The sequence below is a fragment of the Saccopteryx bilineata genome, chromosome 2 (assembly GCF_036850765.1).
Source record: "Saccopteryx bilineata isolate mSacBil1 chromosome 2, mSacBil1_pri_phased_curated, whole genome shotgun sequence".
Taxonomy (NCBI): domain Eukaryota; kingdom Metazoa; phylum Chordata; class Mammalia; order Chiroptera; family Emballonuridae; genus Saccopteryx; species Saccopteryx bilineata.
The window spans coordinates 384081600-384152718 of record NC_089491.1 but is presented as its reverse complement, the minus strand read 5'-3'; the positions used below and the strand labels follow the sequence as shown (position 1 = coordinate 384152718).

The window sequence follows — 71119 nt, the reverse complement described above, 5'->3', positions numbered from 1 at the left end:
GGAGAGGTTGTGAAATTTTAATTTTGGGTAAAATCACTCAGATTAGGGACCTGAGGTGGGCTTACCTCCTCATGTCACAGGTGAGGGGAGTCAGGGTGTGGGGATGGGGTGGGGGGCGAGGCCACATATCAAAGAGATGGGGGCCGCTGCCTCCTTCCATTCTGACCACACACCAGTGACACTGGGAGCCACAGGGAGTCACGCTCTGCTGCGGAGGGGGGTGTAATTCTTAACAAGAGCAGTCTGGCATTTTCTAGTGAAGTTGGGGGTATGTATACCTGATCGATCACCCAGCAACTGCACTTTTAGGGTTATGCCCCAGAGAAGCAACAGACATGTGACTAAGGAGCCATACTAAAGATAGCTCACTGGAGCTTTATAAAACGAAGAGGAGAGCCTGGCCGGGGAGCTCAGCTGATTAGAGTTGTCCCGATTGCGGGTTTGATCCCCATTCAGGGGACATACAGGACTCAACCAATGAAAGCGTAAGTGGAAAACAAATCAATCTCTCTCTGTCTCTCTCTTCCCTTCTCTCTCTCTCTCTCTCTCTCTGTCTCCCCCTTTTCCTTTCTCTCTCAAATCAATAAATAATTTTTTTAAAAAAAAGAGAGAACAGGCTGAAGCATTCAATGACTTTTGATCCAGCAGTTACAGCTGTCCATAGGAATCCACCTCACGATGGAATATATGATCACCCTCATCTTGTAACGAGACCATAGCCTCATCCCCGCTCTAGGCCTCAGTTTCTCCATCTGTAAAATGGGAGCCTGTGATTAGACCAGTGGTTTTCAAGTTGTGTTTGGCAAAGTCCCAGAGACGCTTCATGGGCTCTCCAAAACTGTTTGATTCCAATGTCATCTTTCAAAAATATTTTAAATTTATTTAAAACTGCAGAAATCAGCATGGGCACTCCAACGGGCTCTGCAGAAGATGTTAGCCCGTCGCCCCCTGGCACGGCCCGGACTGGAGGCTCTACTTCCCCGTGGTCTCCAGGGAGCCTCCCCCTCCTTGCTGGGTTCACTGGAGCGGACCCACAGGCCAGGGGCTGTTAGAATCTGTTGCCGTTTTCAACTGCCTGGCTGAGGGCATCAAGGTTTGTTTTCGATACTGGGCAGCCCAAGCCAAGCAGTGATAACTGGTACGTTTTGGAAGATGCTCATTCTTACCCATCATTGCAAACTTTTTGTTTTTAATATTGTATTTAGTAACGCAATAACATTGTTAAACGAACTTTTTCTTGATTATTTTGTTGTTGTTGTTAACTTTGTATTCACAGAAAAGCCATGAAGAGTCCCAAGATTTCCTGAATACCCTCGACCCGCCTTTGCCTTCTCCTCCTAATATCTGCCGCCGCACGTCACCGTGGTACGTTTATCGAAACTAAGCAACCAGCTGGGGTCTATTACGGTTCAGGAAGCTCCAGATTTTTTTTTTTTTTTTTTTGTATTTTTATGAAGTTGGAAATGGGGAGGCAGTCAGACAGACTCCCGCATGCGCCCGACCAGGATCCACCCGGCATGCCCACCAGGGGGCTATGCTCTGCTCATCTGGGATGTCGCCCTGTTGCAATCAGAGCCACTCTAGCGCCTGAGGCAGAGGCCACGGAGCTATCCTCAACGCCCGGGCCAACTTTGCTCCAGTGGAGCCTTGGCTGCGGGAGGGGAAGAGAGAGACAGAGAGGAAGGAGAGGGGGAGGGGTGGAGAAGCAGATGGGCGCCTCTCCTGTGTGCCCTGGCCAGGAATCGAACCCGGGACTCCTGCACGCCAGGCTGACGTTCTACCACTGAGCCAACTGGCCAGGGCCGGAAGCTTCAGATTTTATTCAGCTTCCACCAGTCTTTCCGCTGATGCTCCTCTCTGTTCCGGGAGCCAGCCAGGGTCCACATTGCCTTTAGTCAAACTGGCCTTTTCATCGGTGTTACTGTCCTCCTTTAACAAATTATGATACAAATGCAAACTTGGAGAGCTCTACTAATAAATAGCTATCTTGTCTATTTTGCATAATGAAATTCCAGAAAGATTTCTTGGGGGGGGGGGAAGGGCGGCAGGGGGGGCGGGGCAGAGAAGTCTGGAAAGAATCTGCTGTGTGTTTTTTTTTAAGTTTGCAAACACCTGGAGGAGTCGTTCCTTCTTTAAAATTGTAGGTCAGCCCCAGGGACAGACGCACAGCTGAGGTCGTCTGAAGGTGCTAAAGAGAGCTCAAGAGCTCAATGCCTCCAGCCCTCAGTATGGAAGCTTTACTTGTGTTAGGTTGAAATTGCCTCTGGCCATTTGTCCTGAAGAGGTTAGGATGCTCTTATCCAACACAAGTAGCCAGGTGTTGATTTATTCATTCATTCTTTTGACAAATCTGTTTGTTTGTTTGTTTTTTAAGTGAGAGGAGAGGAGAAAGAGAGCTAGACTCCTATATGCACCCTGATCAGGATCCACCTGGCAACCTCTTCTGGGGCCAATGCTGGAATCAATTGAACTATCCTCAGCACCTGAGGCCAACACTTGGACCAATCAAGCCATCCTCAGTGCCTGGGGCCAATGTTCAAACCAATCAAGCCACTGGCTGCCAAAAGGGAAGAGAGAGAAAGAAGGAGGAGAGAAGCAAATGGTGGCTTCTTGTGTGTGCCCTGACCAGGAATCGAAATCAGGATGTCTGCACGCCAGGCTGATGCTCTATCCACTGCGCCAACCAGCCATGGCTTGATAAATATTTAAACACCTGCTATGTGCCAGGCACTCTAGAAGCTGAGACTGCTGATGAACAGAGTAGACAAATTACTGTCCTGGTGGAACTAATATTCTGGTGGGGAGACAACGATAAATAAGAGAGAGAAATAAACTCTATGGTGCGTTAGATGGTGATGCATAGGAAAAATAAAACAGAGAGGGAAAGGGAGAAATGAAAGGGTGGTAGCAGGTAAAATTGTAGATATGTTAGGAGCAGCCATCTGGGGGATGAGTATTCCGGGCGGAGTAACAGCAAGTGCAAAGTCCCTGAGGTGGAAACACCTGTGTGCTTGAGGCTCAGCAAGGGGGCTAGTGTGGCTGTGGAAGGATGAGTGAATAGGAGAGACCAGGTAGGAGGCTGGGTGGAGGATGAGGGGGCTCGTAAGGAAGCCCAGAGCCTCCCAGAATAGCCGGAGGCTCCGGGACAGCACCGAGGCTGAGCACGTGTGCTATGAGCTTTCGTGTGAGCGTGATCATGCGTGCAGCCCTGGGGGGCGGGAGAATGCCCCGGCAGAGTCAAGCAGCAGGGTCGAGGCTGGCCTGGACCCTGCTCAGGGGCCTCCGGACTCTCCGGACCCAGCCCGCTGAGGGACCACAGACACCGGAAGGCGTGTTGGCCTGCCTCCTGTGCCCAGGCTGCCCAGGCTGCCCAGGCTGAGGGGGCAGTGGGGACAGTGAGGCCATGCTCAGCCCGGTCCCCCTGTGCTGGCAGCAGCTGCCACACTTAGCCCTGCAGCCCTTGGGGCTCTTGAGAAACGAGGAGAATCTTGGAGGAGAGAAGAACTCCTTGTACTTCATGACACAGGAGATGTTCTCGTTTGCATATTAAACCCAAACATCTTTCCAACACGTGGCTGGATAAACAAAGCATGGTATGTCCGTTCAACACAACTCAGCAACAAAAAGGAAAGAACCGCTGATCCAGGCAACAACATGGGCGAGCGTCACAAAATCACGCTGTGTGAGAGAAGCCAGGCAGAAGGCGTACGTACGATTCCATCTTTGTGTGTCCAGAAAACCCAACGAACCGACAGGGACGGGAAGCAGATTGTCGCCTGGGCAGGGCAGCGAAGTGGGGAGGGGGCAGGAGGCATCACGAAGGGACCTACTAAACTATGGGGTTGATGACTATGTCCATTATCCTGACTGTGGTGATGGGTCCACAGGTGTGTATGCATGTCACAATGTATCCAGTCGTACACTTCAAATATGCGTAAGTTGTTGTATGCTAATTATGTCAGTAAAGTTAAAAATGTAAATAAACATTCCACATAAAAGATAGTCAGAAGGAGAAAAATAAAAGATACGACTTGTTTTTTTATTCCAATATTTTATTTACATTCTATTTTATGTATATGGTATATAGAGATATAATTAAAGCACGATTGCATCTATATTTTATGTATGTTATCATGACATACATAATTATGTAAGTAAACTTCTATGTATTGTACTTGCATTATATCAATGCTTGATTTTTATATATTTTTACTTTCTCTTATATGATTTTACACCTTTATAAATATATTTATCATACCATGTATAATTTATGCATATTTGTTACATATAATTTTTCATTTATACATTTTACATACTGAGTGTATTCATATGTGTGTTTATGCAGAAAACTCCAGATGTCAGCTGGGGTCTCTAAATTCCTAATCATGGGGTAACATTGATTTGACACCCCCCTATTCCATAGGTCAAAGCTCGGGCCAAGATTTCTCTAATTCTCCAATAGTCTGAAGTCTAGATTTCCGCCTCCCTCTAATCTTGCTCTCAGCCCTGTCTCCTGGATCTGCACCGACATCAGCTCACAAATGTAACACACAAACCTGCCCTCCCCACACCCCCAGCAACTTCAAATACAACGCTGATTCCTAAAAACCAAGTTTCTGGTCCAGACCAGCTGGCTAAGCGGTAGAGCATTGGCCCCACATGTGAAAGCCCCAGGTTCGATTCCCGGCCAGGGCACACAGGAGAGGCGCCCATCTGCTCTCCACCCCTCCCCCTCTACTTTCTCTCTCTCTCTTCCCCTCCTGCAGCCAAGGCTCCATTGGATCAAAGTTGGCCCAGGCGCTGGGGGTGGCTCCATGGCTTCTGCCTCAGGTGCTAGAATGGCTCCAGTTGCAATGGAGCAATGCCCCAGATGGGCAGAGCATCTCCCCCTGGTGGGCATGCCGGGTGGATCCCGATCGGGTGCATGTTGCAGTCTGTCTCTCTGTTTCCCTGCTTCTCACTTCAGAAAAATACACACACAAAAAAAATTTCCTCTGAACACTGGGCCGTCAAAGCAGCACCTCATAGCACACAGCTGAAAATGGCGTGGTATTCCTCGGACCACGCAGCCCTCCCCCCTCCTCTCCATCCCCTCCCTGCTGGACCACCTTCTGATTCTCCTCCCAACGACAGGGCAGTTCTGCCTGCCCAGCACCCCCTCTCAAACTCATGAAATGCTCTGCAGAACAAACGGCCGCCAGGGACCCGGGTGGCCAGGGCCAGTGCTGGTTTCCTGCGTGTATATATATGGGTTTGTAACACCAGGGGCATATGCGCCCATGTGCACATGGTCAAGCACTGAACCAAAATGCTACCTTAAAAAGCAGCACCTGAGATCTGGCCAGCCCCCCTTCTCCACTCCCCACACCCACGTTCCGGGCCCTCGGCATTCCCCCCTCTCCCCCTCACTCTCTGAAGAGTCTTTCCTTCCTGTTCTAAACTGCTGCTCTGTGTCTCCGCTCTCTCCCTCCGGGGGCTGCATTTCCTGAGTCAGTAGCAAGCCAGCCAGTACAAAGGCTGAATAAACAGTCAGGAGACATAAACTTGAACATTCAGAAAGAAGAACAAAGACTTTGGACGTGAGCTGGGGAGGGAATCATAATTGCCCAAGAGAGGAGCCGCCTGGCGCCAGGCTGCGGAGACGCAGGCAGCGGGATGTTGACAGTGGCGGAGACAGGCAGGTGCGATGCTGATTTGATAAGTAGAAGGGCGAGAATTCTAATGGAATGAAGACGCTGATGGAAAGGGGAATTGGGACGGAGAGAGGACGGGCGGGTGAGGAGTCCTAGCAGGCAGCCAGCCGTGGATGTGCCTGGATGAGCGGGCCCAGCCTCACCGCAGCCCCCACCTCCACCCCGGGCCCCGCCCCCACCCCTCCGGCCCCGCCCCAGCCCCGCTCAGAAGTCAAGGACCGCTGGGAACTGGGGCCTGGCCAGCAGGTTTGGATGGTGGCGTCACCCTGGAGCCATAATCACAGCCAAGGAGGCATTCCATGGTGATTTAGGGGGGTGAGCGGAGGGGAGACCAACAATCGGGTCTTCAATGTGGAGGAAATGATGGGCCCCCTGGACCCAGAAAGGGGAGGCAGACCCCGCTGTGGGAGGAAGAACCCACAGCAGCAGACAAAGATGGCCTTGTTGGAGAGACTTCTACAGAGAAACGTTCAGTGCGACTGGTCGTCAGACCCACCCATCTAGCAGGGGAAGGGCATACATAAACAAAACATTTAGTATGTCCTGGGTGCCGACACGTCACTGCCATTCCCACACTTTGAGGTGGTGCTATTGCTATGAACCCCAGTTTACCAATGAGTAACTTGAGGCCCAGAGAGGTTAAGTAACTTCCCTGAGCTCACACAGCTCTTAGCTGGTAATGCCAAGCCCGGGGCATCATACATGGAGACTGCCTTTGCAAGTTCGGAGGTATCCCTCTCAATGGTGCACACCTGTGGTCAGGTACATTGTAGTCAAAAGTGTAAAACCCAGCAGGATATGGCCTTTACTCCATATGGCCTCACATCTGTCCGGCCAGACCCAGCCTGTATCCACCAGAGTCCAAGACCAGTGCCACCTGTCCCAAACGTCCTTGCCACTGGTGTGAGGGACTTGTCACATGCTCTGCACACATTTTCTCATTCAACCTCCTCCCGCTCTACCTGAACACAACTCTGGCTGGCTTAAGAGGGATATGAGACAGGACTTCCTGACACAGAGTGTGACAGCCTAGAGCAGAAAAGACCAGGGAAATCGTCGTGGAATGTTTGGGGCATTTTCATTCTGTTAACTGATTTTTCATTGATCAACTATTTCTGAGGGCCTATGATGATGTTTCATATGCTAATTACAGAAAAATAAACAAAACCATATGCCCTGGCCATTTAGCTTAGTCGGTTTAAAGTGTCATCTCGAACGACAAGGTTGCAGGTTCGATCCCCGGTCAGAGCACACACAGGAAGCGAGCAATGAAAGCACGACCGCGTGGAAAAACACGTATGTCCTGCTCTCAAGGGATTTGCAATACCAAGAAGTGATGTCACAGCAAAAAGACACTGAGCGTGCTCCAGGGACTGCGGGCTATCATCCCACAGCGGGAAGCTGGAGCTGTGGGGTCAGAAACTCTTCCTGGAGACGGAACCCTGCCCTGGGAGGGAAAGAAGGGAGAGCCAGCGCAGAGACACCCTCACAGGGACACAGGGATCAGAGACCTTCACTTTCTGCAGTTTGGAACAACTGGAGTTGAAGGCCCCGCCCGGGGGGGGGGGCTGGAAGCCCTGAAGGCCCACAGGGCTCTAAAGCCTTTCAGGACGGCCTCAAGGGTCTCCCCTGAGGGTGCTGAGAACTGGTGCCTCCATCCAACCTGGAAATGAGATAGAAGAAATCCCTGGGAGTGTTTCTTTCCCTGAAAGAAATGGCGGGCCCTCCCCTCCCCCCAGGATCTTGGGCCAGTCTCCTCAGTCTAGTCCGTGGGGATGTGACCATGGGGCACTGCCACCTTCTGCAGGGAGACCAGGCCCGGCCACTTCTAGATGCCCCAGGAAACCACAGGAGGGACGTGCAATGTTCCTGTTGCTAAGTCGCTCTGTGTTCTATATGTTCTCAGGTTCGAGGATGTGTGGACACGCCATAAATATTCATGACGGGGAAAAACAAGGAGAGGTCCCGCCCGCTGTGTGCCTGAAAGAAACCCGTCTAAGGCACCAGACTTTTTGTCCGCTGGCCTTCAAATGCTAAGTCAAAGGCGAGGAAGGACTACACCTTCTAAAACCCCAGCTTCCTTCATTTGTTTAACAAAAGACACCTCCGTGCTCTGTGGCCTCTTAATTTCAGTCGATGTTAAAGTGCAGAGAATTAAAGACTCAATGGGCAATTAAGGAGGCATGGTAGGTTCTGGCCAAGAGCATATCATTTATTTATTCAGCCAGCCATGCTCATTTTTAAAGCATTAACTTTCTATTTTGCTTCTGACATCCAAAATAAATCAAACTAAACTGTATACATTGCAGGAAAAAAAAAATTATTTGCATGATGCATTGCCCCTGTGAAGGCTTGGGACCCACCTGCCAAAGAAATTTTTGTCCGTCAGAAAAAAATAAAGATATGAGTTCATCTGGCGCTGGCCTCCCCTTAGGGAACAAACAGATAGGATTGGAAAGATAAAAATAAGGTTTGAATTCACTAGTAAATTTTCCCACCTAGTCTCAAGCTCCTTTTTGATTCCTGAGCATCCATTGTCCTGGATCATCTTGACAGGGTTGCAAGACTTTGGGCCTTTTAGCACCGTAGTGTTTCGGTGAAATTTCGGAACAGGAAGAATTAACAGCCTTAATGGGTGCCTAGGCTGGCGGAGGGCTCTTGCGAGCTCAGCATGTTTCTGCTCTCGGTCCAGGGCCTTCCCTCCTCGAGTGGGGGTTCCCCAGGGACCCCCTTTCTCCTCTATCCAGCCGACACCATTTGACATGCCTTTCTTAAAAAGAAAAGTACAAAATCACCACCCAATCTCTCATTCCTTAACTGCTCCCTGACCTGACAAGCTCTGTCCAAGTGGGGATGGTTGGGATTGTTCCGTCACTCTCCCCTCCCCCCAGCCCCCCCCCTCCCCCCCCCCCCTCCCCCACCCCCCTTCTAGCAAGCCCTCTGTCCCATACTGCCTACTCACACTTACCCAAGCTACTCCAAGTCAGAGTCTAGGACAGTGACTCTCCAACTTAAGTGTGTATCGGAACCACCTGGGTGATGTGTTAAAACACAATTTCTGGTTCCGTGGGCCTGGAGTATGGCCTGAGAATCTGCATTTCTGTGAGTTCCGAGAATGAGAAAATTCCAGTGCTAAGGCAACCACCACTGTAAGGAGGGACTGCTTTCAGAAACTTGTACTGTGGCGCCATCTAGTGGTTCAAGGCCACAGAACTTCGTGGCTTGCATGGAGTGCATTTGCTTTTATCTGTATCTTTGTAGGTAAGCTTTTTATTGAAGTTAAATGATCTTTTTTTAAAAAAGTGACTCAAGACTTTTTAAAAATTATTTTTATTTATTTATTCATTTTAGAGGAGAGAGAGAGAGACAGGGAGAGAGAGAAGGGGGGAAGAAGCAGGAAGCGTCAACTCCATGTGCCTTGACCAGGCAAACCCAGGGTTTTGAACCAGCAACCTCAGTGTTCCAGGTCAACGCTTGATCCACTGCGCCACCACAGGCCAGGCAAAAATGATCTCTCTTAACCACAGGGCAGAACTGAGACCGGAGAACAGGCCTTTTGAGGCCAGAAACGGTGCAGAGACGGTGCTGTTTGTCCTCCAGACTTCTAACCTAAGACACAATGGCCATAACACACACCAGCCGACTTGCACCCAGTTCACACTAGAATTAAACCCTAATTTAACCCGAACCTGAGTCCTGAACATTCCTGGCAGCCAAGTCAGTGTAGGAAATTAGAGTTTTATCGCTTCACAATCTAAATCAGGGGAGCATATCTGTTTTGGAGGAAAATCAAATTGCCTCACATGCATGGAATCTCATATTTAAGAGGGCACAAGTTTAGCTGCAGGGGGTTATTAAAAACACAGATTCCAAAACAAAAAGAAGAAAATGATAGAAGAAGGAAGGAAGAGGAAGAAAAAGAAGGAGGAGGAGGAAGAGGAAGAAAAGAGGAAGAAAGAAGACTCCCAGCCCCATTCTTCAGGGTTCCTGGGTGAGGGCCCAGCACTTTGTTCCTTTCACAAGCACAGTGGGTAAACTCTGAAACAAACGGCCTGGGCCCCTACTTTGAGAAACACCATCTGCAAGGGCATGACCTGCTCTGATGGTGTTCCCCTTCCCCATCAGAAACGGCTACACGAGGGACTGCATTTTACCTCAGCCATGATAACCAAAATATTACCCCAAGAGGAAATCGTTCTTTCCCTCATCACGTGTCTGTCGTCCACTTACTGCACATCTCAATTTGGACAAGTCACATTTCAAGAGCTCAATAGCCACACATGGCCAGCGCCTACCTCAGTGAGCAGCACGGCTCTCCCCGCGGAGCGCGGTCCATGAGAACCTCGAGTGACGATGGAAACGTTCTGTGATCTGCAATTTCCGCATCCGCTGCTGGGCTATTTGTGCCAGGCCCGTGCTGAGAGCTGCCCGTGCCTTACGCCGTCTCTGCCCCGTGTCGGCCACGATGCTCTTAGGACAGAGGATGCCGTGAACTGACCACCACCGTGTCCACATAGCCACAGAAGGAAGAAACGGGGCGAGAGTCCGGGCTGGGCTGCTTGTTGGAGTGAGGGCTCGAGGCTGGCATCCAGAGGCGGAGACGATGGGGACGAGAATTTAACACAAATTGGGCTCCGGGTGAGGGCAGGAGCTGGGCCGGAGCTGTGCGTCTGGTTGGGTAGGGCTCACTGGTCGCAAGCCACAGACATGGTCTAGGGTTATACCGGAAGGTAGGTGGGGAAACCGGCCGAACTCACAAACTCACAGGCCTTGGAAGGGCATCTGGGCAGCTAGCATTTGGCACTCTCTCTGGGCAGTGATTCCCCTTCCCAGCAGAGCATCAGTCACCTGGTGAGCCTTTCAACATCTCAATATGCAAAGAACTCCTGAAGCTGAGCACATTCCTACCCCGTGGCCCAGCAATCCCAGGTGCAGACCCAAGAGAAATGAAAACAAGTCCACCAGAACACAAGAATGAACCATATAGCAGCTCCCAACCAGAAGGCTGAATGAGCACCAGAGAATGGGCAGGAAGTTACAGGGTATTCATACAGCAGAATGCACACAACAGAAGAGGGCTCCTGATACACATGCCCAGACACCATGGCGGGTAGAAGCAGTGAGCGTCCTTCGTGGATGAGTCCATTCATATGATGTTGCAGAACGGGCAAAGCGAACCTTACGGCAACGAAAGAATACCGATTATGGGGGAGAGGGTATCGACTAGAAAAGGGCATGAGAGGGAGTCCTGGGCTCCGGGATTTACATTCTCTATCTCCATCTGCTGATGGTTACCCAGGTGTGTGTGTCAAAATGCATCCCTTTCCACACTCAAGATTTATGTATTTTCTGTACTAGAATGTATACCTTATACTCCAAAGGTAATTTTAAAAAATTCTCTCAATGCCCAGGCTGCAGCCCAAACCAATTAAATCTGCATGTCTGAGAATGGGTGCCAGGCATTGGTAGTTTTAGAAGCAATTCCAATATGCAGCCAGGGTGGGACACTCCCGCCTTGTCACAGCACACAGATCACCTGAGTGTCTTACTAAAATGAAGTCGTGGGTTTGGTAGGGGGGTCTTGAGAAGGAGAGATCAGTGGGTGCAAGAGCTCCTGCCAGTCCCCAAACCGGGGAGGCTGGGGAAAGACGAGACATCCAGCCCAGATCGGGAAGAGGACATCTGCCCTCTGATGTCTTCCAAGGCTTCTCAAACGCTTTCTGTCCCCACCAGACATTGACTGGGCCTATTTCTAGTGACAAAAAGCCAAGGCCTTGTCTAAACGATTTTTCAAAATTTGTAAAAATACAAAGTCAGCCTCATTAAAGGAATCTTCAGGGAGGGCCCTTACTTGCAGAACAGATCAGTCTAAAGTCAAATCTGGGCGACCATAGTGCTCATCTAACTGACGTCCACATCTTATAGACGGGGTGATGGCAGCAAGCCCCACGGCCAGAGCTCCTCATCCTCACTGGAAAAGCCTGGGACCCAGAACCATGCTGTCAATCAGGACAGGCGAGGGCAGGCCAGACCTCAGTGACTGCACCTGCTGCTTCCTAGACCACCTGGGACTGGCTGGCTGCATCTGTTCTAGTCTTCCAGCTGGGAGGCAGGTGCATGCATCATGGAATGCGGCTGAGGCTGGGCCCTGCTCACGGAGGGCAGGTGAGCCCCTCGCTGGTTCATGCCGCAGCTGTCTCGGGACACACACCACCTCCACCCACCTGCCCCAGACCACGCCGGAGCTCCACAGCACTGAGACGTGCAGTCGACTGGGGGAGGGAGGCCCGAGTTTTTGCAAGGAGGCACCCACTCCAGCAGGGATGCTCAGCTCACAACTGCAGGGTGTGCGAGGACGCGTATGTGTTCTGACAACAGAAAGATGCAAAGAAATCCTCCAGAGAAATTAGAGGTGAGTCAAAATGAAGAACGCAAGGACTGGTATAGCAGAAACAGAAGAGCAATGAAGCTGGTGGAAAATGGGGCTAGGCCAAAACATTTGGTAATGTGATTCAAGGTTAATGTCGCCATTAAAAGATCTTTATGAGAGCCCTGACCAGATAGCTTGCTTGGCTCGAGCATCGTGCCTAAGCACAGAGGTTGTCAGTTCGATCCCCAGTCAGGGCACAATCAGGAACAGATCAATGTTCCTGCCATCTCTCTCTCTCTCTCTCTCTCTCTCTCCTTTCCTCTTTCTCTAAAATGAATAAAATAAACATTTAAAAATGTTTTTCAAATAAAAAAAGATCTTTATGATAGAGGTATATGTGAAACTTTGGAATTCTGAATTGTATTCCAGATGTTCCAACAAAGCCTGGAGACAGAGAATGCGTGCATGTGGACACTGGTAGAGAAACAGGCAGAAGTCCGACATTCTTAATGTTTCGGGAGAAAGGATGCGTTAGCATGCAATAGTGAGAGAAACAGAGATCAAAGTAATCAGTGGACACCTGAGACCCACCAGAAGTGTAGGAACATGGTGTTGAATGCTATTTATTACAAATTTTTAATCAAGTGAAAAATGAGAAAAGAAAAAAACCCAATAAGAAAACAGTTGGAAAATGAACTGGCAAATAATTTTGCAACAGTGACCACAAGGAACAAGTTAAATCCCCCTACTGCCTTCACAGGTTTCACTTAAAAATAATGCCAGCAATGTGTTTACAAGCCACTCACCAAAAGTGACAGAGAAAAAGGATGTAAAATTTAAAACAAAAAGCAAACAGAATATAAAAGCTATTTTAATGTTGATGAGGCACTGCCTTTCATGAGTTTTTTCAAACTGAGCAACATAAGGTAACAAAGTTACAAAAGCTGTTAAAACAGAAAACATGACAATAGCAGAATCATTTAATGTGCTTTTTCTAGAAATGAACAGATACTATAGACAAAAAAGAGAGAGGAGAGAGAGGGCAGAAAACAGTAAATCTGAATAATTTATAATCCTGATTTCACAGATTACATAAAACTTTGTATCAAACCAACAACATGCACTGTTTTCAAAGGTCAGACCATTTACCACGATCCTCTCCCCCAAATCATTCTGAAATTCATCTGCAAAAATGTTTGAAAGGAGCTAGCACTTCTAGATCAGGTGGGGAAGGACACCTGGCTGTTTGTATCTGTTGATGGCAATCAAGGAATGTGCTAGCCCCGCGCTGTGCCTGTGGCTGTCTCAAGCCTCCCGTGGCTCGGGAGCACCAGAGCTGTCCCCTCTGGACAGACAGGCTGGCGGGAAAATACACAGAACCATTTCAAAGACTTAGTAAAATCACTCATTGACCTTTTAATGTCCACTACACACTGAAATGAAAGATTGGGTTCCACCGTTATTAATTTCACCTGTTTCTTTTTCCTTCGTATTGTGGCTTCTAGAAAAATTGGACTCACACTTGTGACTCACGTGATTCTATCGGAAAGCGCTGCACTTGTCTAGAAACAGACCAGAGTCTGCCTTTTCCTGCTCGTAGTCTTTATGGCATTTCCCCACAGAGACTTTTCCTTTTTTTTTTTTTTTTCCCCCCCATATTTTTCTAAAGCTGGAAACGGGGAGGCAGTCAGACAGACTCCCGCATGCGCCCGACCGGGATCCACCCAGCACGCCCACCAGGGGGCGATGCTCTGCCCACCAGGGGGCGATGCTCTGCCCATCTGGGGCGTTGCTCTGTTGCAACCAGAGCCACTCTAGCGCCTGAGGCAGAGGCCATAGAGCCATCCCCAGCGCCTGGGCCATCTTTTGCTCCAATGGAGCCTCGGCTGCCGGAGGGGAAGAGAGAGACAGAGAGAAAGGAGAGGGGGAGGGGTGGAGAAGCAGATGGGTGCCTCTCCTGTGTGCCCTGGCTGGGAATCGAACCCGGGACTTCTGCACGCCAGGCCGACGCTCTACCACTGAGCCAACCAGCCAGGGCGACTTTTCCTTTTAAATCAGTGAAGGTTAAAATGTTCACCCTTTTGGCCTAGATCCTACAACTGTCTCCTGATTTTGTTTACATTATTTAAATTTTAATTTTTCCTATAAGCAAAACTGATCTTGCCTATTCAGTGTTGCTGGGGGTTTTTTATTCTAAGTTTCAAAACTTCCCAGTGGGCTGATGACTGAACCCCAGAGGCACTTACCCGGGGAGATGGAACACGGCTCAGTCACCCCCCTGTTGCCCTGGAGGAGCCGTGGAGAAAAGAACCCTGGGCAGGTGCGGCCTGGCTTCCAGCCTCAGCTCTGATTCTTCCAAAACCCACTTTCTGAAGTCAGCCCCTTCTACCTCCAGGATCAGCCCCTGCCTCCCGGGTCGTCAGGACCCAGTACTACCTCTAAACAGTGTCCGACACAGTAAGCATCCCTCAGCCAGTGATGGTGGAGACCCCCACGTGGCAGAGCTGAGGCCGTGTGAGATGTAGCAGAACCGCACGCAGCCTCCGTGCTGACAGCCCACTGGGACCTGCCACCCCTCCAATACCTAGCAGGGCTCCAAGGACCAGAGGGGAAGTCATCCACATGGACACCTGGAGGGAGACAAGGCCAGAAACTCTAGCCTCCTCCGTCCAGCACACCTCTGTCCCCCGCACCCCAGGTGGGTGCCCACCTCTCTCCCCTGCATCCAGGACGGGTGCCCACCTCTCTCCCCCACATCCAGGACGGGTGCCCACCTCTCTCCCCTGCACCCCGGGTGGGTGCCCACCTCTCTCCCCTGCATCCAGGACGGGTGCCCACCTCTCTCCCCCGCACCCCGGGCGGGTGCCCACCTCTCTCCCCCGCACCCCGGGCGGGTGCCCACCTCTCTCCCCTGCACCCCGGGCGGGTGCCCACCTCTCTCCCCCGCACCCCGGGTGGGTGCCCACCTCTCTCCCCTGCATCCAGGACGGGTGCACACCTCTCTCCCCCGCACCCCGGGTGGGTACACACCTCTCTCCCCGCATCCAGGACAGGTGCACACTTCTCTCCCCTGCACCTAGGACGGGTGCACACCTTTCTCCCCCGCACCCCGGGTGGGTGCCCACCTCTCTCCCCTGCACCCCGGGTGGGTGCCCACCTCTCTCCCCTGCACCCCGGGTGGGTGCCCACCTCTCTCCCACGCTCACTCTTCTCCTGAGTTTTCAAATACACTCTTTAATGGTCCCCTGGATGGTCCACAGTAATTAATTCAATGTACTTGCTAGGATGGTGGGGCTAGACCTCTAAAAATCTGTGTCTCTGTAAAAGCAGCAAGATAATTGGCAGAACGGTCAAAATCAACTTTTTCAGAGCCCCGGACACCAAAGGCCCGCAGGGACCTGAGAAGAGCATGGGCCTTCAGCAGGGTTAGTGGCCATCTCCGAAGGCTGACAAGAGAACCCTAGAGATCCGTGCGCAGCCCACTCCCTGTCCCCACTTCTCTCCCCTCCCTCCCTCTGGGGGCGCGGCTGCAGGCTCTGCAGGCTCTCCCCAGACTAGCTCAAAGGCTCCACTACCCGTTCTGCGTCCGTGAGGAGAGCTGCACAGAAAGAGTCGAGACCTGGCCAGAACCACAGCCAGGTGCCGCTGGGACTCGGGCTGCTGCAGCTGAGAGGCGTGAGAGCTCACGGTGGGCCGGCTCCATGCATGGGCTCCGGGCGTGTCGGGGCAGGGCTGGGTTCCACGCCTTGCCTTACAAGGCTGGTACCATTCGTTACCTGCTCCCAGAGGGCACGGAGACTCGTGATCCCGGTCACTGTCACCCGCAGCCCCGTGTGAGGATTCCCTCAGGGTGCCGGCCCCAGGCGCCCCCTCGCTCTCGAGTCCCCTGGAGGCCCGGACTGCAGCGCCCGAGCCTGCCTTTATGAGGGAGGGACTGGTAAGTCAGACTTCACCACCTGCTCTCACCATGGAAACGTATGTACGCTTTCTGTCGTTCTTGCCACTACCGTGGTAATAATTTAATAGCTCCACTAAGAACGCATAACCGAAGACCGAAGAACTGTAGAAATCGGTGCTTTACACTCAAGCCTGGCTATTTGAGACGTTCACTAGAGAAACCACAGGGCACTGGCTGCCTCCTTAGGGGGCACAGAGGGGGGAAGGGGTGGAGATTTCTGGCTACCGGTCTTCAAAGAGCCCCGGCTCTCCATCCTCCCACTCACCGCCACCCTCTGTACCCCCCACGCCCGCCTCTTTTCACTGTGGAACAAGAGAACACAACGCCACATACAGTGTGTACAACTCAAGATTCACGGAAGTCTAAGTTACTTATTTTAAATCGCACGAAGCTGGAGCCAGTCTAAAAAAGAATCAAACACAGCACTGCGAGGTAATTCAGTGAGTTGCTTTTTCTTTTTTTTTTTTTTTAACAAATTTGTACAGAAAAAAAAAAATCCCCAGATCACAATCCATATCATACAGCCCCCCGTTCAGTGCGCAGGACGCCACGGGAGCCCCCAGGAGCGGCGGGGGCTGCCCTCGGCGGAAGTAACGCCTGCTCACTGATGCCACCCACGGGGTGTGGAAAAGTCGAGTTCCCTTTGTTCTCCAGTGTATCTTGTATAAAATATTACATTTTTAAACACTTATTTACAGAGTTTGCACAAATAGAAAATGGTTACAAATTACAACCAGGCTTGGCCAGATACAAACCCAGTTCCCTCTTCCCAGGGACCAAGGCCAGAGAGAGGTATGATTGCTTTGTATTTACATATTCATTAAAAAGTCTACCTTCTGGCCCTGGCGGGGTGGCTCACTGAATAAGAGCACTGTCCCAGGGCACCAAGGTCACTGGTTTGATTCCCGGTCAGGGAACATATGAAAAGTGGCCAATGAGTGCACAATTAAGTGGAACAACAAATTGATGCTTCTCTCTCTCTCCCCCTTCCTCTCAAATCAATGGAAAAATTAGAAAGAAAAAAAAAAGTCTGCCTTCTTAAAGACCTAGGTGAAGTTGGTAAAAACTGGTTAACATCATAAATCCACTTATGTGAGCTTTACAAGTCATCAATACCAATTAGTCAGTTCGGGCCTTGCTCCCTGAAGATTCTGAAGCAAAAGAAACCCTCTCCGACAAGCAAACATCCTGGGACCGGCCTACTACAGTCAGTCTGGTTTGGGAGGGGAAGGGGAAGGGGAGGGGAGGGGGGAAGGGAAGGGAAGGGAAAGGAGGGGGAAGGGGGGAAGGGGAGTGGGTGGGAAAAAGGGGGTGGGGGAGGGGAAGAGGACAACTTGGTCAAGACAGTTTCCTTCCACTTTTTTTTTAACATTTAGAAACAGCTTAAGCTGACAGGCTTGTTAAACAACACCTTATGGCTTCAAAGAGAACCCACAGCTCCTTGTCTCAGACGAAATACCTTGTCATCATGACTACAATATGGAGAAGATGGACTTTCTGAGGAAGATGTTTGTTATTCTGACATAAAGTCTTTGCCTGAGTGCCAAGCCCAATTTCAACAGTGCAAAAAGGACTCCAGGGCTGTGTGCTGGGGTCAGAGGCTCGTGTAGTAGCTGTCGACCCACTGGGCAAGTCCTCGCTCCACCAGCGACCGGTTTATCAACACCACCTAGGAGAGAAAGTTCCCTGAGAGAGCTGTCCGCGGCACTCAGGGCCACTTCTCAACCCGTTTACAGTCCCAGGTGGCCACCAGAGGCCCAGGTACAATAGTAATGGCAGTGGGGAATGGGACTCATTTTCTGGGCCAATAGGGGCATTTACTTGTGTGTCCTACTGGCGTGAGACAGGCTTTTCAATGACTGGAGAAAGCTCGGCTGTTATAGAATGAGACAGAGGAGAGGAAAACCCAGAGGAATGAGGCCCACAGAGGTCCAGGAAGGCCCGTGGGGGGGGGGGGGGGCAGGGAGGCCCACTGTCATTCTGGGCCAGGTAACTCTTTGCCGTGGGAACGCTCCTATGCACTGTGAACTGTATAGCAGCATCCCTGCCCTCTACCTGCTCCCAACCGTGTGGACCACTGCTAAATGTCCCCTGGGGACACTGGTCCACGGTTACACCGTCTGATTAGCCCCAGAGGAAGCAACACAGGACCAGCTCCACGTGGGTTATTACTGCTGGCCAGTGACTCAGAAGGAAAAAAGAAGGACAGGACTTACTTCATCTCCAACCACACTCCACAGCTGAATCAGAGGAATGCCAGTCGGACTGTAATTTGTCACCTGAAAACAAACAAGAAAACAAGCGTGTTCAGAAGTTACTCTGTGCCCTCTCCGTAGACTGTTGGCCAACCCAGGGCAGGAGCCACGTGAAAGCAGGCGTTTAAAGGTCAGCTCCTGAGGAGCGAGCCCAGAGACTTGGTGAGGGAGGCCGAGAAGCACCGCAGAAGCCGAGGGGCCCTGGGGCCCAGCCTGCCAGCCGCTCCCCTCCCCCCACGCACCTGAGCCAGCAGCGCGGTGTTTCCCGTCATCTCGCTCATCGCTGCATCCGCCTCAGGTGAGAAGTGCTCGTCATCTTTACGAGGAGGAGAAGCAGCATTCAGACTCTCCCCCCGCATGCACTCGCGTCCCTTACACAGCCTCCGGGTGTGTTCCCCACAAACGGCCTCAGACACTGCCGGGGACCCCGGGAACTTCCCGGGGGAGCCACCTACGTCAGAACAGAGCCTGGCTCCACAGACCCTCAGGGTCCCTGCCGTGTGCTACCCAAGGGGGGCAGGAACTCTGCCTTCACAGGACATATGGTCACCGATTTGGGGGCTGCCAGGGCTGAGAGCACCGGATGCACTCTTCCACTGAGTCACTAACACCCCATGGGATGGCAGGTGTCATCCCCACTATAGATGACAATACTGAAGACAAAGATTGAGGGCTGACGGTCAACCAGCTCCCAGAGTGATGCAGGTGGACCCCAAGCCAGGCAGCTGGCCACACAGCCTCAGAGAGGCCATCGCTAAGAAGAGCCGGGAGGGCACTGGGCCACAGTCCTCCTCAGATCAGAAAGGTCACATACAAGGACACACCTAAGAGGCGGTAAGGATGGGAGAAGCAGGTGTATGAAGGTCTGGGAACATCTTACGGAGGTGGGACGTTTCAGTTGGGCCTGGACAGACTGCTGAGATGGATAAACATGGAGAGGAAGGTAGGGCAAGAGCAACCAAGAAAACAAAGCGAAGCCCCTGCCCGCGTGCAGCCGCCTGCAGTGCTTAGAGCACGGCGCCGCTTCAGGCGAGGCCAAGGTGAGACAGGCACACCTGGGAGGGAGGAGCGCGGACTCGATGGACTAGGACCTGCGATATAAAACTCCTGGTCTTAAGTAGATTCCACCTGACTAGCGTCCACATCCCAGTCCCGAGGTTCGTGCAATCCCTTGGCCACCCAAAAAACTGGTAGTACCCCAATTTTCCAGAGAGGAAAGGTTGAGGCTAAGCAACTTGCTCAGGGTCACACTTCCAGTCCCCTTCCCTCTGGCAATGTGATCTCAGACACGTTGGTGGGCAGGACAGTGTGTGTGTGGTCCCCACAGCGCCCCAGAAGCAGAGGCCCAGCTGAGCAGTGCGATGGCCTCAGTGCAGGCCCTGGAGCTCGGGGACGGGGACTCTGGGTCCCGACAGCGTCTGGATGGTGCCTGTGGTGGCAGCCTATGTTGGAGGCCCAGATAAAGCCTACAGCAGCGGACCTGGAGGGTGGTCCACAGACCAGCAGTGTCAGCCTCCCGAGGACTTGGAACACAAGCTCTCAGGCCTCAGCTCACGGCTACCTATCAGTCAGAAACTGACAGTGGCAGCAACCCTGTTAGTATAAGCCCTCCCAGTCAAAACGAGGCTCTCAAAGAAAGACCCGTTCTCACTCCCCGTACCCCCTACCCCCACTGCCAGGAGCCCCACCCGTTACCTGACAGAGGCATCACACTGTCCAGAAGGACTTCTGCTCCTTGGAATGGCAGGGTCACAAAGTCAGACCTACATCAACAAAAGGGGACACACTGAACACGGGCTGGAAAGCCACCTCCAGTCCAGGGTGACCGTCACCTCCTGTCAGTGCCGTGACCCAGCACCCCAGGACGAAGCAGCGCAGAGACCAAAGGTGGCAGCAGGCCTCAGCTCTCCACGCCCTTCCCTGAACGCCAGCCTGACCTCAGAGGGCGTCCAGCTCCAGAAAGGAAGCCGGCTCTGTGGTTGCTGTGATGCTCCGGCGGGTTCTCCCGGGGGACGGGCTCCGTTCCGCGGAGGGGAGCAGTGGAGTTTACACCTGACTCCGTCACGGCAGAGCGGGCAGCAGGAGGAGTTACCCCGTGAACGCGCCCAGGCTTGGGAGAACGGAGCCGGCCCCACAGAAGCCAGTCCCCTGGGACGCAGGGCGCGGGCCCAGGTGCGCGGCCTCGACTCACCGGATCTGCCGGAGCACGTCGACCTTCACCCTCTTGTATCCCCCGTAGTCCACGTAGCGGATCTCCACCTCGCTGGTCTCCTCGTAGGAGGCCACCACTTGGGCTCGCCACCAGGCACCGTCCACCCCAGGGGCTGCGCAGATGACCGTTACTGCGGGGCAGGGAGAGCCCATGGATGCGCCTGGCCCGGGCCGGGCACCAGGGGCCGCTCCCTGGACGCTGCCCGCCTCCCCGCCTCCCCGCCTCCCGCTCAGAGGCCTGCACCCCCAAGCTGCAGGGGACCGGACGGCAAGGCGTCCCCAGAGCCTAAGACTGGCCGACAGAAGGGCCTGCACATCCGGGGGGGGGGGGTGCCATCCAAAAAGTCCATCCAGACCCATTTACTCCTAAATTCACTGAAGCCAAAGATGGACACAGCTGAACCAGAATAAAAAGTAACACACACTCGTAAGGGAAAGTCCTAGAAAGACTCAAGAAGATCTCAGTGGCCTGGTCTCCAGGTCTGCCCCAGCCCATGACAATTCAGACAAAGGGCTGATCGAAGGGGACTCACAGGCCTAATGCCACTGCTTCTCACCTTCGCTTCAGGAAGGTGCCAGACACCCCGGACAGCCCGCAGGCAGAGAGCAGGTGTCCCAAGAGTCACCAACCCCACGCTAGGGCAGTGGGAATGATTAAACTGTCAGGGAGGTCACCCAGTGGCTCGCGCCCCAGGGCCACTGGGCTGAGGGCCTGTATGCCATCTGACCGCTGTCGTGACTCTGAATGGCATCCCTGGGCACAGTCACCTCTTGGTCTCCAGTTTGGTCCTTACTGCTGGGTTGAAGCAAAATAAAAGAATCTGACAAAACCTAAAATCTATCTTCTTCCAAAAGAAAAACCACACAGAATGCTACAAATAATCCAAAGGTTCTCCTCATGCTTAAAGCCATCAGGGGATAGTAGGTTCGAAGTCCTTGGTGGGGATGAGTGGAAAGATGGTCTGATATTCGATTCCTGCTAACGGGGGTGACAAGGAGCCTGCTCTCAAGGGTCCAGCTGGGCTCAGGTCCTAGCAGGTAGCACTTGGCAAGTCACGTGACTTCCAAGGCTGTTCTCTAGTCTGTGGATCGGAGATGATCTGAACTGGTTGCAGGAGACTGATGCACTCAGGGGCGTCTATGCCCCTACACCAGACACTGTACCTGTGACCCATGCAGAGCCCACCCCTAATCCCGAACAAGCGGGCACCACCCCCTTCCACAGGCGGGATCTGAATGCCTGTGCCAGAACTCCACGGCTACCCACGGCTCCATCAGCTTGGGCAAGCCAGGCACTCAGCCCACAGTAACCATGACAACGACAAGAACTCGGGGACACTGGTCCCATGAAGCATCCCAGGACAGCCGCCTCTGGTCCGGACCAGGAGTGGGACAGCCCCCCCCCCAGCCCCTAGGCTCGGCCGACCTCGGGGGCTGTGCTTACTCTCCACGGGGGTGGGCAAGGTGGGGATCCCGGGCTGCGAGTAGCAGAGGTACATCTGCTGGTCCAGGCTGCGCAGCGCGTGGAAGGTGGGGTGCGTGTGCTGCTGCACAAACAGGTGCCCGGCGTTGACCTGGTTGACCACGATTACCTCCACGGTGATGCCGTCCGGGAGCATGAGCTGGAGGGGGAGGGGAGCGGGCGCTGCGGCAATCCTCTTCGCACGTTTGGGTTGCGCACCGAGGCCCCAGGGCGTCTCTGAACTGGCACCTCTTTGAAAACAGCACGGCAACCCAAAGTACATGGCAACCAGATGGCAGTGGCCCAAGGAAAACGACTTTAGCGTGGAAAGCCTTTGGACTCTACTGTGGCCCCTGGCCTGCCATACCAACAGTAACCACTAGAGGCGGCCTCACACCGGCCTGGGCTGGGCAGGAGGCGCCCAGGAGCAGGCTGTGAGGTGGTGTGCGGCCTCCCGTGGATGGGCAAGGTCCACTTCCAGGGGCACAGAGGGCTGGCTCGGAGCCCTGGCCTGCACCCCTCCCCCAGCACTGCTGACTGGCTGACTGACAGGCTCCTGGGCTCTCCTCCCCGGTTGCTCAGAGCAAGAACAAGGGAAGGAAGTCACACCAACCACTCAATTATTTAAACATCAAGAGTGGGTCTGAGGAAAACGCTGATTCAGAAGTGAAGCACGGAGTGAGGTCCAGCCCACTCTCAGATATCCACGGGAAATGAAAGGGGCATCCATCCCTCCCTCCAAGGCCCAGGGTCCCTGGAGGGGGCAGGAGACAGAACTCAAAGGCCCACAGTCCTAAAGAAAAGCCACGCAGATGGTTTTCTTGAGGCAGCATGTGCAGCCCACGTGTGAAATGCAGTCACGCACACCCTGACGTTTCCGTCCATGGAGACTGCACATACAACAGCGGTACACCACACAGCCTCGGTGTAGTAGGACACACCATCTAGGCGTGTGTGATTTATTCATGCTCGTGCAACGACAAAATCACCTAATGCCTCCTTTCTCAGATGAATCCCTGTCATTACGTGGTGCATGACCGCAGCCTCAGTGAGATGAGGCCCATGTAGGGCCACAGGGACACTGCAGGACATGAGTGATAGGCCCCAGAGACCCTGCAATCCCCAGGACACAGGCCTTCAAGATGGCAGCCCCTGCTCTTGCCAAACGCCTAGTGCAGCCACCAAAGAGCCACATGGCTTCCTGGGCCTGGCAGGGTACCTGCTTCCCTTTATACTCTCGGCACCCCCTGGGAGGCGGGATGGGGAAGGGGATCCTTCACTGGACCTGCCTCAATTAGGGGTAAGGAACGGCCTGTCGCAAGCCCATCCAAGCCCACAGCAGAGGGCCCGATCAGACACAGCTCCTGCTCCAAGGAGTCCCACACCAGTCAGACCTGCCCAGGCTCCTGCATGGACTGTAGTCCTTTCTAGGCACATGCTCTGAATATAAAGGGTGCCCAGGTGGCCGAGCCCGGGGAGAGTGGTCCTTCCAATCAGGGACCCAGCACTCCAGCCTGATCCTTCCCCCAGAGGACACGGGCTAGAAGAACTGACCCATGGAGGCCAGAGAGGAGAGGGCACAGGCACCAGGAGCTCCCGGCCCATGGTCTTGGAAGTCTTGTTTGGGGCAGGTGGGGGTGGGGGGCGTGAGAGGTCCTGGTCCCCCAGCAGCCTGCTCACCCAGGAAGTCATTGGAAGAGAGGGCAGCGCCAGCGAAGGCAGGGGCGGAGCGTAGATGTTGGTGAGGTTCAGTTCCTTGAACTTCTTCCCGATCAAGTTCAGCGCCTTGTCCACGTGATGCTGAGTGCCTACAGGAGGGCGGAGGGAGTCGCGGTGGGTAGGACAAACAGCGACACCACGCCCCTTCCATAGCCTTCTCCTACAGTTCAAGTGCATCTTCAAGGTGCTAATGTTGCCTTAGGAAGAAAGGCATCTCAGGGGCTTGACCCCGCCGACCTTCCTAAACCAGGGCAGCACGACACTGACCTTCTATGTGGCAGATCTGGATGTTCTGGGTGTAGGGCAGGGTTGAGATGTAGATCTTGGCACCGGATGTTTGCTTCAGAAAACTTACATAGCGCCCCTGTTTGCCAATTAGCCGCCCGACTAAGTGCTGAGGAGAGACAGAGAGCTGGTTAATGGGAAACGAATTCTCCACACTGCCAGAGACCTACCCTCGATGTGCACAAGGTCAAACTCAAACGTACTGTTAGCTGCTAACACGGCAGCACTCCTTTCCCTGGCGTGTTCTACGCACGTGCATTTACCCACAGTACCTATGAAATGGATACTTTCTTTATCACCATTTTACGGATGAGGGGAGCAAGCCCAGAGAAGCTAAGTGACCCGCCCAACGTCACACAGCGCCGAAGCAGCTGCCCCACAGAGTCCGGCTCCAGGACTCAGCAGTTCCCATTCCATCCCCAACAGCGTGGCCCAAACCCGGGAGCTGCGAAGGCAGCCTTCTCTTCTCCCGAGTCCAGACCAGGAGGGGTTTCACCGGCTCAAAGGTCCATTTACAACTACTCGCCTCCTCAAGTCTACTCAGGACCGAAGACAAAGGGGCTCGATCTGAAAACAAAGGTCTAAGAAAACCTCTGGGCTCCTGCTGCCTCTGAAAGCAGGCTGGAGCCTTTGGAGCCTGGAGGGCGCAGAAGTGCCGGGTGCTCCCCAGTTTCTGGCGGACAGAAGCAGCCAAACTCAGTGATGACGTAAGACAAGCTCTGAACAGATCCCCAAAGCGCCCACCCCCGCAGAACTAGGGACCTGGTCCCTCAGCACCCAGGGCCGCCCGGGGATGCCCTTTGCAGCCAGTGCAGGAGAAGGAGGCAGGGTTGCCCCAGGTTCACTGGGGGAGGACACAGCAAGGGTCCCCCGGCTCAGAGCAGGCCTGACCAGACTTCAAACCTAGCAGAAGTCTCCAGTCTCCGCCTGGCAGGGAGCTATACGCCCTGGAGAATGCAGTCAGCCAATTACCTCCAAGCCCCACAGATAAACATCAAGACCAAGCTAATAAGTTGTAAGTTAAAACTGCAAGAAGCTAGAAACCACTTAAGCACCCTGGAATTGGGGACTGGTGAAATAAATTGACATTCACACAATGAATAATGCAGTTAAAATTACATTTTCAAAGAATAGCTCAGGAAAATTAAATTGTTAAACATTTAAAGGCATTAATTAAAGCAACATAATCTCAGTTTTGTTTAAAAACTACAGGGTATAAGACGAGAAGGAAATAAAAGTCTTCCTAGTCACTCTCGGGGGTAGGATTAGAGATGATTTTTATTTTCTTCATACAGTTCTATACTTCATAAGTTTTCTACAACATGCTTTGTGCTGTGCTCAATTATAAACAACCTGCACTGGGGAGTCCAAGCACAGCGAGCGCGGGGACTCCTGGCCTGTCCCCAGTCTGGTCTGCTAGCATCTCCGGCAGATCTGAGCCGCGGGACCCACAGAAAGGCCAGGGGGTAGCAGGCCTCGGGTCTGAAGAGGACAGGAATAGGATGCTACCCAAAGCAGCCAGAGAAATTCCTTTTTGCAGGAAGCCTCTGAACCTTGGAAGAGTGGAGCGTTCCCTTTCCCTGCAGCCTCTGGCTCTCTGACCCTCCCCTGGACCCCACCCCCTGAGTCCGGTGACGAGCTCTGAGCTTGCAGCCCTTACCTTTGGCACCTCAATCTCCCAGATGATGAGGTCGACCTTCTTAGGACTGGAGCCTGCCTGGGCATTCTGGAAACCGGAGTCTGTCTTCCTGAGGCCATAGCAGCCATCCACGGAATCCATGCTGTTCCCGTCCGAACCTGCGGGGAGGAAGCGGCGTGCACAGACACCCAGACACAGCTCAGAGCAATTACCAATGCACAACTCCCGCTGCACGTTCCGGGAGACCGTGTCCCGCCCTCCTCAAGCTTGGCAGGTGACCGTCAATTCCAAGTCTAGAAGACGCAGAACAGCCCCAATGGAAGGAGGGCTGGGGGTGCAGATACACCTAATTTTAGCCTGTCACTTACAGTCCAACTTGCTTAATTGGCAGCCGCACCCAGCCACAGCTGCTGGGGCAGACAAGCGGTGAACTGGGAAGAGAGGGACACTGGCCCATGAAGGGGGAGTCCACGGGGCGGGGGAGGGGACAGACAGGCCACCAGGTCCACATGGTCCCAGGAGCTGGGTATTTGGCGCAGGCCACCACGGAGACCGACTGGTCACAACGAGTCCACACCTTCTGAAAATGCCGGCCCCCAAGATCTCGGGCTCCCAGTCGGTAACGCACAGCGCCGCAAAGCTAGAGAGAGCCCTGCCTCGCGGGTCTGTCTGAGGACGAGTTCCTGCTCCTGATCAAGACCCTGCCAGAGGTGGCCGCAGCGCGCAGGCCTGCCTTCCCCTCTGCTTAGGCCTGGCTGCACCACTCAGAACGTTCTTCTGGGCTCACGGCCCGTCTCGAACACCCTGGTCCGAAAACTGAGCCAAAGCTCACCCCCGAGAGGACAGAGCGGCAGCAGGAGTCTGGTGCCGACTTGGCCGCTCTGCTCTTGACCGGGCACCGGGTGTGCCGAGGGCCATCACAGGCAGCCGGGGTCACACCGGCTTCAGAGTGCTGCTGGCTTAAATACGGACAACTCACTTGCCAAAAATAGATCACTCCGGAGAGTCTACTAACTAGGTTATCCTACACATGGTCCCTCCAAACCCTGGGCACAGTCCTTCGCCAAGCACCCACGTACTGCCTGGGTACGGAGGAGTGAGGCTTAACAGATTCCCTTCCAGAGAAGTCACCTTTAAAGTGACCTCCCCTCTTGACACCAGGGGCCCCAGCCTCTGCCGGACACAGCAGGACTGGATGGTACCTTCCATCCAGTGGCACCCAGAGGTGGTTCAGACCCCACAGGGACTCTAGCAGGCTGCACTCACAGGCCAGGTTCTACTCCCTCTGCTGGGCAATCGCTGGCCCCCCTCGACACTTCAGTTTCCTCAACACAAGGCAGGGCGACCGTGAGAATGCGCCTAAGGCACAGCCAGGACTTGGGACAACTGAGCCGGCACAGCCAGGCCTCGCCTGTTGTCCCCAGACCCCCCACCCGTCACTGTGTGCCCTCACAGCCTCCCCTGCCACCAGGCCTGGGCACAGAGCCTTCACCACACGGAGTGGCTACTGGCAATCCAGAGTTGGCGTGGGGGGGGGGGGGCAGGGGCTTGTTAATTAACCTGAGGGGCAAGAGGCAAAGGGAAAGCCCTTTATTCTTAAAAGATTTTCCACCGCTTTAAGATGCCTTTTAAAAACCCACATTTTAACATCGTTAAAGTCGGGGTGCATCTTAGTCTCTGGCCTTCTACACTCATGATTGGCGCATGTTCTGTTCTTTTCAAGGTACTTAAAACACAGTCGTGTCCCAACAGTATCTCAGAGGCGACCACATGCAATGTGTGGTGCACAGCAATCCAGACAAGCAGGTCGGAGACCCACGCAGGGAACTCGCGGCCTCTCCCCGTGAGGTCAGTAAAAACACCCCAGGGTAGCTGCACAGCAGGGTCAGGGGCTGCTGACCTGGAAGTCAGCGTCTGAGGTCTGCACTCAGAAAAACCCAGGGCGGGGCAGAGCTGCAGCTGCACCGAGAGAAAAAGGCTCGCGCTCTGCGAGGGGACAGGGGACAGGGTAGCGGCGCGCAGGAGAGCCGCGTCTCCTACCGGCGGCAAAGCGGCGTGTTCTCTGCGCACTTACCGGGACAGGGCTTCTGGAGGAGGGAAGCAGGTGGAGACATGGGAACAAGCACGTGATTAAAAGGAAACAAACCATTAAAAAAAGCTCACACCCACTCTTGATACTCAAGGGAATTGAAACTAAGGAGGCTTCTCTCCTTTAAAACAAAAAAAACATGAACAGCTTTGTGTTTAAAAGAAAAAAGAGGCACACTTAGGTTAATCAGGGAACCCAATTCTGCTGTGGCTCCTCAGGCGGGCTGGGGAGGGCACTGGTTGCCTAGCAAGTTACAGCTCCCGTGGCCTGGGGCTCGGCCCCTGACCTGGCAGTCACCACAGCTCTGCACTGCGCCCTGTTTTCCTCGGGCCGCGGGACAGAGCTGGGGCACCGCTGCTGCGGGCCCAGCGAAGGACCGGCAGCCTGGCAGCCTTCCCCACGGCCCAGAGGGAGACCCCCCATTCCTCCGAGGCAGGGACGCCCAAGGCCCTCCTACCTCCCGAGTGATCGGCCTCTGCATCCACGGTCCATCCGTCCTCAGTCCCCACGTCTGACAGCTCCCCCGGCAGCACCCCGTTGCTGAAGGGCACAGTACTTTGTGGCCGCGGAGGGGTGGTAGCCTTGTCCCGGGGGCTTGAGTCGGTCTCCACACAACAGTCTTCGAGCCCCGAGGTGCTGACAGAGTCTGAGCACTGCCCGGAGGAGGCCACTGAAGGGACACGCTGGCTGTTGTCAGCCGTGCGGCCGACACAGCCGGCCTCTTCCCCCAGGACACTGGTGCTGTCCAGCAACTCACCGAGGGGGGCGGCTGGGGGCGGGCCGGCGGCCAGGGAGAGGTGGTGCACAGAGTTCTTTGGCTTGGTGTCCTTGGTGGGACTAGAAAGAGGGCTGGTCAGGCAGCTCACATAGGTCTTTGGTGGTGGCAGGCTATCCGCTGGTGGGCGTGGCAGGGGGAGGGCAGCGTCCGAGGGGCCCAAGGCTGCCCCAGCGGTGGCGGCCTCCCCTGGGGCTGGAGTGAGCTCCAAGGCATCTGGCCCAGGGGCAGTTTCCTGGCAGCCGGGCGCACAGCTCTCCTCCTCCTGCCCTTGGGGCTGCCCAGCTGAGGCCTGGTCCGTGCAACCTGAAAGCATGCCCAAGGTGGCCGCCATCACTTCTTCAGTCGCCTCCGAGATCACTTTAGAGACGATCCGGAACGCAGCCTGCTCGATCTCATTTTCATCCATGGTCTCCTCTTTGCTCTCTTCTCCACCCCGAGCTCGGCCACCGCAGGCCTGAGGCACCGGCGTTTCGCTGTCCTTGGCCCGCTCCATGTGAGCCAATTCCACCACGCTGTTCGTCAGCTTCCCCACTGCGCCCCCCTCCACCTGAGGCGGGCGGCTCTCCCCTTCCTCTCCCTGCCCCCCCAAGGGGGCCGGGGCGGGCGCCTTGCTGCTGCGAGACCCTGAGCCGCGCTCCAGGGACAGCACCCCTCCTTCCAGCACGCTCTCCCCCCGCACGGCATCGCCGGTGCCCTCGGCCCCCCGCGCTCTCGCCTTCTCCCCAGGGCTGCGCTTCTCGGCGGGGGCTGCAGCCTGGCCCTGCTGGTACCGCCCTGCTGCGTGCTCACATCCCGCCACGGCTCCGTGGGGGGACGGAAGGGAGCCTTCTGAAGCAACAAGTTTGGTTTCATCACCCTCCAGAGCTAGTTCCACCTCTGTGCTGTCACGTCTGCGCGCCCCTGGCAGAGGTCTCGTGTCCACGGTGTTAGAAAGGCGGCCTGAGGACTCTGACCTACGACAGGCTGGATGTGGCCGCAGCGAGGCTGGGGGCTCTGCAGAAGGCTTGCTCACGGTGGCCGGCTGTGTGACACTGGGGGGTGTGGACACCGCAGGGCAGGCGTCTTCCACAGGGATCAGCTCCTCGATGGCAGGGTTGCCCCTCAGCTCCACGGTGCTGGCCTCTGCCTGTTTGTCTCGGCCGCCGATGTGCTCTTTTTTACGAGAGAAAAACCACCACCAACCGAGGAGTGCAAGCATCCCAGGCAGCGCCAGGGGGAAGAGGGAGCGGAGCTGGATGGCCATCCTCGAGGCCTGACGTCGTTACACCTGGAGGAGAGGAAGAGACGCCGTGAGAGCCCCGCAGAACACCCTGATGCGACCACACAGGAAAGACAGTCCACAGGTGACAGAGCTGGGTCGCCTCCCTCCCCAGCCCTTGAAAGGAGTCCCACCCCTCATACCCGCGACTTTGGGTGGCCACAGGAGGGGGTGGACAGGAAGAGACCCCCTTCTGTTCCCTCATCCACACCCTCCTTGAAAGAAGCTGAGCCTTCTCTTGAATAAATCCCTCCCTTCATCACTTCTCAATGCCAAACTCTCTCCATTTCCCCAAGGAGCTAGTTATCTTTCGTGTTTCAGTTCCATGACGTCCCAGAAATCAGACCCAGTCAGGTGGCACAGGAGCACTCTTAACTCCCACGGAATCCACATGTCCACATGCCTCACATGCACCCACAAAACCACAAGTCAGTGAAACATTCGTTACACAGCAAGAGGGAGCCAGAGCAAAGGATGAATGAGAGGACAAAAAGGGCAGGGGGACGCTCCAGACAGGGGACCAGCAAATGCACAGTGGCGTGGAGCTGCAGGGCATGCTGGGAGAATCAGGTCCTGGGACTTCACTGCCGTCTCCACTTTATCGTGTAGAGAACCAGCAGAGATCTAAAAGGTATGCTAACACCAAACTGTGTCAGCAAGGGATTCTGGGAGCAGGAGAAACAGTATATGGAACGAAAGGAACCTGGAGTTTTAGGTCACTTAGATTCGGGAAGGGAGAAATCCTAAGAGCCTAAGAAGGCAGCAGAGGAGTAAAGGAGATAGGAAACAACTTCTTTCATCTGTAAGATGAAGAACACGTATGGTGGCTGGTACAAGGATTAGTTGAGCTATGTAGTAAGCGCTCCGCAGAACAGGCTTTGCTCTCATCGGGGGTATGTGGAGAGCTTATTCCAGAATGTTGGTGTTCAGCACCTCCCAGGCCAGCAAATTTTATTCTGGATGTGAAAACTTAAGTCTTCTTAAAAACCCAAATCCTGCACTGACGTGGTAAATTACATCTCAATTTGGGTTTGTGCTTAGTTGTAGTAAATGCTTTACCAACTCTTACTGGTCTTACCTATGTAGCTAAATGTTTTCTGGCAAAGCCAGAGCACACAGCCCCCCACCCCCACCCCAAGTGAGCCCGCTGGACTAGCCGAGGCTGGGACCTGCTGCTCCAGGACGTGGCTTCTCAGAGTGCAGTCTATGGGCAGAAGCACCGAGCACAGCCTGGGAACCCGCTAGCAATGCGGTGCCTCAGCCTCACTCCTGACCTGCTGCTCCAGGACGTGGCTTCTCAGAGTGCAGTCTATGGGCAGAAGCACCGAGCACAGCCTGGGAACCCGCTAGCAATGCGGTGCCTCAGCCTCACTCCTGACCTGCTGCGTCACAGGCCGCATTTCAGCGAGACACCCAGGACTCGAAACACATTTGTGATGGTGTTAGGAGAAGTCTCTCTAAGTGGTGGAGGGGGGGAGGAGACGGGGGAGGAGGTCATCTCCAGATAAAGCTAAACCTTCCGGCCCTGGCCGGGGAACCCCCACCCCCGTTTGTTAGAGCGCCATCCCCGTACACCAAAGTTATGGGTTCAATCCCCAGTGAGGGCACATATAAGAAATCGACGAATGAATGCATAAATCAGTGGAGCAAATTGATGTTTTTCTCTCTCTCCATTCCTCTCTCTCTAAAAACCAATAAATAAATTTTTTAGAATATTAAAGAAAACCCGTCCCACTAAGATCTGAAGATGGAGCAATGGCACGGGCGAGCACAGAGCAGAGCCAGCAGCAGCCGGCGCCCGGTGTCTGCCCCTGCGGGCGGCCTGGTGTCTGCCCCTGCGGGTGGCCCGGTGTCTGCCCCTGGGCTGCCCGGTGTCTGCCCCTTCGGGCTGCCCGGTGTCTGCCCCTGCGGGCGGCCCGGTGTCTGCCCCTGCGGGCGGCCCGGTGTCTGCCCCTGGGCTGCCGCCCGGCTCAGAGCCACAAGGAGCCCTCACCAGGTACTGGCATCACCTAATCAGCACACCTGGTTTGGAATGTATTCCCATCTTAAAGGGTTAAAGAAGTCAAGGTTATCCAGCCTAGGACACAGGACTCCGTTCTCCACATTAAACCTGGAATCTGCTAATTAGTGGATCTGTGAGGCTAAGGACAGGCTAAGGAAAGGGGAAGTTTGTGCTGCTCTTAAAACTTTGTGACCATGCCCTAGGACCCCAAAAATCCCACACCTGGAATCTTAAATAAAAAAAATTAGCCTGACCAGGCGGTGGCACAGTGGATAGAGCATCGGACTGGGATGCAGAGGACCCAGGTTCAAGACTCCGAAGTCACCAGCTTGAGCATCAGCTCGTCTGGTTTGAGCAAGGCTCACCAGCTTGAGCCCAAGGTCGCTGGCTCGAGCAAGGGGTCACTTGCTGTGCTGTAGCTCCCTGGTCAGGGCACATATGAGAAAGCAATCAATGAACAAGTAAGGAGCCGCAATGAATTGATGCTTCTCATCTCTCTCCTTTCCTGTCTGTCTGTCCATATCTGTCCCTCTCTCTGTCTCTGTCACACAAAAAATTAATAAAGCTCTGCATAAATCTATATAAGAATGCTCACTGAGTTATCATGCAAAACAAAATGTAAAGGAATCGCTGCTAGATACACTGTAGAACCCACGGACCAATCATGTCAGAGAAGCCACTGTGACGCAGGAAATGGAAGCTGCAGACCCCATGTGAGGTCTGCATCCACATGACCCTGAGAACACTGGGGTCCTATCAAGGACGGGCAGTCTTCCTTACTACTTTTGGGGAGAGATTTTTTTTATAGTTTCTCTAGGAGGTTTTCCAACCTGGCTGCACATTAGCACCACTTGGGATGCTTTTAAAAATCCCAAGACAGTACCCAAATCAAACCAGTATCTCCAAAGGTGAGATCCAGGCATCAAGTTTGTTAGCCGAGACGACTCCAACAGGCAGTCTAGGTGGAGAATCGCTGTTCTAAACCACTTGCACACACCCAGAAAAGTGGTAGATTATGGGGTAGGATCTGTTTTGTGCTCAATGCCTTTCCCATACCTATAACTAAAATATGAGACTGAAAAGAGGCTATGGGGAAGGGTGCTCTCAGGATAAGGTAGCTTGGGGAGACAGCCTGTTGTCAGGAGACCAAGTCCCACCCAACAGCCCACAGCAGCAGAAGTGGGCTGGGTCTGAACTCAGGCTTTCTCCTGGTCAGTAAACTTAGTTCTGATACCTCGTGAACAATCCTATTTCAGCAGGGTGTACTGTGATTCCCATAGTATTCTAGAAATTCTCTGATCTCAGGAAAAACATGAAATGGAACGGGATTAAGAGGAAGAAAAAGAACCCCCTGCCTTAACAGCCCACAGGGGGCAGTCTCCCATTTTACACACCAAGAGCCCAAGGCCACCAACTCAACTTGGGGTGAAAGGGTGGTGTGTGTTTGTGTGTGCGTACGTGTATGTGCATGTGTAAGGGGGGAGTAGCTACTCGAGACTGAAATTTCCTCTCAAACCACTGGGACCCCCCTAACTTTAGAAGTAAAAGTTGATCCAGGGGTCCAGCAGTTGATCCTACCACTGCTGGAGGTTGCAGAAACTGGCTATACGCAGACGCCCAGCACTCACATGTACATTTCAGACTGGCTTTGGTCCTCAGGAGATCCAGATCCACACTGCAACCCAAACCGTCACTGACCTCCCCCCACTTCATCTGTCCTGCTCCCAGCCCAGTGCACACTGAGCCCAGAACCGCTGCCCGGGGCCCCTGCACGGACTCCCTGAGCCAGCTCTGGCCACTCGGTCGCTCAGAGACACCGCTACCCCCACACACACCTGACCTTCCCAGACCGGCTTCTTCCCAGAGCCTGTGGCCCTCAGACCCCAGAGCCACTATCGCGGCTGTGGCTACCCTGCTAATAATTACACCTTCAGACACTCGGCACCATTTCCAGGCCAGAGGCCCCTGTTGTTGTGACAGGCGGGTCTCTTAGGAGGCATTTAATACTGGTAACCTGACAAGTCACCCAGCCCACAGAATGCTATGTCCCACCTGGGTCCCAGTGCCCACCATGCACACACTGCACTGGAGCTGAGAAACCAGAAGCCAGGTGCCACCATTCCTCAGGCAAAGCCCTCCTCTCCAGTGGCCTCTGGGGACAGCCTGTCCTGGATGCAAATGAGGTGCTCTAGGCACTTGAGATAAGAGGCATGAGGCCCGGAGACAGGAGGAGGATGAAATGGTTTATTTTCTTCCTTGCTGGCAGGGAATTTGATTAGATATGAGCCTTCTCCACCAAACACTAAAAAGAGCCACGAGTCCCAGGAATCAGCAGCCACCCCGCCCACAGGCCACGAGAGCCCAGCTGGGTCTCAGAGACCCACAGAAGCTCTGATGACCAGTGACCAAGCCCACTTCCTCAGCCCTTCATTCCTGGAGTCCAGCCTAGTCTCGCCTCGGTCAAACAGGCTGTCTACGAAGGGGGTGCCTAAGAGGCCACTTCCCCACGCTCTGCGGACTTCTAGGCCTGAACTGGTGGGTAGGACATACCGGTCTGCCTGGGTCCCCAGCCAGGGCCACCTTCCCCCGTGCACGCCACACTTCCGCCTCCCAGGGCTCTCTGCTACCTCCCACCCCCAGCACTCTGGAGTTGCTCTCTGCCCCGCCTTAGTTAACCTGAACCTCTCAAAACATAAATGGCTTTAACAATGTGGGTCTAAAAGCCATCACACACACAAGCTAACTGAAGGCGCCGCCCCCATCGCCACTGCTGAGGCCCGGGCCCCTCAGGCCGGCCTGTCCCCAGCAGGGAAAGGAGGCAGAGTCCCAGCTCAGGGCTGCTGGGAGGAGGCACGGCTATTTTGAATCTGTTGGCATGAAGTAGCTGCTTATTTTTAGCAGCTCCATTTACCCGCGGGTAGACACACGCTGGCTGGGGGCCCGATGGTCACACAGAGCTGACAGGCACATGTCACAGCCCCGCGAGACCTTAGCGCCCACCTCATCACTCCAGGTCTGACAGAGCCCTCCCTCCCCCAGAGGAGCCCGCAGCCTCTCCGAACAGCTCACCTCTGGAGAAGTAACTGCTTCCCTCCCAGCCTCGGCAACCAGCCCAGGCACGGCAATCTAGGGTCTTCCGCTAAACCAGAAAACAAATCTCTGGGCACGGGACAAAGAGTGCTGGTCCAGTGACTCAGCCTATTTGGCTGCAGTTACTGTGGAAAGAGCTGCAAGTCATTAAGTGGTGGGAAAGTCCTTCATACAAACAAGAGCGTGGGTGCCAAGAGCCCCGCAGGTCCGGCTGGGCTCGGGTCTGGCCGGGAAGCCACCCCCCTGCGCCCCCAACAGACTCTGTACAGGGCGGGCCGGGAAGCACTCCCCCTGCGCCCCCAACAGACTCTGTACAGGGCGGGCAGAAGGAGGGTTACAGTCGTGCGTATGGGAAATACAGTCACTAATACTTTCTGCCAACCCTGGCTAGTTGAATTTGAACATTTCTCCCATCGTTCCAGGGTTATCTGTTCACCGACAGAAGGAGGCTCAAGGCACTTCATTCATGTCTAGAAGGCCCAGCACCTCAAGTCCTAGCCGGGAGCAGGGGCAGCTAGAAGGCGGGTCTTCCTAGGACAGGGAATGATCCAGAAGGTAGAGCCCAACACCTGCTGCCACTGCATTCAGAGAATAAGAGCAGCTGCGCGCCAGGCCAGGCCCCTCCCTGCCTCTTCCCCGGCAACCCCCACCCCCCTAGCCCCGAGTTCGCTGAGGAAGACGACCAGAGCGCCTCTCGGTTCGTCCAGGCTGCAGCAACCCAATTCCTCATCAGGTTGAGGACACGCACATACATTCAAATGCATTTAAGTTGCAGCAAGAAAAAGCTTCTGTACCCCGGAAGCTCCCACTGCAGATGGAAGAGTTGGCACGTCTCATCTCATGGGTGCGTCCCAGCACCAAGCTGCGCCTGGTGTCAGAACAGGCAGAAATAACCCAACGAAGCCTGTCTCCAAGACGGCCAGGATGTCCTCAGCTTGCCATGGTGGGTTAATGACATCAGTTAAGGTTCTCAACCCAGTGTCTCCTGGGGGGCGGGGCAGTCGGCCTCCAAGCGGATCAGCACAGGTCCCATAGCAGAGTCTGAGGGGCTGGCAGCGGGCCAGACACGGGAGCTTGACCTTCACGGTCAAGGCAACGGCAGCGGCAACTCGGCCAAGCAGAGCAGGTCATGAGAGGCAAAGGCCTTCTTGATCCCCAACTGGCAACCACTTAGTCACAGGGGGCTCCTGAGCACTTGAAATGTGACCAGTGTGACTGAGGAACTGAATTTTAAATTATAATACATTTAATGTACAGAACACTGAGGTCGCCGGTTCAAAACCCTGGGCTTACCTGGTCAAGGCACATATGGGAGTTGATGCTTCCTGCTCCTCCCCCTTCTCTCTCTCTCTCTCCTCTCTTAAATGAATAAAATCTTTTTAAAAACTAAATCACATTTAACATTAATTTAACTTAAATAGCCACATACAGCTGGTGGCTGCCTAGTGGACAGCAGTTCTAGGGGGTGTTCCCAGAAGACCTGAAGGAAACAGCAGGATAATGCGGAGAGAGCCAGCCCCTCCCCCTCCGGGCTGGGCCACTCACCCTCAGCTGCATGGCGGGGGCCTGGGCTCTGCACGCGGCAGCCATGCCTCAGGCGTGTTGGTCTCAGCCCAGTCCCGGTGTTCACAGGGCTGTTCCCTTCACCCTTTGGGGGCCTGACCGAGCTGTGTTCATGTGGGCACCCTGAAGATCCCCACTTAGCTCACAGTGGGGCCCCAGGGCTGCCTCCACACCCTCCATTGTGACGGCCCCACAGCGCGGGTCAGTCACTGGGTCTGAGTCCCAGAACACCTCCCGGTCTGCTCCGCGGGGCCTGCGGCTGCACCCCACGTCTGGGTGGCATGCCTACCCGGTAGAGCCTGCTCCAGCCAGAGTGGACACCGGGGCTCTGCACCAGGAGCTCCAGGGAAGTCGAGGCAGAAGCGAAAATCCCTTTTCTGGACATAGTTTCAAATTAAGAGCTCTTCTCCAGTTCAATTAAACATTAAACTCCCAGTTTGGAAAAATAGATAAAAGAAGAAACCACACAAGTAGGAATGGAGCAGTGTCCCCCCCGGCTCTGCTGACCACTCAGGGCAGGCTCCAAACGATAAAGAATAAAAACCCAGTGCCTCCTACAAAGGGCTCCCATTGCCTTACTCGGGAGGCAGGGGAGTGGTTTAAAGTCTTGTAATGCCTGTGGTGATGAAGCAGGTACCAGCAAAGTGTTCCTGGGTACGCAGAGTGCCTGCCCTGACCACGGGCACTACACAAGACTGCCCCAAAGGTATCAAGTTGTGATCAGACAACAAGCTTATTTAAAAGCTAATAAGACGCCTGACCAGTGGTGATGCAGTGGATAGAGCATCGACCTGGGGTCTCAGGTCCCAGGTTAAAAACTCCAAAGTCGTCAGCTTGAGCCCAAGGTCACCAGCTTGAGCAAAGGGAGCCCCCTGGTCAGGGCACGTATGAGAAGCAATCAGTGAACAACTAAAGTGCCACAACTGCGAGTTGATGCTTCTCATCTCTCTCCCTTTCTGTCTCTCTGTGTAAAAGAAAAGAAGAAAAGCTAATAACCATGCCAGTGGTGGCACAGTGGATACAGCATCGACCTGGAATGCTGAGGTCACCAGTTCAAATCCCCAGGCTTGCCTAGCCAAGGCACATACCAGAAGTAACACCCTTTCTCTCTCTCTCTATAAAATCAATAAATACAAACTTTAATAAATAAATAAATAAATAATGAAAGCTAATAAAGATGACAAATGCCTTCAAAAGGAATCAGAAACAATGTTGTGAGACAAAGACCTGTCACAGCGCCATCTCAGGGTCAAAGCAAAGAGGCAGACACGGATTTTCTCTATGGCAAACCGTGTACTACAACCAGCTCAGAAATCCCACAAAGGCATACAGAGGTTGCTTCTATTCTCCAAACATGTCCTGGTACCTACAGGCCACCGAGCTCAGTGGGGCAGAGACGACTCACACAAACCACAACCGGTGAGGCCACAGAGCTCAGTGGGACAGAGACGACTCACACACCACAACCGGTGAGGCCACCGAGCTCAGTGGGGCAGAGACGACTCACAACCACAACCGGTGAGGCCACAGAGCTCAGTGGGACAGAGACGACTCACACAAACCACAACCGGTGAGGCCACAGAGCTCAGTGGGGCAGAGACGACTCACACAAACCACAACCGGTGAGGCCACAGAGCTCAGTGGGGCAGAGACGACTCACAACCACAACCGGTGAGGCCACCGAGCTCAGTGGGACAGAGACAACTCACAACCACAACCGGTGAGGCCACAGAGCTCAGTGGGACAGAGACAACTCACACAAACCACAACCGGTGAGGCCACAGAGCTCAGTGGGACAGAGACGACTCACAACCACAACCGGTGAGGCCACAGAGCTCAGTGGGACAGAGACGACTCACACAAACCACAACCGGTGAGGCCACAGAGCTCAGTGGGGCAGAGACGACTCACAACCACAACCGGTGAGGCCACAGAGCTCAGTGGGACAGAGACAACTCACAACCACAACCGGTGAGGCCACAGAGCTCAGTGGGGCAGAGACGACTCACACAAACCACAACCGGTGAGGCCACCGAGCTCAGTGGGGCAGAGACGACTCACACAAACCACAACCGGTGAGGCCACCGAGCTCAGTGGGGCAGAGACGACTCACACAAACCACAACCGGTGAGGCCACCGAGCTCAGTGGGGCAGAGACGACTCACACAAACCACAACCGGTGAGGCCACCGAGCTCAGTGGGGCAGAGACGACTCACACAAACCACAACCGGTGAGGCCACAGAGCTCAGTGGGACAGAGACGACTCACAACCACAACCGGTGAGACCACAGAGCTCAGTGGGACAGAGACGACTCACACAAACCACAACCGGTGAGGCCACAGAGCTCAGTGGGACAGAGACGACTCACAACCACAACCGGTGAGGCCACAGAGCTCAGTGGGACAGAGACGACTCACACAAACCACAACCGGTGAGGCCACCGAGCTCAGTGGGACAGAGACGACTCACAACCACAACCGGTGAGGCCACAGAGCTCAGTGGGACAGAGACGACTCACAACCACAACCGGTGAGGCCACCGAGCTCAGTGGGACAGAGACGACTCACAACCACAACCGGTGAGGCCACAGAGCTCAGTGGGGCAGAGACGACTCACAACCACAACCGGTGAGGCCACAGAGCTCAGTGGGGCAGAGACGACTCACAACCACAACCGGTGAGGCCACAGAGCTCAGTGGGGCAGAGACGACTCACAACCACAACCGGTGAGGCCACAGAGCTCAGTGGGACAGAGACGACTCACAACCACAACCGGTGAGACCACAGAGCTCAGTGGGGCAGAGACGACTCACAACCACAACCGGTGAGGCCACAGAGCTCAGTGGGACAGAGACGACTCACAACCACAACCGGTGAGGCCACCGAGCTCAGTGGGGCAGAGACGACTCACACACCACAACCGGTGAGGCCACAGAGCTCAGTGGGACAGAGACGACTCACACAAACCACAACCGGTGAGGCCACCGAGCTCAGTGGGACAGAGACGACTCACAACCACAACCGGTGAGGCCACAGAGCTCAGTGGGACAGAGACGACTCACAACCACAACCGGTGAGGCCACCGAGCTCAGTGGGACAGAGACGACTCACAACCACAACCGGTGAGGCCACAGAGCTCAGTGGGGCAGAGACGACTCACAACCACAACCGGTGAGGCCACAGAGCTCAGTGGGGCAGAGACGACTCACAACCACAACCGGTGAGGCCACAGAGCTCAGTGGGACAGAGACGACTCACAACCACAACCGGTGAGACCACAGAGCTCAGTGGGGCAGAGACGACTCACAACCACAACCGGTGAGGCCACAGAGCTCAGTGGGACAGAGACGACTCACAACCACAACCGGTGAGGCCACCGAGCTCAGTGGGGCAGAGACGACTCACACACCACAACCGGTGAGGCCACAGAGCTCAGTGGGACAGAGACGACTCACACAAACCACAACCGGTGAGGCCACAGAGCTCAGTGGGACAGAGACGACTCACAACCACAACCGGTGAGGCCACAGAGCTCAGTGGGGCAGAGACGACTCACAACCACAACCGGTGAGACCACAGAGCTCAGTGGGACAGAGACGACTCACACAAACCACAACCGGTGAGGCCACAGAGCTCAGTGGGACAGAGACGACTCACAACCACAACCGGTGAGGCCACCGAGCTCAGTGGGACAGAGACGACTCACACAAACCACAACCGGTGAGGCCACAGAGCTCAGTGGGACAGAGACGACTCACACAAACCACAACCGGTGAGGCCACAGAGCTCAGTGGGGCAGAGACGACTCACAACCACAACCGGTGAGGCCACAGAGCTCAGTGGGGCAGAGACGACTCACACACCACAACCGGTGAGGCGCTTGCAAGTCTTTTTGGGGCAAAAAAAACCACCAATGACTTCTTCTCTAGTAGGCCCATCACTGCCACCCTCTATCACTGACCAAGTGACAAGTTTGGTCCAGGAGTCAGGCAAGTGTCCTGGCTCCGGTGGGGGACAAACATGAAGCGGGCCGCCAGCTTCCCCAGACCAGAACGTGCTCGTGCCCAGAGTGGGTGCCGGGAGGGCCGCAGCCAGAAGGCAGCACGTGGGCCAGGGGCGCTGGGCGGTCCCATTCCGCCTGCAGACTTTCATCCAGTACCATTTCGCCACTACCTGGTGCCCAAATCCAGATCCTTTCGCAAGTCAACTCCATAAAGTGAAGCCAGACCTGCTGGCGTGCTACAAGGGCTCCAGCAGCCTAGCTGTCCGTGCCACCTCCCACCAACCCTCCTGGCTCCGCCACTCCCGACCCGTGCCTTCAAAGGGCTTGTCCTTGTGCATGCATCAGCGCGCTCCTGGTTGGCTACCCACCCTTGCACACTTTCTCAGGAAGCTCCTAGAAGATGGGCACCAGCAAAACAAGGAAATAAATCTCTACAGGAGTGTGCACCAACCCAGGCAGCAGTACGAGAGAAGGGATCCCCAGGGTGAGGGGTACAGGCACGGGCACGGTGCATCCCAGGAGCTGCTTAGTACCTGGTGAGCTCAAGCACTATGAGCGGAGCTCGATGGCCATGGCTGAGGCCCAGGGAGTCAGAGGACCGATGGGAGCGACAGAGAAAACTGAGTGAAAGGACACGAGGAGAGAAGGGAAGCGGGGAGAGGAGGGGCAGAAAGGAAAGAAAGGAAATACAGAAAACTAAGAACTTTACAGCTATGAGCGGTACTTATCACAACATATCCTGCCTCTACACTGATGAGGGAAGAAAAAGTGTAGGAATAACGCCTGACCTGCGGTGGCACAGTGGATAAAGCATCGACCTGGAACGCTGAGGTTGCTGGTTCAAGGCCCCAGGCTCTCGCAGTCAAGGCACAGACGAGAAGCAACTATGAGTTGATGTTTTCCGTTTCTCCTCCCCTCCTATCCCCCTATCTTTCTCTCTCCTCTTAAAAAAAAAATCAATAAATAAAATCTTTAAAGAAAAAAGTGTAAGAATAAGCCAAGTCCTTATCTTCCAGAGTAGAAAAGCAAATCAGACCATAAAAAGGAAGATGGAAAGAGAGAAAGAAGGAAGTACACTATTTAGAAATCAAAGGCAAGGACGAGTAGAAGAGTGAGAGCAGCTGCCCCGGCCGAGGACAGGACAGGTGACAGCACTCAGGACAATGCTGTTCCTGCACACCTGTGCACAGTCAAGTCAGAACTTCCTACAAGCAACACTGGGGTAAGAAATTCATATATTCTTACGTAGCAACAGGTGTTCTATTACCATACAGCTTTATGTTTCTTTAGCCATCAAAATATTTATGTCATCTCATCTATATAGTGTTTTACTTTCCCATAATAACTGAAGCTAATTTTGCTTCAGAGACAATGCCCCACCACCTGCCCTGTGGACAACAGTAACGATCACAGAGAGAACGTGATTATTCAGCCTTCAGAGCAGAGGTATCTGGCTTCCACCTGGCTGAGGTCTAGCCAGCAGCAGGTAACAGGACCCCCTTGGGCTAGTCACTTAATAAAGATCCAAGTACCCACTGTGAGCCAGGTTCTGATGGAGATGCAAAGGCCCTCAGGAAGCGAAGGTGGAGGGGTAGGTTGGAGTCACGTTTCAGATTTCAAAGATACTTCAAAGATTCGAGTAATAAACCTGCAGCCTCTAACTGCTTTGGAGAAGGAGGCCTAGGCAGCCCTTGCATGTGATGAATGAGCCATGCTCCTGGGCATCTAGGATGGTTCATCTGCACCCTGGCTCAGAGGGGGAGCCCAGGCGGGAAAAGGCTGGATAAAGAGAGGACGGGGATGGGGAAGGTCAGGGAATGCCTCTCGGAAGAGGTGGCAGCTAGCTGGAACAGCCGGGGACAGCCATGCCAACATCCGGGAGAACAGGGAAGGACAGGGGAGAGACTTCCAGGCAGGGAGAGCACGTGCCAAAGCCCTGAGGCAGGAACAAGCCTGGCTGACTCAAGAGGCCACAAGAAAAGAGATGAGGATGAGGTTGAGGGCTGCTGCTGCCAGAGACGCGGTGCCCGGGCTCACCAGGGAGCGTGGCGCTGAAGGCCTGGAACCCAGGACGGCCGCATCTCCAGACTTCCTCCAGAGACAGCAACCACTCGCACCAGCAGCCAAGGGACTCTCGTTTCTAACCTAACGATCAGAGGCTCATTCCCAAATCTGTTCCAGAAATGGTGCCTTGGTGGCTGCTGGCACAGGGCAGGTGCACACCGGCGAGTGAACAGGACACTTTCCACTTCAGGTTCTCAGCAGATGCGTTGGGATGAAGCCCCTTGATGGGGGAGCGTGGAGCAGCTGGGGACGGGGACAGACACACACACGCTCAGCCCTCACCACTTCTTTGAAATACATTTTGCAAAAACAACCTCGCTCTCTGGCCAACATAAACCATAGGCAACAGAGGGCCTTATATGGCTCGAAGCTTTCTTAATCAGAAACAGATAGATGGGCCGGAGTTGGCAGCTCCCCGTTAGAGAGGAGGAGGGGCCGAAGCCGAGGGCGGGAAGGAAGGGTGGCAGGGTGGGACAAACTCGTTTGTCAAACTCCTTTTTATTTAAAAAAAATTGTTTTAATTTATTGATTTGAGAGGGAAAGAGAGAAATTACTTTATTGTTCCACTGATTTATGCATTCACTGGCTGATTCTCATATGCACCCTGGCTGGGGATTGAACCCGCAACCTTGATGTATCGGGACTGCGTTCCAACCAACTGAGCTACCCGGCCAGGGCTGTCAAAGTCCTTTTTCACATCCCTTCACCCTCCTCCTTCTGGGCTCCCCTGAGAGAATTCCTCCTGAGGGACACGCTTCCCCTCCTCTGCGTGTGAGCCGGGGACACCAGCGAGGACACCAGCGCTCAGGCGCCAGCAGAGCCAGTTTCAGGGTTAGTGCCCATTCGGCGGCCTGCCCTTGGGCTGGGTGACTTCATGAAAATGGGCTTGTGTGATTTCCTGAGAAATTGGATGCTGGGGCCGCAGGGGTTGTCACTCCTCAGGACAGCAGTCCTGAGTCCCTGGCTCACTGGGCTGCCTCAGCCACATGCCTGCCTGGCCCAGGAAGCAGGCTGGGACCCCGCCACAGATTCAGAGCAGAAGAGGCAGCCAGCCCGGCCCCCTTAGGCAGCTACCTCACCCACCACCACGCCATGAGGGCTCCCAGGGGGGCTTTGTTCTACGCCCCCTCCCCGCTGCCCCCACTGGAGAGCAGCGGCAGCTTCGGCCTCGGGACCTGCCCTGTGCACTGAGGCCGCGTGCACTTGGCCCTCGGAAAGGATACCAGCTGCCAAAAATAGCATGACAGCACCCGCTTGGCCAGGTGGGCCTCCCAGAGTCAGAGGACAAAGCCAGGAGGAGCTCTCAGCACAGACAGAGCTCAGGGCCAGGCAGAGCGCAGGCCTCCTTCCAAGACAGCGCAGGGCCAGTCCCTCCAGCTCCCTTCTCTTTGGAAGGACAGGAAGGGGCAGCAAGAAGGCTTACAGAAGACTGAGCTGGCCTTCAGATCGGTCGTCCCCGACCAGGGCCGGAGAAGGGGGTGGGAGTGGCCATGAGTGTGGGGCCGAGCACTGGGCTTGAACAAACCCTGCTACCTCCTCCAGCCGGGCCCAAGCTGCTACTGCCAGGCAATGACCCGCTGAGGCCAGGCGACGGTCCCGTGACCTCCATGTGTGGTCTGACAGACCACATTATTATTAGCCAGGGAATGTGTGACTTCAAGGTTGTCTTCTCAACCACGCGCCAGGAGCTAGAGCAAAGTCTTCTGCGGGGTTTCCAGGCCCTCGGGCACAGCTCCAGGCTACAAGGCTTTCTCAGTCACCATCATTATTGGTGCAGCGCAACCGCACCAGGTGGTTGCCTAATTCCAATACCGCACGGCTTTGGAAAGACAAGAGCAGTAAGAAGTAGGATCCTGAACTTCGGTTTCCTGTCAAATGAAAATGTTCTGTAAGATGGGCTACAACTACCTCCATCCCAGGGCTGCACTGTGGCTGAAATGACTCAAACCACCTAACAGTCCGACTCAGCGTGTGGGATAAATCTTTTAAAAACCTGGTTTCGTTTTCTGGGTGAGGTTGGAGGGTTAACGGGGCAGTAATTGAGACAGAACCTCTAAGCGTGGAGCTAGAGATCTAGAACTCTGATCCAGGTCCAACACCCATCCGGCCCTGCATCCTGGGGCCCGCATACCTTCCTCGGGGCCTCAGTTTCCTCACACACAAAGTGCAAATACCTAACCTCACAGGGCTGAGAGAGAATAAAGGGGAACAGTTTAGGAAAAAGCCTCTTAAAATGCCAGCTAAGTGCTTAGTAAGTGTTCGTTATTCATCTTATGCTGTCGGGCTCCAAGAAAAGAAAGCTCTCACATTATATGCCAAAGGTCAGTCTAGCAAGGTTCAAACTAAGCCCGCCCAGGACTAGAGGAGGGGCGGCACCTGGAGATAAAGCCCACCCCCCAGAGCTAGCCGCATGTGGACACTATAAGATCCCTACTGCGGGGCAACTCTCCCCAGCACCTTCTGGAAAACCAGGCGTCCTAACAGAGAAGGACTGAAGGAGTGAATGAAAACGAGACTTGTAAGGTTTCTGCAAACTGTTTAGCAGAGGGCCCACACCGGGATCCTGCCAGCTGACACGTGAAGACCAAGGACAGTCAGCACAGGGAGGCCCTTTATGACAATAAACAGGCTCTCAAACCAAAACGGCTTGCAAGGGCTTAGCGCCTGACCCTGCTCCATGCTCCCATTCCCAGATCCCTCGCTACACTCTTTAAACTGTTTCACAATTGACCACTCCCTCCAACCACATAGACTACACCCAGCTTCTTAACATGCCATGCAGAGAGAGCTGATAATTTGTCACCAATGCTGCCTGGTGTGCGCACTATGAAAGATGAACCCAAACACATGATGCTTTAGCTTTTAGAGTTGGGCAAAGAACGGAGACCAGCGTAGCAGTCTGGGATGATGCACCCGATCCGACCTGCGCCGTACGGTAGGTACCGCGGCTTCGGGCCGCAGGAGGCTACTAAGCCCGTGAAATGTGACTAATATCACCAAGAAACCAAGTTTTAAATTCTATTATATGCTTAAAGCCTACATTTAACTAGCTACACATGACTAGTTGTCACCTTATAGGACAAGGCAGTCTTAGACCCTCTCCCCTAAGGATCAATTGAGATGAGAACAGAGAGATGTTCAATAAAATTTTTTAGCACAGTAGCATCTTAGAGCGAAGAGAACTTCAGATGCATCTGACACAGTGGATTGGGGTTTTATTTTGTCTTACCTGTACTATCCACTGAGCCATGCATCTGAGCCTCCCATACACAACCAGCCCTGCGGGCAACTCAACCCTTCCCACAGCCCGCAGGTACTGTAGACTAACAGATCTGAACGCCTAGATGTTGACCAATCCTTTCACCAGCTGAAGAAACTGACACCCCAAAGGGCCAACAGACCTGCCTTATGCCACATCCAGGCACCACCCCGGAAGCCTGTGCCAAGCCCTCCCTCCCCAATCCAGCGCTCTCACCCACTGAACCCAGTGGTAAAACCAGCCGCATCACGGGCAGCACTGTGAATCATGACTTCCAGAACTCACCTGGGGCCCTGCTTTGATCCCAAGCGCAAGGGCCTCAGTGACACCCACTTGGGTGAAGGCAGCCAGCCAGTATTGACAGATAGGGACAGAATGTTTACTACCGACTGTTGCAAATTACCAAATCGAGTTGTAGAAGCATCCAAATGGTGAGGACCTGGACAGAACGAAGACCATTTAGTAGCAGGAAAGGAAAGCCAAGGAATAGGACATCCTTTTTTTTTAAGTGGTCCCAAAGCCGTCTTTTAAAAAAAAAAATTCTTGTTTATTGATTTTAGAAAGAGAGAGACATCAACTTGTTGTTCCACCTATTTATGCATTCACTGGTTGATTCTTGTATGTGCCCTGACCTGGGATCGAACCCAAAATCTTGACATATTGGGACGATGCTTTAACCAACTGAGATGATACCCGTAGCTAGGGCAGAATAGAACACCTTGAAAGCTACTGATTACTAAAAGCCAGCCCTCAGAATGCCCAGTGATAACGCACACGCCTTCACTCCAACAATCTGCTTAGAAAGCAACAGAAAGATTAGGAGACAAACCCATGGATTTGACTATGCCTTGGTTCTCCTCACAAAAACCCTCCAGAGGGCCTCAGTTAAGTCCAAACGCACACTAGTTAGTTTCTCTACCTTTCAATTTGTATTTCTGTTCACCACTGAAACAATCCAGAATGACCTCCGGCTTCACCCTCCACAACTGCACTCAGAAGTGTAAGGGATTAAAGGATTAGAGAGGTGTTTGCTCACAACTCACCTAGCACAGCAAGCATCAAGAAAAAAGCATCCTCTAAATCAGGAGTCCCCAAACTTTTTTCACAGGGGGCCAGTTCACTGTGCCTCAGACCACTGGAGGGCAGACTACTAAAAAAACTATGAACAAATCCCTATGCACACTGCACATACCTTATTTTAAAGTAAAAAGACAAAACTGAAATAAATACAATATTTAAAATAAAGAACAAGTAAATTTAAATCAACAAACTGACCAGTATTTCAATGGGAAATATGCTCCTCTCACTGACCACCAATGAAAGAGGTGCCCTTCCAGAAGTGCGGCGGGGCCGGATAAATGGCCTCAGGGGGCCGCACGAGGCCCGCGGGCCGTAGTTTGGGGACCCCTGCTCTAAATCTTAGTTCCTTCATTCCCACCAATTACTGCTCCAGCCACTGTCCTACTGAAAACATTGTCATAGATTGTGTTTCCCACGCCCAGGTTTAAAATTAGGTACCAGGGCCAGCAGGTTTGCTCTGGAGTGCCACCAGTGATGGGTACTTGATCATAAAGGTGAAACTGAGCGAACCATGACACCAGAAAGAGATGTGGAAGAAACAGATCTCCCCGTAGGAAGCAAACATAGGATTAAAATACATCCCACACAGATTAGCAACTCAAACAGTACAACATGGTTTAAATGGGACAAGAGGCCCACAGGACTCAGCACCTCCCCAGGGCAGAGGAATGCTCCTCAGACTGACAAGCTGACGGTATTCATTTGTACACACAACTGGCAGCTTCCCCACAACAGCACAACAGACCAAGCTGTAGAGAACCCTCGTGTCAGCCTCAGAGGGAAGACTAGGAAGGAGTGGCTGGAAAGAGTGGGCAGGATGGCACCAGCTTGTCAGTCACACGGAGTGCCCCCTCCTCAAAGCCCTGAAATGAGCAATCAATCAAGTCCTATTTGTTGCAGCCTAGAGCCAGGTGGTTGGCTGGCAGTGTGGGGAAACCAATTGTTTTCCTATTCCTTCCAACCAAGTTCTCAGGCCAGAAGCTTGGGGGAGGGGGGGTACTTTTAACAAAATTCAAATCACTCAAGTGATTAAAGAAAAAATGTCTGTCTCGGAGATTATTGATTTAGAGAGGAAAGTGGGGAGAGAGAGAGGGAGAAACATCAATTTGTTGTTCCACTTACTTATGCATCCATTGGTTGATTCTTGCATGTGCCCTGACCCAGGATTGAACACACAACCTTGGCGTATTGGGACAATAACTGACTGAGCTACCCTGCCAGCTCAGTCTCAAAGATTCTTTAGGAAGGAATAAAAACAATGCTTGAGCCCTGGCCAGGTAGCTCAGTTACTTAGACCATCGTCCCAATATGCCAAGGTTGTGGGTTCCATACCCGGTCAGGGCACACACAAGAATCAACCAATGGCCCCGGCTGGAGAGCTCAGTTGGTTGGAGCATCATCCGTATATGCAAAGGATGCAGGTTCGATCCCTGGTCAGGACACATACAAGAACAGATTGACATTTCTGTCTCTCTCTTTCCCTTCCTCTCTAAAATCAATAAATAAATTTTAAAAGAATCAACCAATCAATGCATAAATAAGTGAAACAAGTCAATGTTTGTTTCTCTCCCTATCTAAAATCAACAAAACATTTTTTAAAAAACAAAAATAAATTAAAAAAGCAATGCTTGACCATCCATCACACACAGTGCTAGGTCTCACAAATATTTCAACTTGTCTTTAGGATGAGAAGAAACACTGTAAAGTCTAAAACTAGCCTTCACCCACAAACAATGGCTAGTACACAGGTCCAAAGTCTGACAATAATTTGGGTTACCAGGCAGAGCAAAACAAATTGCTTCAAAATACTGATGCTCAGCAACCTTACACTAGAGACACATCCACTTGGCACCCGAGCAGGCCACTTCACCAGGCACCTTCACTGTCCCCCTGCAGCAGTGGCCACGTGTGAATGTTATATTTCCTAGATACAGCTGGGAGGAGGAATGATAGTCACACACAGGGAGGGCTCCAGCAAGACACAAATCCATTAGACCTGTCTCCTTCACAGGCTTGGACAGGATCAGTTACCTGCAAATTCTAGGCCATCACCTAACAATACTCATGACAGTAGAGCCTATTTAATCCAGGTCGGCACTGAAGCTTCAGTGATTTGCATACCTGTAGGATCCAGAGGACCTCCTCTGGCCTAGAGACAATTCAATCTGAGAATTTCAGTGCTCAGAAAGTCTTAAATAAGCAGGTGAACCCCTTGAAGGCCAAGAACCGAGGACTCTGATATATGACCATACCATGCATGCTGCCCTCTTTTCATTTCAAAAAATGCTCTGTACCTTTAAGAGCAAAGAAGATGGGTGGTGCTTACTAAGAGTCCAAGTTTTGCTTTCTAAATAGTTTTTTTCCCCAAAATAATTTGGGAAGGACTTAGTTACAATAGCACTGTAATGTTACCATTTCCCAGAATTAATAGCTTATTGTAAGCAGTGTTCATCAGGAATTGCAACAAAGGTAGTTATTGTAGCAAATCAACAACTATAATTGTACCAGGTGTCCAGCAGCCGAGATTTCCCTACAGGAGGTAAATTTAAGCTCCGAGTAGCCTGAACTTCAGCAAGGGAGGCAGCTGGTTTAATCTAATTGCTCTGCCCATGCTACCGAGCGGCTAGAAAGGCCTCCACTCACACCTGGAACGAAGTGCACCGGGTTTGTGTTAGCGGCGGCGGCGGCGGAGGGGAAGGAAGGCATCAGCCAACCTGGGCATCCCCGCTGGAGAGGAAGAACGCGAAAGGCCCAGGGCTTACACGCAGTCCCGGGTCGGTTCTGCACGGCCCACCACCAACAGCTCCCTTTCTTCCCTATGCCTCCCTAGGAGGGGAAATGGGAGGGACCGAACCCTTGGCCACAAAAGAGTTGTACTGGTGAAAGGCAGCGCCGACGCGTCCAAGACAGCCTCTCCAAACACACTTGAGCCCCGGATCCTCGAAACTAGCTTGGTCCCTCCACACCGCCAGCAGGTAGGTTGCAGGGTGCCAGCGGAGCGCGACACGTGACCTACGCGCCCCCGGGCAAGAAGTCAGCGGGCAGACCAGGCAGGACAAGACACCCGGTAAGGGGTTGCAAATGCTAATCCTCTCGAAAGACACCAAGCTTCTGACTACGGGACCCTAACTCGCCCAAAACAGGGATCCAATCACAACCGGCCGCCAGCCCATCCTCCCCGTTCCGCAAACAAACCCCTTCCCCGGGTTCGCACAGTGAAGTCCCAGGGGCTGGGCTACCTGTTCGGGTTTGCCACCGCGGGCCTAGGAGGGGTGCAACCCAGGACGAGCCAAAGGGGCCCAGAAGTTGGGTAAGGTTCCTAAAGTGACCAATTCAACGCCAAAGTCTCAGGAGCGAGAAAGGGGTGTCCTCGGGCCTTGGGGCACCTCCTCGCTCTTGTGAGCACCTGGCCATGCCCAGATCCCGCCCCGCCGCCGCCTCTCCGGGCTCAGACTGGGTACACACGACCTTTGAAAAGTAAACGCGTGTGGGTTAGGCGACCTTGGGTGGGACACTCAGCTCTGTTTCATGCGAGGGTATGCGCGCTCCAGGAAAGTTAGGCTGCAGAAGGGTGGCCTGGACATCGCGTCCTCACCCCCCACCTCCGAGGGTGGTAACGCGCGTGGGGGACACCTCCTGGCTGCAGAGCCCTGCCCCAACCACGCACACGCGATCTGTCAACAGCGGCCGACGGGCTGACAACCCAGACCTTGGAAGATAAGGGGGCGCGCAGGCGACGGAAGGGAAAGAAGGGCCTGCTTGACAGCAGACGGCGGGCGGGAGCCCCTCTGTCCGCACTCGGCGTTCGGAGCCTCTGGCATCCAGGACACCTGGAGGGCGCGTCGCACACCGCACCTGCATCCTAGGCTCCCCATCACCCCGACGGCGTCGTCCTCTGCACCCGGCAGGTAGTCCCCGGACCAGCCGCCCCCAGCGGACCCAACATACCAGCTCCTCGGCGACCGCTGGGATACGGAGTCCTCGCCCGCCGCCGCCCCCCGGCCCCGGCCCCTGCCCCTGCCCCGGAGGCTCGGCCCCACGGCGCTGCGCTCCGGCCGCTCCCCCACGTGTTCGCCCAGGCCGTTGGAACACTGAGACATTAAATACTGAGGACGCGCAGCGACGTGCCCGCGGCGCAACGCAAGGCCCCGCCCCCCGCCCTCTTGCCCCCGCTCGCTCCCCGCTCACCTGCGCGTGCGCGCCGCGGGCCGCTCCCGCCCGCGCCTCTCCCAGCTGCGCCAGAGCGGGCGCGGTCTGGAGCGCTCAGCCAACATCCCGCCGCTGCCACCCGCAGACGGGCCCTGCTCAAGTTCTCGCGAGATGATCTGTAATCTCGGCGGGGCGGGATACGGGCCTGGCTGGACTTTTCCGAACCCTGTGCGACTTCGCAGTTCTCCTCCTACCTCGGCTCTGGGTAGTCCGGAGGGGCAGTTGCGCCTGCCTACGTCCTCCCCCACACACACCGAGAACCCCTAGGAAAGGCGGAGGAATCGGTGAGGGGCTGTGCTCTTCTTGGTTCCCCGTAACCATCATTACCTTGTAATGCATAAGCAGGTGACCGTTAATAATTGCTCCATTGCGTGATGGGAGGACCTGACACCACTCAAATGCAACTTTCTGCAACTTAAGGATGTCGAAGTGAAACACTTTCCTCTAAATGGGTTTGGGTTTTGGAATATTTTCTGCCAAGAGATAGTCACCATGAGTCACCGACTTCTCCAGGAAAGGCGGGAAAATTGCCCCTGACAAATCTACAGGGTGGGGTTCCGCTGCCCAGGCCTGCTCTCAGTCTTAAGACACAGGGACTTTACCCAGTTAAAAAAAAAAAAAAGAGAGAGAGATTATGCTGCCTTACCAGTGGTGTCGCAGTGGATAGAGCATGGACCTGGGACACTGAGGGCCCATATTCCAAACAGGAGGTCCCTGGCTTGGGCTCAGGCTTGCAGGCTGGAGCCCAGGGCTCATCTGGCTTAAGCTCAGGCTCACCAGCTTGAGTACCAGGTGGGGGGCTTGAGCATGGAATCATAGACATGACCCTGTGGTAGCTGGCTGGCTTGAGTCCTAAAGGGCACTGACTTGAAGCCCAGGGTTGTTGGCTTGAGCCCAAGGTTCCTGGCTTGAGCAAGGGACCACTGGCTCGGCTTGAGCCTCCCAGTCAAGGCATGTATGACAATGAACAGCTAAAGTCACAATTACAAGTTGATGCTTCTAATCTCTCTCCCTTCCTGTCTTTCTCTTGCAAAAAAAAAAAAAAAAAAAAAAGAGATAGAGAGAACATGCTAAGAACTATTACTTGTGGGAAATGCTTACTCTTCACTGGTAATTTTACATGACAATTATACCATTATTTATTGAATTTTAAGTATAAATTCATATATATGAATCCCAAGTGCAGGGTTTGATTAGCAGTACCATGCGGAACAAATAGGAAACTGAAATAGAAAAATAACAAGAAAGAAGAGACCTATTTTAGGTCTTGTGGTTTGAAATGGACTTAGGTGAAATTTAAATTGAAACCCACTGGTTGAGAAGGAGCTGGGCTTGCAAATTGTATATGGGAATAAGAGTTAGGGAGTCTTTCCAGCAGAGGCAACAACACAGGCAAAAATAGGGAACATCTGGTAAACTGACATCAGTTTGGATGGAATACAGTCAGGCAGCAGAGCGCTGGGAAAGGGGAAACAAACCATTTATTCAAAAACCCATCTTAGTAAAGCCTGGATTTTTTTCTACCCTGCTCAGTCCAAAACCAGGCATGCTTCTACCTCAGGACCTTTGCACTTGCTATTCCCTCTAACTGGAATATTCTGCAGAGGTCACTCTCTCACCTCTCTCAAGTCCTTTGCTCAAAGGTCACTTATTTAGTCTCAGTGAACCCTTTGCTGGACTCTATTTAAAACTGTAAACACGCACAATTTCCTGTCCTTTGCACTTTCTTAATTTTTTCTTCATAGCACTTAGCACTATCTACATACTGTGCACTTCATTTATTTCATGACGGGAGACAGTATTGAGATCATGGCACATAGAAGGCACCCAGTAAAAATATGTTTAGTGAATAAATGGGAAGTCATTCAGGAAGGTTTAGTAAAGAGTGGCATGCTCTAATTTCTGTTTTTAAAAGGGGTCTGTAGCTGCTGTGGAAAGAAGGAACTAGAGAAAGACCAGCACAGGAGCATGGAGGCCGGTTGGGGGGCTGCTGCAGTAGTCTCAGATGAAAAATGGTGCTGGCCTGAGCTAAGAGTCATGGCAGTGGGTAGGAAGAGACTGCTTTGGACTCCAGATAAATTTTGGGAATAGTAGCAGCAAGATTCACTCATGTTGGGGGTAAGGTAAAGGGAACAGTGAATGTGGCTGCCTCTAGCTTGAGTTACTGTGTGAAATGGGGTGTAATTTATTGAGATGAGGGGAGACAGTGACAGAGAATCATTAGTTTCATCTTGGACTCATTAAGTTTGCACTGTCCTGTGACATCCAAGTGCAAATAGTAATTAAGTTGGATATGCAAAGCTGGAGCTCAGAGTGGGGGTCTGAGTGGGAAATACAATATGTATTGAAAATCGCATAAAAAGTGAATGTTTTAAAGAAAGACAATGCTGCCTGACCTGCGGTGGCGCGGTGGACAGAGCACTGACCTGAAATGCTGAGGTCTCCAGTTTGAAACCCTGGGCTTGCCCAGTCAAGGCACATATAGCAAAACAACCAATGAACAACTAGAGGGAAGCAGCTACTTCTCGCATCCCCTCCCTCCTCTGTAAAATCAATAAATAAAATCTTAAAAAAAATAAAAATAAGAAAAAAAAAGAAAGACAATGCCTGCTTGGTGCTGGAGGTAAGAAATTCTGCAAGAAGAAACTGAGCGAGTGTGTGTGTGTGTATGTGTGTGTGTGTGTGTGAGAGAGAGAGAGAGAGAGAGAGAGAGGTCCTGGAAGCATTGGTAGGAAAGAAAATGGGGAGAGGGAGGAAGTAGAAGAAAGAGGGAGATGAGCCTATGCATAGGGTTATGAGAAGGAGGAACAGAAAACGGGACAAATGAGATCAACATGTCAGTCGTATCCAATGTATGGGGACACGGGCAAAGGCTGCCAGGGTAAAAGGAGTGAGGGGACACCGTTGTGGTGTGGTGTGATACCAGGGAAAGTACAACGGAGGTGTGGAGTAAATGTAATACCATGGAAAGTACAGGACACAAATCAAAGGGGAAAAGGTAAGAACACAGAATTAACTGTATTCACGAGAGGTCAACCTTGCAGCTGTAACTGAGGAGGTGGCCACAAGGTCAGGGCAGTCCAGAGGTTACAAAATGGCCCTAGTATAAGATTGGAATGAGAAGGGAGGTGAGGATGGAAGGTAATCCTAAAAATTTAGCCTTGAGGAAGGTAAGATTACGGTACATTGGAAGACTTTAACATCAGCTAAAAAAATGGTAGTCAAGTTCTACTTAAGACAGGGATTATAACCTAGGATGCATAAAATAGCTACACAAACCACCTGAAATTGCTTGTGTGGTTTTATTGAATATGTGTATGGCATTTTTCTCTGGAAATAGTTATGGAGAGCTTCTATCACATTCTCTAATCCTGGAATTATAAAGCGGGTGGCAAGGGGGCTGGCCAGATAGTTCAGTTGGTTAGAGTGTTGTCCCAAAGTACAGAGGTTGCCGATTCAATGCCTGGTCAGGGCACATACAGGAACCGATCAGTGTTTCTCTCTCGCTCTTTCTTCCCCGCTTCCTCTCTCTCTAAAATCAATAAATAAGTTAAAAAAAATTTTTTAAAGGAGGTCAAAGCCTGACCAGTGGTGACACAGTGGATAGAATGTTGACCTGGGACACTGAGGTCCCAGGTTCAAAACCCCAAGGTTGCTGGCTTGAGTGCAGGCTCACCAGCTTGAGTGCAGGGTCGCTGGCTTGAGTGTGGGATCAGATACATGATCCCAGGTTTGCTGGCTTGAGTGTGGGATCAGATACATGATCCCAGGTTTGCTGGCTTGAGCCCAAAGGTCACTGGCTTGAGCCCAAAGGTCACTGGCTTGAGCCCAAAAGTCACTGGCTTGAGCAAGGGGTCACTGGCTCAGCTGGAGTCCCCCGGTCCAGGCACATATGAGAAGCAATCAGTGAACTAAAGTGCTGCAACTACAAGTTGATGCTTCTCATCTCCCTCCCTTTCTGTCTTTCTGTCTCTCTCTCTAAAAAAAAGAAAGAAAGAAAGAAAAAGAGTCAAAGACACGTGACAGAAGAAGAGGTCGGAGACATTCAGAGAATGAAAAGAGCTCTGCCCATCATTGCTGGCTTCTAGATGGAGGGCCAGGAACCTAAAAAAGAAAAGGATAAAAATGTGGTAAATAGAGCAAGACAGGCTGTAATGCTGTATCTGAAAATGGAATATGTCAGTCAAAAGGAAGAGGTGAAAAATAAAGCACTCAAAGGAGACCTAAAAGAAAAAAGAAGAAGTAGGTAGTGCCCATCTAAGGGAGAAGTTACCAATTCTATCTAATCAAGAAGCTGCCCTCACCAACACGTGGAAATGGTCAGATCAGAATCCGACACTATTATTCCTTTAAATCCTGTAACTCGGCCCTGGCCTGTTAGCTCAGTTGGTTAGAGCAGTGGTCCCCAACCTTTTTGGGGCACGGATTGGTTTAATGTCAGAAAATATTTTCACGGACCAGCCTTTAGGGTGGGACGGATGAATGTATCATGTGACCGAGACAAGCGTCAAGAGTGAGTCTAAGACGGATGTAACAGAGGGAATCTGGTCATTTTTTAAAAATAAAACATTGTTCAGACTTAAATATAAATAAAATGGAAATAATGTAAGTTATTTATTCTTTCTCAACAGACCAGTACCAAATGGCCCACGGACCGGTACCGATCTGCTATTGGGGGGGGTTGGGGACCACTGGGTTAGAGCATCCTCCCAAAGTGGCAAGATTATGGTTTGATCCTCGATCAGGGCACATACGGGAAGCAACCGATGAATGCATGGCTGAGTGGATCAACAAATGAATGCTTCCTTTCCATCTCCACTCTTCCTCCCTTCCTCTTTCTGCCTCTCTTAAAAAAATCAATCAATAATAATTTTTAAAAATCCTATAACTCATGCCCCTCATTCTGACTCTGACACCAAGCAGCCTTCTGATAATTCTCTCCAAGGAGAGAAGCTGTGATTGAAGCTATGGAAGGCGCTGGCCACCTGACTGGTGGATTTTTATCATTATAAATTATGTAAGTGGCCCTCCTATTTTCTACATCTTGAACACTTTGTGGTTTTTGTTTGAATCAGCTTTCAGTTCTGGGACTCAAACGTGAACTTTCTGAACCTGTCATAAAGCTGAGGGAAGACTGGATACAGGACCTTGGGGGAATTTCACTAAAACATCATTATGGGAAGCTATTACAAAGAGTCAGCCTTCAGTAAATTAAAAGGAAAAAAAAATAGGCCCCAGTGGTAGAGCATCAGCCAGGTGTGTGGATGTCCCAGGTTTGATTCCCGGCCAGGGCACACAGGAGAAGCGCCCATCTGCTTCTCCACCCCTCCCCCTCTCCTTCCTCTCTGTCTCTCTCTTCCCCTCCCGCAGCCAAGGCTCCATTGGAGCAAAGTTGGCCCGGGCACTGAGGATGGCTCCATGGCCTCTGCCTCAGGTGCTAGAACAGCTCTTGTTGCAACAGAGCAACACCCCAGATGGGCAGAGCATCGCCCCCTAGTGGGCTTGCTGGGTGGATCCCAGTCAAGCGCATGTGGGAGTCTGTCTTTGCATCCCAGCTTCTCACTTTGGAAACCCCCCCAAAAAAAGGCTCTGGCCAGGTAGCTCAGTTAGAGCAACATCCTAATACACCAGGGTTGTGGGTTTGATCCCCTGTCAGGACATGTGCAAGAATCAAGTAATGAATGTATCATATAAATGAGTGGAACAACAAATCAATGTTTCTCTCTGTCTCTCTATCTCTCTAAAATTAATTTAAAAACAAAAACAAAAACAAGAATATGTCATCCAGTTGTCCTCTTGGCAGTCCTTCTGACCTCAGGGAGCACAAACTGGTGGCCCCCCTTTTCTACCGAAGGAATTTTTTTTTATTGCTAACAAATACAAACTGTCTTTATACTCCTCCTGTTGGAAACTAAACCCCTCTGTCTCTGCAGCACTCCCTAGTCCCTTAACCTGAAGAGGCATTCGGTTCTGCCCAGGACTACGCGTGTCTACAGGGAGGAATAAATGACCCCCTCCTAGAGAAACCAATGGAAAGAGTTGGGAAATTAACAACACTAATGTCTAATACTTAATAAGTACTTAATGCCCAGCACTGTGCAAAGGGCTTTATCCTAATTCTCCACCAACCTCAAAAACTACACACTCTTGTTACACTGTCTTCCCATTTAATAGGGCTTAGTCACGCGGCAGCAGAAGCAAGATTTTAACCCCAGAAATCTGATGTGGAGCCTATGGATTAACCAGCTCACTATCCTGCTGCCGCTGGAGCCAGACCTAGAGACTCAGAGAGCAGTTCTATATAGGAACGTGTATGCTATAGATGAAATTGTATCTCTCCGCCCCCCCCCCCACCAAAATAAGATATGTTGAAATCCTAACCCCCAGCACCTCAGGATGTGACCTTATTTAAATGCAGGGTTGTTGCAGATGCAATTAGTGAAACTGAGCTCCTACTGGAGTAGATTGGACAATAGGACTGGTGTCTTTATAACAGAGGGCCATGTGAATACAGGGAGGCACAGAGAGAACACCATGTGATGGACGATCAAGGGCTGGATTTACGCTTCTATAAGCCAAGGGACGCTGAAGATGGCTGGCAGCCACCAGACACAAGGAAGAAGCAGGGGAGGGAGATCCCCGGAGGTCTCAAAGGGAGCAGGGCTGTGCTGACACCTTCATTTTGGACTTCCTCCCTCCAGAGCTGTAAGACAATAGGTTCTGTTGTTTAAGCCACCCAGTGTGAGGCAGTTTGCTACAGCAGCCCAAAGAAACTGGTGCAGTGCCCTTCTCTCTTGAAACCGTAGGTTCCAGGTGGTAAAGGAAGTGTAAAGTCATCTAGCAGGTGATCAAAGGGGGCTGTCCCCTTCCTCCCCTCTGGACCCGAGGTGTCATGGCTTCACCAAGCAGAGGCCCATCCAAAGGGCTATGATGAAAGGTTTCAAATAGACATGACCCAGGCTCTGGCACCATCCCCACAGCTGGAATTTTCCAGCTGTATAGTATAGTTAAGACCTTAGTCCTGGCCCTGGCCGGTGGCGCAATGGATAGAGCATCATCCTAGAGCACCGTGGTCTCCCACTAGACCCCAGGATCACCAGCCTGAACCCCGGGCAGGGCACATACACGAAGCAATCAATGGGTGCACCACTAAGTGGAACAACAAGTTGATGCTTCTCTCTCGCTCTCCCTTCTTCTCTCTCAAATCAATGGGGGGGTGGCTTAATTCTGGTTCTGCTCAGTGGGTGCCGGCAGGGGTCTGGCCATTTCCAGAGCTCCCTCCACTTTCCCCAGCTTCCTCCAGTGCTATTCAGCTTGGAAGTGGAGCCCAGGAAACTCTGCAGACTACTTCAGGCAGGGGAATGAAGTTCTACCCCAAATCAATTCAACTATAGCCAAGCTCATGCGTATAGAGAAACAGCGAAATAACCCGAGATTGTTACTAACTTCATTTTACTACATGGGAGGTATCTCCTGGCCCAACTGTTGGGATCCTCCCAGAAGGCCACTTGACCATGCTGGGTGCCTGTCTATGGACGTTTGAATTGCTTGGTCTCTAAGAAAACGGCTGTGAGCCCTTTCTGGCAAGGTTTAAAATCTGTTATGCGGTGTTTGTTTTGTGCGTTTGCCCACCTTTCAGTGTACCATTGCAGATGGGATGGTTAGAAACAGCAAGATCCAAAAGCCGCAGATAATTGCGGGGATACAGGAACTTCCCCTTAGATGAGACATGTTGCAAGGTGACCCGCCTCCAGGAGTGACGGGCAGAGCACATAGCATATGGGAGCTTGGCTCTGGCACCCCAATTTCCATTTCCTCCAGCCTGCTCCCACCCCCTGCCATCTCTCTGGAACCATTTTCTTTTTTTAATAAATTTTTATTCATCAAATTATGTTGCAAACCCCTCGCCCAAAGTCAGATTGTCCTCCGTCACCCTCTATCTAGTTCTCTGTGCCCCTCCCCCTCCCCCTAACTCTCTCCCTCCCTCCCTCGCATGTCCTCCCTCCCCCCCCACCCTTGGTAACCACCACACTCTTGTCCATGTCTCTTAGTCTCATTTTTATGTTCCACCAATGTATGGAATCATGTAGTTCTTGTTTTTTTCTGATTTACTTATTTCACTCCTTATAATGTTATCAAGATCCCACCATTTTGCTGTAAATGATCTGATGTCATCATTTCTTATGGCTGAGTAGTATTCCATAGTGTATATGTGCCACATCTTCTTTATCCAGTCTTCTATTGAAGGGCTTTTTGGTTGTTTCCATGTCTTGGCCACTGTGAACAGTGCTGCAATGAACATGGGGCTACATGTGTCTTCACGTATCAATGTTTCTGAGGTTTTGGGGTATATACCCAGTAGAGGGATTGCTGGGTCATAAGGTAGTTCTATTTTCAGTTTTTTGAGGAACCACCATACTTTCCTCCATAATGGTTGTACTACTTTACAGTCCCACCAACAGTGAATGAGGGTTCCTTTTTCTCCACAGCCTCTCCAACATTTGCTATTACCCGTCTTGTTGATAATAGCTAATCTAACAGGAGTGAGGTGGTATCTCATTGTAGTTTTGATTTGCATTTCTCTAATAACTAATGAAGCTGAGCATCTTTTCATATATCTGTTGGCCATTTGTATCTCTTCCTGGGAGAAGTGTCTGTTCATGTCCTCTTCCCATTTTTTTATTGGATTGTTTGTTTGTTTGTTGTTGAGTTTTATGAGTTCTTTGTAAATTTTGGATATTAGACCCTTATCTGAGCTGTCGTTTGAAAATATCAGTTCCCATATAGTTGGCTGTCTGTTTATTTTGATATCAGTTTCTCTTGCTGAGCAAAAACTTTTAATTCTGATGTAGTCCCATTCATTTATCTTTGCCTTCACTTCTCTTGCCATTGGAGTCAAGTTCATAAAATGTTCTTTAAAACCCAGGTCCATGATTTTAGTACCTATGTCTTCTTCTATGTACTTTATTGTTTCAGGTCTTATATTTAGGTCTTTGATCCATTTTGAATTAATTTTAGTACACGGGGACAGGCTGTAGTCGAGTTTCATTCTTTTGCATGTGGCTTTCCAGTTTTCCCAACACCATTTGTTGAAGAGGCTTTCTTTTCTCCATTGTGTGTTGTTGGCCCCTTTATCAAAGATTATTTGACCATATATATGTGGTTTTATTTCTGGGCTTTCTATTCTGTTCCATTGGTCTGAGTGTCTATTTTTTTGCCAATACCATGCTGTTTTGATTATCGTGGCCCTATAATAGAGTTTAAAGTCAGGTATTGTAATGCCCCCAGCTTCATTCTTTTTCCTTAGGATTGTTTTGGCTATTCGGGGTTTTTTATAGTTCCATATAAATCTGATGATTTTTTGTTCCATTTCTTTAAAAAATCTCATAGGGATTTTGATGGGAATTGCATTAAATTTGTATATTGCTTTGGGTAATATGGCCATTTTGATTATATTTATTCTTCCTATCCAAGAACAAGGAATATTTTTCCATCTCATTGTATCTTTTTCGATTTCCCTTAACAATGCTTTGTAATTTTCATTATATAGGTCCTTTACGTTCTTTGTTATGTTTATTCCTAGGTATTTTATTTTTTTTGTTGCAATCGTGAAGGGGATTATTTTTTTGAGTTCGTTTTCTAATATTTCATTGTTGGCATATAGAAAGGCTATGGACTTTTGTATGTTAATTTTGTATCCTGCGACCTTACTGTATTGGTTTATTGTTTCTAATAATCTTTTTGTGGAGTCCTTCGGGTTTTCGATGTATAGGATCATATCATCAGCAAAAAGTGATAGCTTTACTTCTTCTTTTCCGATATGGATGCCTTTTATTTCTTTGTCTTGTCTGATTGCTCTGGCCAGAACTTCTAGCACCACGTTGAATAAGAGTGGAGAGAGTGGACAACCCTGTCTTGTTCCTGATTTAAGGTAGAAAGTCCTCAGTTTTATGCCGTTTAATAGGATGTTGGCTGATGGTTTATCATATATGGCCTTTATCATGTTGAGATATTTTCCTTCTATACCCATTTTGTTGAGAGTCTTAAACATAAAATTGTGTTGTATTTTATCAAAAGCCTTTTCTGCATCTATTGATAAGATCATGTGGTTTTTGTTCTTTGTTTTGTTGATATGGTGTATTACGTTAACTGTTTTGCGTATGTTGAACCATCCTTGAGATTCTGGGATGAATCCCACTTGATCATGATGTATTATTTTTTTAATATGTTGTTGCATTCGGTTTGCCAGTATTTTGTTTAGTATTTTAGCATCTGTATTCATTAGAGATATTGGTCTGTAGTTTTCTTTCTTTGTGCCATCCTTGCCAGGTTTTGGTATGAGGGTTATGTTGGCCTCATAAAATGTGTTTGGAAGTATTGCTTCTTCTTCAATTTTTTGGAAGACTTTGAGTAGAATAGGAACCAAGTCTTCTTTGAATGTTTGATAGAATTCACTAGTATAACCGTCTGGGCCTGGACTTTTATTTTTGGGGAGATTTTTAATAGTTTTTTCTATTTCCTCCCTGCTGATTGGTCTGTTTAGGCTTTCTGCTTCTTCATGACTCAGTCTAGGAAGGTTGTATTGTTCTAGGAATTTATCCATTTCTTCTAGATTGTTGTATTTGGTGGCATATAATTTTTCATAGTATTCTACAATAATTCTTTGTATTTCTATGATGTCTGTGGTGATCTCTCCTCTTTCATTTTGGATTTTATTTATTTGAGTCCTGTGTCTTTTTTCCTTGGTGAGTCTTGCCAAGGGTTTGTCAATTTTGTTGATCTTTTCAAAGAACCAGCTCCTTGTTTTATTGATTTTTTCTATAGTTTTTCTGTTCTCTATTTCATTTATTTCTGCTCTGATTTTTATTATCTCCTTTCTTCGGCTGGTTTTGGGTTGTCTTTGTTCTTCTTTTTCTAGTTCCTTAAGGTGTGAAGTTAAGTGGTTTACTTCGGCTCTCTCTTGTTTGTTCATATAGGCCTGAAGTGATATGAACTTTCCTCTTATTACTGCTTTTGCTGCATCCCAGAGATTCTGATATGTCGTATTTTCATTTTCATTTGTCTGTATATATCTTTTGATTTCTGTGCTTATTTCTTCTTTGACCCATTCATTTTTTAGAAGTATGTTGTTTAGTTTCCACATTTTTGTGGGTTTTTCCCCCTCTTTTTTGCAGTTGAATTCTAGTTTCAAGGCTTTATGATCAGAAAATATGCTTGGTACAATTTCAATTTTTCTAAATTTGCTGATATTGTCTTTGTGGCCCAACATATGGTCAATTCTTGAGAATGTTCCATGTACACTAGAGAAAAATGTATACTCTGTCGCTTTGGGATGAAGTGTCCTGTAGATGTCTATCATATCCAGGTGTTCTAGTATTTCGTTTAAGGCCACTATATCTTTATTGATTCTCTGTTTGGATGATCGATCTAGAGCCGTCAGCGGTGTATTGAGGTCTCCAAGTATGATTGTATTTTTGTTAGTTTTTGTTTTAAGGTCAATAAGTAGCTGTCTTATATATTTTGGTGCTCCTTGGTTTGGTGCATATATATTAAGGATTGTTATGTCTTCTTGATTTAACTTCCCCTTAATCATTATGAAATGACCATTTTTGTCTCTGAGTACTTTTTCTGTCTTGTAGTCAGCATTATTAGATATGAGTATTGCTACGCCTGCTTTTTTTTGGGTGTTGTTTGCTTGGAGTATTGTTTTCCAGCCTTTCACTTTGAATTTGTTTTTATCCTTGTTGCTTAGATGTGTTTCTTGTAGGCAGCATATAGTTGGATTTTCTTTTTTAATCCATTCTGCTACTCTGTGTCTTTTTATTGGTAAGTTTAATCCATTTACATTTAGTGTAATTATTGACACTTGTGGGTTCCCTACTGCCATTTTATAAATTGCTTTCTGTTAGTTTTGTATCTAGTTTGATTCTTCTCTTTTGTTTTTCTATCATTTGTTTTTGTTTGTTTGTGTTCCATACTTCTTTCCTCTGTTGCTACCTTTTTTAAGTCAAGTGTTTTTGTGGTGGTTTTTTTAAGGGTGGTTACCATTAAGTAATGAAAAGGGTACCTACCATATTCATTGTAGTACCCTATCTTATAAGTATTTCTGCACTTCATCATCCTTTGCTACTGTTAATCTCCATCCTCTCCCCCCTTTTTTTCCTTTGTTGTCACAGTTTAAGTTTGGTTTTATTGTGTTCTTGGTGGAGCTGTTACTTGTGGTGTTGTTTTCTTTTGTTCTTTGAATCTGGTTGGAAAACCCCCCTTAGTATTTCCTGGAGTGGGGGCTTTCTGTTGATAAATTCTCTCATCTTTTCTGTATTTGTGAATGTTTTTATATCTCCTTCATACTTGAAGGATAGCTTTGATGGGTATAGTATTCTTGGCTGAAAGTTCCTCTCTTTCAGGGCTTTAAATATTGGGGTCCACTCTCTTCTAGCTTGTAGAGTTTCTGCTGAGAAATCTGATGATAATCTAATAGGCCTTCCTTTATATGTTGTACTCTTCTTTTCCCTGGCTGCCTTGAGAATTTTTTCTTTGTCATTGGTTTGTGTCATCTTTATTATGATGTGCCTTGGAGTGGGTTTGTTGGGGTTAAGAAAACTTGGTGTTCTGTTTGCTTTTTGAATTTGAGGCTTTAGTTCCTTCCACAGGCTTGGGAAGTTCTCGTCTATTATTTGTTTGAGTATATTCTCCATTCCATTTTCTTTCTCTTCTCCCTCTGATATACCTATTATTCTTATGTTATTCTTTCTGATGGAGTCAGACAATTCCTGTAGGGCTTTCTCATTTTTTATTATTTTTGAGTCTCTTTCTTCTTCTCTCTGTTGTGCCTCAAGTTGTTTGTCTTCTATTTCACTAATCCTATCTTCAATCTGGGCTGTTCTGTTAGCTAAGCTTGTTACCTCGTTTTTCAGCTCGTGAATTGAGTTTTTCATTTCTGTTTGATTTGTTTTTATAGTTTCAATTTCCTTGGTAATATATTCTTTGTGTTCATTGAGTTGTTTTCTGATCTCCCTATATTGCCTTTCTGTGTTTTCTTGTATATCTCTGAGTATTTTTAAGATTTCTATTTTAAATTCTCTGTCATTTAGCTCCAAGGCTTCCAATATGTTAAGTCTTTTCTCCATAGATTTTTCCACATCTATTTGTGTTACCTCTCTTTCTTTTGTATCCATAATATTCGATTTCCTCTTTCTTATCGGTATCTGAGGGTGGTCTTATTGATAGCACGCAGGCGCACTCCCTCGCGGCTTGAATGAGCGTCGCTGCGGTAGCTTCCTCCACACCCTCGTCTCTCAGATTCAAGTGATAACAGTCCTTTTGCTTTCAGTTTGTGTGGAACTCCGGAATGCTCCGAGGATAAATTTTTCTGTTTCTAGTTGATAAATTTGTTGTGATTTAGGGGAGAGCTGTCAGACGCGCTTCTCATGGCGCCATTTCCGTGACGTCTGGAACCATTTTCTTGCTCTGTCCATTCTAAAACATGGCAAGTTTCTTAGTCATCTCTTTCTTCCGTATAACGAGTTGCTCAGTTTCCCTCAGGCTAATATGTTCCACCCAGGACTGCCACTAGCCCACACAGCGGCCTTGTGCACGTTAGCCAACAAGTGTCCCTTCTCCCAGGCAGGCAGACCTCTGTGCCAGGGTTCCTGGTGAGCAGAGGGCAATGGCACAGTCTCGATTTCAGTCCCTACGTGCCCTTGGACTGGATGCCCTTGTGCATGACCTGCACGAGCCTCCGTGACATTTCTGCAGTTGAGAGTCTGTCCTAACAGAGCTACTGCTACCATGACCCAACCAGACAACCAGACCTCTGGGGGTTTTGTGCCCCAGATTCCACTGGCTTCATTCATTTCATTGCTGCCAAAGCCTAAAGTATTGCCTTGCTCAGCATAGATACATTAAAAAAAAAAAAACCCAAACAAACAAAAAAAAACCCCAACAACTTGGAGCCTCAAGTAACTTTACCTAGCCTCTCAGTTTCCTTGTCTGTCAAATGAAGATAGTCCTAGAACCTCTTCAGGGGGTTGTGAAGATTGCATGAGATAAGCCATATAAAATACTTTGCACAGTGCTGAGCTGAAGAAGTAAAAGCTACATTCTATTTCAAGTGCTTTCATCAGTCCATCAACAGCAAGTCAAGAGTCATTCAACCAGTATGTGTTAACCACTGTTTTGTGCCAGGCCTAGTGTAAGGTGCTGTGCTTATCGAGGTGAATGCCCCCACTCTCGCAGGGAAGGCAGACGTGAACACAGGTAACGGCCCTGGGCAGCGGGGTCCAGGCTGTGACAGAGGTAAGTGCAGGGAGGGGATGAGAAGTACTCAATGTCAATGAGTTTCATTCCGCTTGTGTGAACCTTAGGGAAGCTTGAGTGGATCACTGATACTCTTTCTGGCTTTGACAACCACCCAAATAAAATGTATTGCTTCAGCGATACATTGTTGCACAGCAAAACACCTCCAGCTGAAAATGGCTTAAACAATCACAGATAACTAGCTCATCAGGATGTTTTGTTTCAGCTCCAAGTGTTGTTTGGCTGGGTGACTTAGTGACTGAGAATGGAGGATCCAAGATGGCAGCCACACGCCGGGTGCCTCAGTTTCAATGGTGGGAAGGGCTGCGCTGGCCAGGCCTTTATTCCGTTTATTCCTCTCTCCCTGCGGCCTCTCCAGCCAGGAAGCCGCCCTCTCTACAGGCCCAGACTGGGCAGCATCCCTCAGGCTGCATTCATTGATCCAAAGACATCACCAGGCCATCCCAGATCTAAGGGAAGCAGACTCCACTTCTAGAGGGGAGAAGAGGTAGAGGGTTACGGACATGTTTAACCTACCACATCTGTTAGTTACACCATGTTTCGTTTTACAGCCAGTTTATGACTGAGAAGGTATCTAGTTGGTGAGATTCCGTGGCCGCTTCAGAAATCGGTGACATGATATAGCAGTGATCAAACAGGGTTGAAACCCTCGTTTAAGCACTAACTTGTATGACCCTCGGGCAAGTTATTAAACTTCTCTCCCCACCCTTTTCTTCATCTGTAGAGTGAAGGGCAGTCAGATCTGACTTGCCAGGGCTATTTTGAGAACGAGAAAGAATGCAAGGACAGGGCTGGTGCACGGTGGATGAGATGGCTAAGCAGGGCCGCAGCACTGCCGCTGAGACCAGGTTCCTCGCCTTTCTTCTGAAGACCGGTCTGTTCACCCCTGGCTGGATAGCTCCACTGGTAAGAGCACCAGTCTGAAGCGCAGAGGTTGCTGGTTCAATCCCTGGGCAGGTCACATATAGGTATAGATTAATGCTCCTGTCTCTCTTTCTCTCTCCCTTTCTCTCTGGCTAAGATAAATAAATTAAAAAAAAAAAAAAAAAAAGACCAGTCCATTTAGCCCTGGCTAGGTAGCCCAGCTGGTTAGAGCATAATCCCAATATGCCAAGGTTGTGGGTTTGGTCCCTGGTCAGGGCACATACAAGGATCAACCAATGAATGCATAAATAAGTGGAGCAACAAGTCAATCTCTCTCAAATCAATAAAAAAATATATTTAGCAAAAAAGTCTAAACAAACAAAAAAGACTGGCCGATTTGGATGCATTTCTCCCATCTGGTCCGAGGCACGACTGTCAGACGAGTACAGCCTGCCCTCCCTGAAAACCTCCTCGGTTACCACCCAGGGAGGTGGGGCATGGCTTTGCAAATTCATTCAACCTTTCAGAAAGCAATTTAGTAATCATTAACAAGAATTCTAAAAAACGTTAATATCCTTTGACCCTGATTTCCAGAAAATTATGCCAATGGAATTGATTCAAAAGAGAAGCAAGTTTTTGCTCAGCAAGGGAAACTGATAACAAAATAAACAGAAAGCCAACTAAATGGGAAATGATATTTTCAAACAACAGCTCAGATAAGGGCCTAATATCCAAAATATACAAAGAACTCATAAAACTCAACAACAAACAAACAAACAATCCAATAAAAAAAATGGGAAGAGGATATGAATAGACACTTCTCCCAGGAAGAAATACAAATGGCCAACAGATATATGAAAAGATGCTCATCTTCTTTAGCTATTAGAGAAATGCAAATCAAAACGGCAATGAGATACCACCTCACACCTGTTCGATTAGCTGTTATTAGCAAGTCAGGTAATAGCAAATGTTGGAGAGGCTGTGGAGAAAAAGGAACCCTCATACACTGTTGGTGGGAATGTAAAGTAGTACAACCATTATGGAAGAAAGTATGGTGGTTCCTCAAAAAACTGAAAATAGAACTACCTTATGACCCAGCAATCCCTCTACTGGGTATATATCCCCAAAACTCAGAAACATTGATACGTAAAGACACATGCAGCCCCATGTTTATTGCAGCATTGTTCACAGTGGCCAGGACATGGAAACAACCAAAAAGCCCATCAATAGATGACTGGATAAAGAAGATGTGGCACATATACACTATGGAATACTACTCAGCCATAAGAAATGATGACATCGGAACATTTACAGCAAAATGGTGGGATCTTGATAACATGATACGAAGCGAAATAAGTAAATCAGAAAAAAACAGGAACTGTATTATTCCATACGTAGGTGGGACATAATAGTGAAACTAAGAGACATTGATAAGAGTGTGGTGGTTACGGGGGGTGAGGGGGGAATGGGAGAGGGATAGGGGGTGGGAGGGGCACAAAGAAAACAAGATAGAAGGTGACAGAGGACAATCTGACTTTGAGTGGTGGGTATGCAACATAATTGAACGACAAGATAACCTGGACTTGTTATCTTTGAATATATGTATCCTGATTTATTGATGTCACCCCATTAAAAAAATAAAATTATATAAAAAAAAAAAAAAAAAAAAAAGAGAAGCAAATCCATACAAGTTCTTCTATGCCATTTTCTTTAGAACAACTAAAAATAGAGCAACAGCTTAAATGTCCAAGAGTATGGAAATGGTTAGCTAAATTATGATACAAATAAATGCATATTATATAATTCCTAAAGTGACCATTATTATCACTATGCGATAGCATGGGATTTATTTATTTATTAATGTATTTGTTTATTTAGAGAGAGGCAGGGAGAGAGAAAGACAGGAACATTGGGCTGCTCTCACATGTGCCCTGACCGGGGATCCAACCAGCAACCTCTGAGCTCTGGGACGATGCTCCAACCAACCGAGCCATCCGGCCAGGGCTTGATTTTTACTGACTTTTAGAAAGACAGAGAGGAGGGGAGAGGGGGAAGGGAAGCATCTGTTGTTCCACTCAGTCGTGCATTTTTGGTTGCTCCCTGACCAGGGATCAAACCTGCAACCTATTGTCTTGGAATGACCCTCTTAACCGACTGAGCTAACTGGCCAGGGCTGGAAATTTTCTAAATAGAATGCTAAGGGACAAATTCAGAATTCAAAGATTATTTTACCTGCTTGACCTGTGGAGGCGCAGTGGATAAAGCATCGACCTGGAATGCTAAGATCGCTGGTTGGAAACCCTAGGCTTGCCTGGTCAAGGCACTGAGAAGCAACCAGTCTATGCTTCCTGCTCCTCCCCTACCCTTTCTCTCTCTCTCTCCTCTCTCTAAAATCAATAAATAAAATCTTTAAAAAAAAATTGTTTGAAGAAAAAAAAAGAGATTTCTTTACATGGACAAGGACTAGAGCCAGACATGGAAAATACATTTGTTAGTGGCCTGACCAGGCAGTGGCGCAGTAGATAGAGGGTCGACCTGAAATGCTGAGGTCCCAGGTTTTAAACCGTGAGGTCACCAGCTTGAGCGCAGGATCATCAGTCAACACGATCCCAAGGTCGCTGGCTTGAGCCCAAAGTCTCTGGCTTGAGCAAGGGGTCACTGGCTCAGCTGGAGCCCCCCTCCAGTCAAGGCACATATGAGAAAGCAATCAATGAACAACTGAGGCGATACAACTATGAGCTGATGCTTCTCCTTTCTCTCTCTCTCTCTCTCTCTCTCAATAAACAAGAAAACAAAAACATTTGTTAGTGTTTGGGAAGTGGATTTGGAATGAATTTATTTTCTTTAAAAGTATTCTTTGTTATTTTACATCAAAATCAGGAGAGATATTTAAGCAAGACCATATGGAAAAATGGTTTATTTAAAAAGAAAGGCCACATAATAAATGCCAGAGGATAAATTGCAGATCTTTTAAAAAAGACAAGTGCTTATGCTTCTCCCTGGATATTCTAATGCAGCGGATCCCAGATGGGGCCCAGTTATTGATACTTTTTCAGAACTCCACAAATGATTTTTAAAAAAATTTTATTTATTAATTTTACTGAGAGAGGAATGGAAAACACCTGTTCCTATATGTGCCCTGACAGGGGATCAAACCCACAACCTTTGTGCTTCATGAAGATGATCTAACTGAGACATCCAGTCAGGGCCGCAAATGATTTTGATGTACACCAGGGTGAGACCCCACTGAGACAGTCATTATTACCCTTTCAAATGATCTAATAAATACTCTGATCAGAAATAACAATACAAGGGAAACTTACATAGTTAGAACATTTTTTTTTTTTTGTATTTTTCTGAAGCTGAAAACAGGGAGAGACAGACAGACTCCCGCATGCGCCCGACCGGGATCCACCGGCACACCCACCAGGGGCGACGCTCTGCCCACCAGGGGGCGACGCTCTGCCCACCAGGGGGCGATGCTCTGCCCCTTTGGGGCGTCGCTCTGTTGCGACCAGAGCCACTCTAGCGCCTGGGGCAGAGGCCAAGGAGCCATCCCCAGCGCCCAGGCCATCTCTGCTCCAATGGAGCCTCGCTGCGGGAGGGGAAGAGAGAGACAGAGAGGAGGGAGAGGGGGAGGGGTGGAGAGGCAGATGGGCACTTCTCCTGTGTGCCCTGGCCGGGAATCGAACCCGGGACTTCTGCACGCCAGGCCGAAGCTCTACCACTGAGCCAACCGGCCAGGGTCTATAGTTAGAACATTTTTTTTCCCTGATAAAATATGTCCGTTCTGGCGGACTTCTTCCATTTTCATGAATGTAGTTAACTCTGATAAATTCGTAGCCTGTGTGCAAAGTCCAGATCACTTAACAGACAGCTTTCGATCAATGATGGTTCTGTGTGATGTAAGAAAAAAACGTGGCAGAAGCTCTGATGGTCTGGGTTTTCACAGGCAGAATAATAGAAGCAGAAAAAATCTCATCTCCATATCAGTCAGAAGACATTGACTGAATTTCAAGGACGATCTCCCACTGTGACCAGCTGTGGCCCTTTCCTGAGGGTAGAAGTAGTGGGTAGTCTCATGAAATTTAATAAGCATCCTTTTAAAGTGCTGGAATTAATTGTAGAGACTTAAATTGTTAAAGACTGAAGATTAGAAGCAGAAAAAGCCAAATAGAGCCTGGTTCCACCCAGCATAGAGTCCACGGAATATAGTGCAAGAGGCAGTGGATTCTCGGAGAAAACCCTGGAGTTGACCAGTTTTCATGCTGACTATGATTCTTGAGACCATCATTTCCCAAAATGTGCTCTTTGTAGAAAGTAGTTCCTCCTGACCAGTTGGTGGCGCAGTGGATTGACCTGGGACACTGAGGACTCGGGTTTAATATGACCTCAAGGTTATTGGCTTGAGCCCAAAGGTCACTGGCTTGAGCAAGGGGTCATTTGCTTGGCTGGTACCCCCCATCAAGGCACATATGAGAAAAAAAATCAATGAATAACTAAGGTACTGCAACTATGAGTTGATGCTTCTCATCTCTCTCTCTCTTCCTGTCTGTCTATCTCACTAAAAAATATAATAAAATAATAAAAATAATAATAATAATAGACTTACATTGCTTTTCTTACCCTTTCATTCTCTTGTTTCTTTTCCCAAAAGAAAGAAATTATCACCTCTTTCATTGTCAGAATGTTTCCTGCCTTTGTTAGCAAGCCTCTATGGAGACATAGTTTAGAGCTCCATCTAAAGATGCCCAATAATATCATGGTGGTTGTTTGTATAGTTTTCAGCATAGCACAAAAAAGTCTTAAAGCATAGTAGTATAATACCAGATTCTTTCCTTGGCAGGTTGGCTCAATGGTAGAGCATGAGCCAGGCGTGTGGATGTCCCGGGTTTGATTCCCAACCAGGGCACACAGGAGAAGCGCCCATCTGCTTCTCCACCAATAT

General features: G+C 50.8%; 1 protein-coding gene across 3 annotated transcripts; it reads right to left on the bottom strand.

The window, feature by feature from the left end:
- Positions 1-16454: 16454 nt before the first annotated feature.
- On the bottom strand, positions 16455-51042 carry AKAP1 (A-kinase anchoring protein 1). 3 transcript variants are annotated; one of them, XM_066264021.1, is made up of 11 exons: positions 50968-51042; positions 28139-29726; positions 25614-25750; positions 23936-24062; positions 23630-23757; positions 21932-22109; positions 20468-20618; positions 19972-20039; positions 18519-18592; positions 18238-18300; positions 16455-17690 (listed from the first exon to the last, which is right to left on the bottom strand). In XM_066264021.1, the coding sequence occupies exons 2-11, from the start codon at positions 29700-29702 to the stop codon at positions 17616-17618; spliced, it is 2565 nt and encodes an 854-aa protein (XP_066120118.1). In that variant the 5' UTR covers positions 29703-29726; positions 50968-51042; the 3' UTR covers positions 16455-17615. The 3 variants fall into 3 exon arrangements, with proteins under 3 accessions (XP_066120118.1, XP_066120116.1, XP_066120117.1); XM_066264019.1 differs by lacking the exon at positions 50968-51042 and adding an exon at positions 50728-50890; XM_066264020.1 differs by lacking the exon at positions 50968-51042 and adding an exon at positions 50019-50167.
- Between the last annotated feature and the right edge of the window lie 20077 nt (positions 51043-71119).

Excerpts from the sequence above, each read along its gene's own strand:
- AKAP1 (XM_066264021.1), bottom strand. The coding sequence starts at position 29,702 with ATGGCCATCCAGCTCCGCTCCCTCTTCCCCCTGGCGCTGCCTGGGATG. Across the intron at positions 22,110-23,629 it reads CTCTTCCAATGACTTCCTGG|CTCATGCTCCCGGACGGCAT; the intron begins GTGAGCAGGCTG and ends CTCCCCCTCCAG. Across the intron at positions 20,040-20,467 it reads GACGTGCTCCGGCAGATCCG|GTCTGACTTTGTGACCCTGC; the intron begins GTGAGTCGAGGC and ends TTGTTGATGTAG.